The sequence below is a fragment of the Leptinotarsa decemlineata genome, unplaced genomic scaffold (genome assembly GCF_025532065.1).
Source record: "Leptinotarsa decemlineata unplaced genomic scaffold, Ldec_3_MD MMD2_P_RNA_scaffold_14, whole genome shotgun sequence".
In the NCBI taxonomy this organism is placed as follows: Eukaryota; Metazoa; Arthropoda; class Insecta; order Coleoptera; family Chrysomelidae; genus Leptinotarsa; species Leptinotarsa decemlineata.
Window position 1 is genome coordinate 6,863,987 of NW_027412528.1, and position 72,089 is coordinate 6,936,075.

Here is a 72,089-nt window from a genome sequence, read left to right on the forward strand (position 1 = left end):
TCACCGCGAAACATACTCGCGAAACAAGTTTCGGGGTGAGTACCAGGTATAAACGAAGCGAAACATTTTCGCGAAACATTTTCGCGAAACTGTTTCGCGCAATCTGAATGTAGCTTTAGGCGCTTAGTAGCGAATTTTTTCCATTCAGAGGGAACGGCTTTTCTTTTTCTCGTTCGTTTTTTTAAAGTATCTGGCTTCACTGCTAAATTTATGGTATTAGATATTTCAACTTCATTATCTTCACTTGAATTTGACGATGAGCTGCTATCATAATCTGAATCGTTGACTGAGTCATCCGTAGAATAAGGATCATCCTCATCGCTTCCAGTTCCAGAACTATCATCATCATTCTTGGCGTTATCTAAAATATACAATACTTCACAAATTGAAACTAAAAGAGGATAAATCTTTCACATACCGCAAGTATAAACTGTTGTTCTTCAGGATCTACATCAATCTTATCATTCAGAATAGTATCCTGACCACTTTGGGTATTGAGGTCCATATCATCATCAGCACTTAAGGTACGTTTACATCTGACACTTGTGTCAAGACATAAGTATCAAATGTCCAACATAAAATAACAGTGACTGTTTACATATGAAATGAATGACTTGATATTTGTAGCGTATATATGTGTACGACATACGCAGATATCGCTGAAATGTGCAATAAATCTATGATCAGTTTACTCTAGCATGTCCGGATATTTGTACATATCGATATGATATGTACAAATTATAGTTTCTTTTCAAAAAGACTTTATTTGGATTTACGGACTTTATTGTACAGAAGTTACTCTAACAATCGTACTAACAGAACTGACTCTTCCTTCAAGATAGGTAGCTTTTATAAGTTTATTATAACTTAGTCAGCATTTGATAAATAAGTATAAAGGAGGGTTTTATATACATAACTTCTCCATCCCTAAGATGAAAATAATACATTAATATTATTTTCATCAACCTTTTCTAATTTAATATTTTCTTGGTAATTTTTTCTTTTAAAACATTTAAATTTGTTCTTATATTTGGAATGTAAAATAAAATATGTAAGAAGTATAATAATCATAAATATACAAATATACATCGAAGTATAAGAAGTATTGTCTTCTTCTAGGGCTTCTAGTCGGTGTAATTGGTTTTTTTCAGCGAGGTCCTGAAGTTGGGTTAATTCGTCGAGGTTCACTCTTTCAGGAACTTGGGGTTATTTTCAGGTTGTAGCTGGATAGTGTCTATTTCGGGTAACTGTAGAGGGTTTCCTCCAACGGAAGTGGCGTCGTTGGAATAAACTTCGCCTCTAACAGTGAGGATACATTTACATTGGATATGGATTCACTCTTGGGAAAATTAGATACGGCGGTATGGAATTCCCAATTGCATTGATAAAGCAGCACGCAGTCACAAGTACACCCCTTTCACCTGATGTTATTTGGCCAATTTGTTTTAGACCCTTTTGACCAATGATGTTGGGCGGATTATGAACAGTGGTCAATGCAGTCCCGTCCGGATTGTATATATTTTGAGGAACAGGACCTCCTGGGATTTTTGAATAAACTCTGCATAAATTGTCGAAAAACTCATTGACGGTGGTGCGGTTAAAACTTGTTGCGCGCCCTAGACTGGTAGCTTCTGGCTTTCGTATAGCTAAAATTGGATTCTGCTTCATAAATCCGTTTAACCAAACAACACCAGCTTCCTGATTTTTGTCCCAATTAGTCGGATATTTTAAATTATTTTTCTTGGCCAAGTCATAAGCCAAAGACACCTAAACTTCTTTTTCCTAATTATGTCATCTACAATAGGTTAAGAATGAACGAAATCTCGACTTTCAGAAAGGACAAAAACCAAGATAAATAAATTTCAGTTCCATACCACGAATATACGAAGAAGTTTGGAAATATTTTCAAGGAACTAGGTATGAAGGTGGTTTTTAAAACAAGTCATACACTGCAGAGCCTTTTGGGAAGTCCAAAAGACAAAGTCGAGAATTCGGAAAAGTCTGGAATTTACTCAATTGAATGTAAGGACTGCGATGCAAAATATTATGGACAGACAAAAAGATCTATTAAAGTGAGATATAAGGAACACATAGCACACTTAAAATATGGAAGACCTGAAAAATCAGCAGTCGCCCATCATATTTTGCAACAAAACCATTCCATAGACTTCAGTTCTTTAAGATTAGTTAGACAAGTTAATAACAACTAGATGCCTATGAGAGTGTAGAAATAAGTAAACATAATAATATTATGAATAACGATAACGGACCAATACCAAATAGCATACTATATAGCTTGTTGAAATAATATTGTTGGGTTTACTGATTACTACAAAAAGACACATTGTAAATATATTTAGATAAGCAATATTGTGAAACTAATTTTATATAGCTGAAAATTGTTCTATAAATAGCTGTAACATTTAAACATACATAAGGACATATTGTAAAATAATAGAAAGGCCAATTGTAAAATTAATTTAGGGTGGTACACTTGTATGGGTGGTATTACTGATTACCTACCTGTATGATGTACCTAATTAGTATAAGTAGCTTTAGTTTTGAGTAGTTTTTAGTTTTATCTTCCTCTTGAAGATGATCACTTGGTGATCGAAACACGTGTCGAGGTGTAAACATAACGATTTGGTGTTGGAAAAAAACTCCAGTAATATTCATTACTACACCAAAGGTTCCAAACAGTACATTAAAAGGAAAACTAGGATGTACTATATAACCATGAAACTCATAATGACAAATACAATACATTTGAAAGCATTGTTCAAAATCACTTTGTTAATGTATTTCCAATACAAATTCAAAAATCGAATCCAGTTTTGAAGATTTGGGTAACTGATGAAACAGTCAGCTTAAAGATCTATATATCCTTCATAAAAAGTATCCAATACTAGGCGAATACTATAAAGTCATTAAACGTAATCACCAACAAATTGTGGAAAATGTAAACGTAATCACGTAATCACTATGGTGGCATTATTCAGAACTCCGAAAACAAAAGTAAAACTTCCTGGTCTATCATAAATGAACTGAAAGGTAAATCCAAGTCTAAGCCTAACATTAAGCTGATACATGAAAATGAAAAGATCACTTCATCTGTAACTGTGCCAAACACCTTTAATTATTTTTTCATTGATGCACCACAGAAAGTTATACATAATATACCAGATGTATACTCAGGTACCAAATTCAGGTAATCACCAACGGTGATTACAGCAGACCAATAAAAGTGAAAATAATGATTTCATCGTTAAGCTACAAAGCTATTGTTCGAGATATCATATCAAAATTCATCAAAAACATTGAAAGGGTCATACCTTATTCATTCATGGACAATTTTTGTGTGAATAATTTACAATTGATATAATTATCGTGGTTTAAATTAGGCAGGAAAGGACTTACGCCATTATGGCTCTATATCAAGAATCTTTTTTGGGACTTAGTGATAATAAGATATATTATAAAAAATGATTATCACGTCGTTTTAAGTAAACATAACTACGCAAACATTCATTTAAAAATTTTAATCAACATGAAAAAACATAGACGAACTACAAAATAATATTTCATTACTCCAGAGCAGTGGAGTCATCCTCAGGAAAGTTTCCATCCGTCTCTCCATGTGGAAGCCTTTCAAAGAAGGCTCTATATTCTTCAGGAACCCACTGCATCAAATTCATGAGATCTTTGTATTTCTCGTTACTTATTTTCTTCTTTGTTTTTCTCACTTTTGGTATCGCCGCTGGCATAACGACCCTTCCTCTTAGATTTCTTTTGAATTCGACAGTTTTGAAGGCCTCATCTGCAAAACTTGTTTCGTAGTACAACTTGCTGTCACCTTTGCGAAGCTGCAACCACACTACACGGGATATCAAAAATGGTTCCTTGTCTGTGTTTTTCTTCCTTGCAATAAATGGACCATCTCTGCTTCTCAAGTAGAGGAAATCAAGGAAGTCTTCGAGGCACATCCTCCTCACAATGAAGGGGTCATTTTTTGAACACGATGCGATAAAATTTACCCAGTCGTTAGTTGTAAAAATAGTGTGACTTTTCACTTTCTTCTTCACCCTCTTTATCACACTATGCTTAACATCGACTTCCATGTGTGTGTGCCCAGCAAGTAGGAACTTATGATTCACTTCTGCTAGGGTCCCTAATTTTTCTAACAGCCACATATACATGAATACCATATTAATATTTCTGTTTTGGCCGCTGCAGTTATTTGTCAACTTCTCCGTAGATCTTTCAGGATTTCTTAGTTCTTCCATCGCCCAAACGAATAAACATGAAGCTATTTCATTACCTCCCCGACCAGCTGTTGTCTCATCCCACATCATACACCAAGTTTTGTCAATGGTCGTGTCATAAATAGTACTATTTAATGTTCCGAGCTTTCTCGAGTAGAAACTTTGTAGATTTTTCAAATCAGGCGTTGGAAGACATTTTTGGAGATCAGACATAATCACTCTGGAACCTTGAGTAGCACGGGCTTCCAGTTCATCTTCCCTCTTTAAAGCGGGAATTATAAACTTGCCGTTTGCGTTGGCGTTCGCGCTGACGTTGGCGTGGGCAGTTCGTAGCAATGGAATTGACCATTTATAAACTTGCCGTTGGCAGTTATTGAAACTATCATAACCTCAACGTAATGTGTCATATGACAGTGAGAAGTTGTCAGCAAAGATTAGAGGTTCTTTGTTATCAGTGCGTGTTTTTATTTTATGATATCTAGGGTGTTCTGTAATCCCGAAAGGAGGAGCAGCATCTTAAAATTATATTCTTTAATAGATGGATTTGGATTTTGAAGTCGAGTATTCACTTGCTGTGTGTGGACTTATTTTGTGCTCATATGCAGCATATCTAGTAACAAATCCTCGGAGGCAAAGACGATTTAAAGTGAGACCCATCAATATGGCAAGAAGGACCTCAGGAAATTTTAACTATTATAAAAAAATGAAATCTTGGGACCCAGAACAATTTTTTAAATATACCAGAACGACGGTTCCAGTCTTCGAAAAACTGTTGACTAAAGTGAGAGCAAAAATCGGTAAACAGTTTAGATCCGATGGTATTTCACCTGAACAAAGACTTGTTGTTACTTTACAGTAGGTTACATTTTCAATTATTGAAAAAATTTTAGAATTAGCCATTATTTCATTCCAGATATTTGTCACAAGGTGCTAGTATGCAAATCCTCGCTTGGAATTATCACATAGGACTCACTACTGTTCATAAAATCATACACGAGACTTGCCAGTGTCTGTGGGATATTCTTAGTCCAGAATATTTGAAAACTCCAGAGTCTGAAAAAGATTGGTTGGACATTTCCAAAGGGTTTCATGAAAAATGGAATTTTCCTCATTGCTTAGGAAGTATTGATGGAAAACACATAAATATTCAAGCTCCAGCTAAAAATGGCTCTTTGTTTTTCAATTATAAAAAAAATGTAGTATTGTTTTATTAGCCTCATGTGATTACGAGTATAAATTTACCTTTGTTGACATTGGTGCTTATGGTTCGCAGAGTGATGGTGGAGTTTTTAAAAATAGCGTGTTTGGGCAGAGAATGGAATGTTCAAATTTAAACATACCTACAGAAAAACAGTTACCAGGAACAAATGCTGTCGTACCGTTCTGTTTTGTTGCAGATGAAGCATTTCCATTAAAAAAATATATAATGAGACCTTATCCTGGAAAAAATTTAACAAATGGTCAAAGAATTTTCAATTATAGACTTTCCAGGGCCAGGCAAGTCATTGAAAATACTTTTGGCATATTAGTGGCTCGATGGAGGGTTTTAAAAACAACAATCAATGCCAAAGTGGAATATATTGACAATATTGTTAAGGCAGTTGTTATTCTGCATTACTGCCAAACAGAACTGTCAAAATCTGAAGACACTAATATATATTGCCCACCAAGTTATGTTGATACAGATGGTGAGAAAAATGGGGGATGGAAGGTAGAACAAGAACCTTTAACATCTGTTGGTCGATTAGGTTCAAATGTTTCCAAACGTTTCATCTATGCAATCAGGGACACATTTGCAGAATATTTTATGTCAAATGAAGGTAGAGTGGCATGGATAGAAGAGACTGAAAACATATTTTCTTAAAAGTAAACTGAATATTTACACAATTTTAGTTACAAAAGCTATATCTATTGCTGGTTAAGTTAAAGTTGTTACTCCTTTAAATTTAACATATTTTTCTAATCAAACTAACTGATAGGGATTTACCTAATTGTAGAGGGTCCATGGTTAGAAATAAGCTTAATTCAAATATTTAATAAATCATGTATTAGAATATTTTTTGTTCTGTATTCTAGATAAGTATAAAATGTTTTATGATATTAATTGATTTGGCAATAAAATAACTAATTTGAAATGTAATAACTTTTTGTAAAAGTTATTGTTAAAAAAAAATCTTGAAGACAAGTATTTTACAGACGTTTTAAAATACTAGTTGTCTTAATAGCTATATATTTTAGGATAATTATTTGTTTTGTATTTTAGATACACGTACAAAACTTTATTTTATTTAAATAAAGTTGTGTAAATAAAATCTTGAAAAAGGTTTGATTTTATATTATTTCGTAAATAATAAAGATAATATATTTCTCCTTTTTTCTTCTGCTTTGTCAGCTGGCATCATTTCCAACTCCTGATACAAATATTCAGCAAAGGTGCAGTTAAAGTTTCTGGGAATGGCCTTTCTGTTTCCAAAAGCATTAGTAATTGTCTGAGCCATTCCCAGAATTTCATCCAGATTATCATCTTTTTTTAATTTTTTCTTTCATCCTTGTGCTAGAAAATATTTTAATAAGAGATATATAGTTACTTATTTATATTACCAATGGGTGTAGTGGACGTCCTGTCACTATCTAGAGTTCTTTTTGAGCAACTAGGACCGGCCATTGGTGGTTCTTCCTCCTGGTTAGCCTCCGAAACCTCTGGAGATGTTAGACTCTCCATCGTCATTGTACTCCAGACAGAGGCTGACGATGAAGGTCTACTAGGAGGTTTACTTGAATTTTTTTTGTGGCAGTATATGTTCTATAAAGCATAAAACCAAAATTAGTGATAATATAGAAAGGTCAATTAAACAGTCAATACTAACTTTCTTTTCTTTGTGAATTTATTATAAAACAGCATTGCTTCGAAATGAGGCCAATTGCTAATAGGTGCACCAGCACCTGAGGGAAACTTGTTTTTCTCCTTCACAAAGCGGTCCCTCAGGTGCTTCCAAAGCTTCATGCACTCTTCAACTAAAACAGACAATATTTGAATTATTATCATATAAAGCATTAAAATAAACAATTTAGGTACTAATATATTTTTCTTACCACTACTGTTTAGCATTGTACTAATATGCTGCCAAGCCTGATGTTTTTTCTTTGTGTCCTTGTATGATTTGTTGGACAAATCATACAAGAACTCAAACTGTTGGATTGCTTCTATCAGAAGGCCTGGGTCTAATGTAGTACCTTCATGTTCTTGATCAGTTATTTCTGTAATATATAAACATATAATAAATATTAGACAATACCTAGGAAAATACTGAGACAACTACTAACCTGACTGAACCAAAGGGTGGGTAGCCTCCAACTCCACTTCTGATTCCTCAACGAGGTAATCGCTGTCGCTCTGAGCCATCTGCAGAAGATTGAACAGAAATAAATAAACTGAAAAACTGAAATATTTAACTAATTACCCACCTGCAAGAGTTGCAATTTTCAAGGAAAATAAAAATGTTTATATAAACTATTATTACTAACAAATATAACTAACAATAAACAAAGTTAATTAATATTTACAACTACTACTATTAAAAAACACTCGGCAAAAAGGCAACAACAAAAAAGAACCACAGACCAACGCTCAATGTCAATAAATGGCATTTGAAATATGACTTTGACAGCTAAAAATCGAATTGATTGGCTCTTAGACAAGGAAACGAACGTTGCTACGAGCAAAAGTTGAAGTTTAATTAAGTCGAACGCCAACCCAACGGCGAACGACAACGCCGACGGTAAATGTAAATGGTCTATACGGTTTCTGTAGTTTTATCTTGGACGCCAGCGCGAACGCCAACGCAAACGGCAAGTTTATAAATCCCGCTTAACTTATACCTTTGTGATGCATCTTTAAGGTGGTTTTCTTTTTGCAGAGTGAGTCCACTAAGATTTTCATCATTCTTTTCATATTTGAGTTCACAGTCAAGTTTATCGCAAACATCACAAGTGTCATTGTCTGGTATGTGGAAAGACAAGTTGAAATCTTCATTGAATACTTTGGAATAAACCCACATCTTTTGTGGCATAAGATTTTCTTGTTTGCACTCATCTACATACAATAAGTACATCCTGGAAATGTTCAAATGATTCCCCAAATACTTACGCTTGGATCTTTCCCTGCTATAGTGGCTTTCGTAAACTGGAAACTTCGAAATACGGCTTCTGATCCGTTCTAACCTTTCACTCTACAATTTATTTGCTGAGATATGTTTTCCTATAAGGTCTGGTGTTACTGAACCAACGTCACTGCTTTTTTCAAAGCAACTCTCATAAATGTTTCCGAAATGGAAAGTGTGTTTAGAAAATAAGTTTTGCAAACGATTTCTTCTTTAAATTTCAAATTAAAAATTAATGAAAAACAGGCTCTTGGTGTTGCCTGTTCTTGTGCCTTCTCTTTTCCGTTGTCTAGCAACAGGCTTAGTTCTTATACAAGAGATAACAAACTGACATTTTGAGTCCCAGCTCCTCTCCGTATTCCTATAGTCAGAATGTATTTTCAACCTTTGGTCTCCAGTAATCCTTTCGTTGCATTTCAGGCGACACTTATCATGACAAGGAGGCTTCAGAGATTTTTTACTTGTGAATACATTTTTTGTATTCACATATTCCTTTCCACATAGCCTACCCTTTTTCCTCACGTTCCTTTTTTCCTTTAACAGGTGTTTTCATTTCTTACTCGTTTCTTGCCTTGTTTATTATTTTGCATACTGATATTTTGACCATCTTTCGTATCAGTATCACTATACGGGACCAGAGTAACTGCATTATTTTCAGCTTCATTCAAAAAAATGTCTGGGCCTGCGGTAAAGGAACTTGAATGTCCTAAATCTACAACGAACTATTCAAAGTGAATACACCGAACAAATTTGGTAAATGTCAGTTTATAATTGCAGATCACTGTAATTCGGCAGACTTGAATATTTGATACAATATTTGAGTTCTTGGGTATTTTAATTAATATATGTATATATCATTTAAAAATGGTATAGGTAAATACCTCAATTTTCTCCAACACTGGTGTGTGTGGTGTGTCAGGTAGGTTTTTTCACTGAATTTATTACAAATCAGTATTGACTACTATTCTGTTTACTTCTTAATTTATATACTATATATTTCAAATTTCAAGGAGAGAAAAATTTTGCGTGGCGTCTCTTTCGTTGCCTCAAGAAGAATCCTGTTGTTGATAAAAAAATTGAAAATCTATCTCGTTTCCCTAGTTACCATCTATCAATTTTCACATATATAAATTTTCAACTTCTTTATCAAGAAAATTATCTATTCTACTAATTTAACATTGGCTCTTAAATTCAGATACATTTTCATTTTATAGTTTCGTACAAAAATAGTTAACCTCACTTTTATATAAATATAAATATTTACCAAAAGCATTACTTGATCTCAGTTTCTAAGGAAGTGATTCACAACAATAAATTTTGAATTTTACATCATTCCTAAATAATAACAATTAGTTTATTATGCCTTTTTCGTTTTTTTAATCACAGATGTTAATTTAATTTTATCTGACATTTCTTTCTCACCTATGTCGGTTATCAGTTTTTCGTATTTCAATGTATTTTGATGTAAAAATCTCAATATTTGAGTTTCCCATTCTTATTTGCTTGTTTCCGGTCAAAGCTGTGGGTTTAAATATATGTACAGGGTGTGTCCTTGCTGTATTTTTGTATCTGAATTCCTTCGTGATGTTTTTTAAAATTCCCAGGTTGTATTTCGAGTCTTTTCATAACAATATATATATATATATATATATATATATATATATATATATATATATATATATATATATATATATGCACCTTCAAATTATATACTCCACTGATCAATCCGCCTCCAAATCGGAGGCGAATTCGACAAAATCATAGGCCAAATGGAAATCATGTGTATATTCCATTTATTCACATATTCACATGAATATATATATATATATATATATATATATATATATATATATATATATATATATGCACCTTCAAATTATATACTCCACTGATCAATCCGCCTCCAAATCGGAGGCGAATTCGACAAAATCATAGGCCAAATGGAAATCATGTGTATATTCCATTTATTCACATGTTCACGTCACACATATAGTCATATAACAAATTTTTCACAGGAGGTGACTTCGATAGATAGTTACACGATTGGGTTCATAATTCCCTCACATCGGGGCGCCACAATCTTATACGCATATACACCAGATATATTGTTCAGTAAAATAAGCCTCTATATGGCCATCATACCAAAAGAGCTCCGAGAATTGGCAACGTGGTCCGAACATCGTTCGGAGGTAGATTGGTACGACGAGCTTATATATTTATATATTAATAAAAATCCAGATAATTTTATAGTTTTACTCGATAGCACGACCAAAAGGATGAACTTGGGTGTATACATTGCATACTTAGCTCAGTTGACGCGTTAACCATTCAATGTTACCAGAGATAAAATCATGTACCTATTGAAATTTTTTTTATTTGCATAGTGATATTTTTTGTTTCATATCTTATGAACATTTCACTCATTTTCTTAAAAATCGTTCTCTCAGAACTTGATATGCAGGATATCTCCTTATCAATTATATTTATGGAACAGAATTTGTTTTTAATGGCTTGGGTATACTTTCTATAACAATGAAATGATCTCAAAAACAGCTTTGCCAGTTTTTCGAGTAGTTTCCTTGTGACACTATAAAAGCGAAACAATCTGCTTTATTCATTCTTGAGATCTCATCAGTTTCTAAAATAGAACAGTTATAAAAAACAATGAAAAATTGAACGAACGAAGTATGTCACAAACGATATTGGAATCCAAATACTAAAACAAAAATTAATCATAAAACCAGTAACTCGTCATTTATTTCTGTAAATATTGTAGACAAAAGTTTTCACTCGCAGCCAATCTTTATTATGAAAGATATCAGGATGTATTTGAATCAGTTCTAGACATTCATCCTTTTTTCGGGGGTTTTCTCAAATTAATATTTTCCTTGAAATGACTCTTAACCAGGTTTGCCTGCTCATCAGTCCAAGGAGTTTTTCCCGTCATTTTATTTTTTCTGTTTTCGTATTTTGTTTCTGATGTTTCCCTGAAAAAATTAATAATTGATTCATAACAACAGTTGTTCGGTTTCATATGAGTAAATATTCGAATTACACTTAAAAACTCCTGCCTAAACTATAATCTTTCAGAAAAGGAATCTTGAATATTTCTCAATGTGCATCCCAAAATTAGATATATCGCTGCTCCGGAAGTATAATGACACAACTGCAAAAATTGAAATTTTACAGGACAAGCAACTGAAAAATAATTTTAATTTGTCTTAATAAAATGACTTATAGATTTGGTTTGATTCGTTTATGAGAGTAGCTTGTAGACATTGTGGTTTATTATTGCAACTTTTAAGTTATTAGAATTTATAAAATAATAAATACCACCCTCACAGCATCCAGTACCATGTAAATACGTCATTGTTCTTCTGAAAATACATCATAAATTTTACACTTCTGTCGTTATAGGAGTAAGGAATACAAGTAAAAATATTTAGAAAATGTGATGAAAAAGTTTATTTGAACAACAATAATTATCAAAATAGTTTGAGATTGATTTAACAACAAATTATAGAAAAACCAAAATACAAAGAACCAAAATTATTATTTGACAATCAGGATTGAACAAATATACAAATTTTTTTTAATTTCTAATTATTTAAGACTGTCATAAAAGGGTTTGTAGAAGGAGGGAATCATATTATTGTTTATCAGACTCATTAAGTCTTTTAACTTATTTCCTGGAATAGGAATCTTCCTGCTGTAAGCAGGTGTTAAAGAAAGGCTTTCTTCAGCACGTGATATTCTTTTTTTAAAATCAACCTCTTTCCACTCAACTTCCTTAAAACTATTTTTATACTGAAAAACATCACTCCCCTTTTCGAATCGAATTTGTTTTATTTCAGACACCTTAAAAGGGTTACCTTCTGTATCCTTGATAACATTAAGGGACATCCTGTTATAAAGTGACTTAAAATCAAAAAAATCTGCATAACCCATTTCTTTAACTTTTAAGGGCTCACCCTTCTTTTTGGCATTTCTAATTACTGAAACATATTGGTCAGGAACATAAATAGGTCCTGATCGTTTGGTCCTTTTTAAATTTCTTTCTATAATGCTATGCACTGCATCACCCTCATTCTGAGTGTGACCTCGAATGAGGTATTTATGAGTTATGGAATGGACATCCAGATGTCCGACAGCAAACAAGTACATTGCCATCATGTACCTGCAAATTAAATAAGAAAATTAGTAGCCAGCCTTCCTTACTCAAAAACCTAATCCCCTTTTGTTTTCTACTCACTTATTTTTTTGTTGCCCACCACAATTCTCTGAATAAAATATTATGTCACTTCCTGGTCTGCTTCTTGAGAGCTCTTCAATGTATAGGTATACTCCAGTGGCGATTTCATTAACTCCTCGGTTACCTAATCCTTCATGCCAAAAATAGCAGTTAGTTTTTGATGTCATAATTTCGTTTACCTAAAGAAAAAAAACAGTTAGTTGCTTTATTTGATGATTATTAATGGTGGTTGATAGAACTTACTGTGAAGTTAAAGCAGTTTAGTCGAGATTTGTAAAAAAATGTTGAAGTTTGCCCCATCGGGACGGGTAGTACAGCTTGTAAATCATAAACCACAAGTTGTATTTCGGACTTTGCTGCCTTTTCTTTATCCAAAGCCTTTTCGATTCTGCTAAGTTCTTTTTCTTCTTGGTGTTTTTTGAACTCTTCTTCAAGCCCGGATTTGTCGACTGCATTCTTGTAACTCTCACACCGATCACACTGATCCTTTTTGGGTATAAAAAACCCAATATTGAATTCGGTATAGAATATTTTGGCGAATGCATCATAGTTCACAGCAGGCTTATTGACCATAGAACGTTCTGAGTAATAATGCCTATGAATGTCAGCAATTGTTAATGCACCATCTATAAACTCCCGTGATGTGTCTCTCCTCACATAGTGACTCTCTATTCGGGGAATTTTATTAATGTAATGCCTTACAGAATTTAAAATTTCATCATCAATCTTCTTGTGTTTGTTATGTTTTCCCCGGTTATCTAATGGTGCGAATCCGTTTCCTGATAATTTTCCATCGATCACAGTGCGGACTGCCCTTTCACTGATCCCAAGAGTGTTGATGAAAAATGTTTTGCATATCCTGATTTTCTTATCATTCATAAAATAAAAACAGCAATTCGGCTTCCTTGGTCGGCAGGAAGATATGCGACGGTATTTAAGTTCAAGTTTTTCAATGCATGAATATAAAGAATCCCGTTGACGCTGTAACGATCCCAAAGGGGGATCGTTACAGCGTCAACGCTGTAACGATTCCCCCCATAGGGGAAGTTCTTTGAGCATGACAAAACACATTTATCGGAACAGGGGGGTCTCATCTTCCGGGCCTCGATAGTTTTGTTAGTTCTAGATTTGTAACTTTTTCTCGAGTTTTTTAATCTTTTAGCAACATTTTGTTTCCAATTCTTTTCATTTCTGGTCCTTTTCTTGGCTTTTTTAGGTTGAGAATCTTCTGATCCGGTTGCTTCATTTGAGTCAGGTGCTGAAATATCTTTGTTGATAGGCAGTGAAGCCGAGGACGTGATATTTTCTGTTGAGGACTCTTCGCTTGACGATTCATCGCTTGGCTCATACAGGTCACTCGAACCCGAAGAAAATAATTTTTCATCATCCGAACTGATAGGGCTGGCATATTGCTTACAAGGCTCAAGTTTTCGTAAGGCTAATTTTGTAGGAGTTGAATTATGAATGGCATACCTTGGCCACATAGAAATCTGGGGCCCTTCCTTGGTCGGGTCGTCATCTTCCATTCCAGGCTACGAATATAAAAAAAATTATGTAATTTTTATCCTTTCCAAAGTTGTTATTTTTATATAAATAATTATATTTTCGGGATTGTTTCATCCTACAAAGAAACTCACCCAAAATTAAATACTAAATAAAACATTGAGTAATTGATAAAAACGCACCTCATGTAATGAAGTACCATGAGATGTCGTTGGCTGACTTCTCTCTGACACGTCCCTTTGTTTACCCATGTTTTCATAAGCAAGACGCATTATTTTTTTTGTACGATCGCTCATTATTAATCAATATTTATATCTATGTCCAGTAATTCGGATAACTTTCACCTGAAAAATTAAAAATCGACAAATTAATTCGTAATAATACAAAATTTAAATCATCTTTTGGGTGCAACAATGACAAAAAGAGCATTTAGGTCGTATTATTATTTCAATATTTACTGCGACATTGACGGAAAGTACAGTTATGACAAATTAAATGAATATTTATCGAAGTAAAATAACACAAAGAACACTTACGTCGTTGTAGCGCTGAAAATAAGTTTCAATCTTGTAGCAAACAGCAGTTGAGTCGATATCGTTCCGGATACTGATGAAAACACTTTCACATTTAAACACAAGTGAACAATGAGTCGTTTTTCTGCCGGAGGGGAAGGTAAAAAAGTATTCTGGTTATAACGACTGATCTTCCCTCTCGTGGCGAATTTTGTAAGTACAATTATGTCGATTTACAAACATATAGTAAACGCATTTTTGAGCCCGCCAACACAATAATGTCAATTTCACACAATTTTACAGTTGCGTCATTATACTTCCGGAGCAGCGATATTAACTGTAAATAATAACGTTTTGCTGACACATGTGGTTGGCATATTCCCTAATTTTGTCAACTATATTTGCAGCTTTTGAACAAAAAAATATTCAATAGATTATGGGAAATCTAGACGAACAATGAAGTCTTGCCTTATCTGTTGTGTGTGTTAAAATGTGTTTTACTGTTAACCAGCTATTGTCCCCCTTTGAACGATAACTTTCGGAAGTCGAAACTTGTGCGAGCAATGGAATAACACAGTCTTACCTGTCTTACCTAACGCATTAAGGCAACAAGTTACTTAAAGCGTAATTAAAAAAATCATTGGAAAAACTATGGCAGTAATTGACAAAACAGAAGTAATTCAAGAACATAAGTATGAGCTTAGAAAAATAAAAATTTCCCTTTGAACTTTTGAAAAAGCCCACTAATCATGTCGGCGACAAATTGCGGTTTTTCCCAACTATGTAGTAGTATGCCAAGTTACTGGAGATGCACCTGGAGATGTGTTTAGTCATTTTCTGAGATTTAGGTACAGTGCAGTATCGAAAAATGACAAATATATATAATTAGATCATGAAAACATAATTAGTAGGTATTTATGGGAGGTTTTTAAAAATTTAAAATCACCTTGAAGTGCAAATAATTTCACATTTCCACAATTGTCCTCTTCATTAGATTCCAATTTGAGAATTTCAACAATTCAACCTGATTCAATTCATTATGACTAATCAGTTACACTCACTGAATTATCGGAAAGTTTTTCCAAACCAACGTCACCTGTTTTGTCAATTTCATAAGAGTCGGTACAAAATTGTGGTTAATATACTTCAAGAGTACCAACAAATCAATTCGAATTAATTGATTTTGTTACTGAGCAATCATACTTGCCAAAGTATCACAAGTTAAAAAAAATCTGTTTGAAATCTGTTTTTCCGTTAACCAGCTGTCGCACCTCTACGAACGACAACCCTCAGAAGTCGAAAATTGTGCGAGCCAAGGATTAATGGGGTCTTACCTTTTAACGTGTGATTCCAAACCAACATCACTTATCTTGCCAGTTTCAGGTTCGGAATAAATTTGTGGTTCCTACAAAATGTCCCAGCTACAGTTTATTGATTTTGTCATTGAACAATTATACTAACCAAAGGATTATAATGTTTTTCTAAACCAACATCAACTATTTTGTTTATTTTGGAAGAGTCGATATAAATTTGTGATTCCTACAAAATATTTTATTTGCATTATATTAAAAATTTCCAACTACGCTATGAACAAAAAAATAGATGAACAGATTTTTACCAAATACAGAAACCAGTCACTCCTGTGAATGATATTTGATTTTGTTCCATAACGAATTTTTGGAATACAAACTGAGAAAAGAAAAGTGTCTTCTGTATAAATCAGTGTTCATATAAAAGTATTTGTTTCGAAAGTATTTTTCTTTCGTGTAATTCAATGTTTATATGAAAGTTGCTGTTTCAGAAGTTACTTCTTTGCATGATCTACACATCCATGTATAGAGTTACGTATTTTGAAATTGATTACTTCCTTTCTTTCTTTGGCAGATTCCCACTTTTTTTTGTATCAAGATAGAGTAGTAGAAAGCCAAAAACTTTCCCAAAAAAATTATAATTAAAACAAATCATTACCTTACTCATGGGGCATCGAATCAACTTCAGCGTTATCAGAACTCAACTCAGAATTCTGATCAGACATATCTGAAGGAAAATAAGGTGGATTCTCAAGTGAGTCATCCAAATCAAACGAAACATCCAGTGATGGAGGATGAGTGCTTTCGTATCCATTATCTACACAAGTAATACTTATTACTTTCAACTTTCAGTTACTACATACGTAATATTAAGTTATACCTAATATACTGTTATCTACTAATTATTTATGTGGTTAAAAATATGCATTTCATGTTGTTTAACCAGTGTGAGATTTTCAAAAAAAATTAGTTTTTATGTGCATTTACCAAAAACCATAATGTTTCATTTACAAAATAATTTTTAACTTGAATATAATGAAATTAAATCTTGCCCTTTTTTATTTTTCATATCCAGAATATTGGAAGCCTCCTTCATTAGTGGAATTATGAAATATTTACAAAATCACTATATTTTTTTCAAAAATGTTTATCCAAATTGATAACAATTTTTTTGCATATTTCATTTGAAAAAAATACACCCAGTGGGGTCATAAATAGCCCCACCACCCATAAGTTATTTTTGATGAGCAAAATAATAGTATGACGTTACTCATACTAATAAACTGAAGTGAGTTTTGAACAAATTGTTTAGTGAAATTATGATGTTTATCGTTTGTTTGAACATAAAAAAAAATATATCAAACTGCTTGAAACTCGGGAATGACTAATTTGATTTTCTAAAATGAAGCAGCGTTATATAGCGTCACACTGTTGTTTTTATCAAAATGTTCTGAAAAATGATGCCTTTTCAACGTAACTTTCATTCGACCTCCATATTTACTCTCGTTCAAAAGCACAGAGGGGAAGGACTATTTATTTCCGCACTGTATTAAATGAATATATTGGTTGATTTCATGGGAAATATAGTCAGTTCCATGAAAAACATTTTTCATAATAAGTACTCTATTCTTATACTGCCCTCCTAACTAACAAAGCAGTATGTCCACTTTTAATGCTTTTGAGTTAATGAGGTTTTAAATTTTTTTTCCTGGGCGAGCAGGTAAACAAACATGTAATATTCCACAACTAAGTATAATAATGGATGATCACTTTTTCTAACTACTCTGATATTTGAAATTGATTGAATCAAATAATTTAATCAAAAATAGGCTGTTACTGCTTTTTAGTGTAGTATATGAAATTCAAAATTTGTTTTGGTGCTAGTCAGTTTTGCAGTATTGGAAAAATTTGGGAGTTACTGCGTTGTAGACAAGCGACATGGAATAAAAAAAAGGGATGCTGCAATATTAGTGCCTACGACAAAAACAAATGAAAGTCAAAAATTATATAATTTATAATATATATATATATATATATATATATATATATATATATATATATATATATATAATATATATATTATATATATATATATATATATATAAGTCAATTTATTTGAATAACCATCTGATAAGATCTTCGCTAACTATAGTCAGTAAATGAAGTTTTTTAAATGAATGAAGAAATGGAAGTTGTCTATTTACAGCTAATTACATAACTCTTAGTTGGATGTCGGTACTCATAATTCATCTTTGAGTAGAAATATCATGTTCAAAATATACCTCCTCTACACATATTTTAGATAATGTGATAAGAAACAATACTGTTGAAATTCTAGAACAGTGAGTCATAAACACGAATTTCTTTTTGAAATTCACATTGAAAATTCAAATGTGCTTTTGAATAATAATGAGAACATCTGATGAATAATCAATAGGGTAATTGTTCGAAATTTTTTCCGTCAACACTTATACACGATCTGCAACGGCGCAACATAGAAAATCGCACTTTTTCAAATGATTCTAAATTTTCGGCAATCGTTATCGATGCAGTTTGAATGCGGGCGACTAATTCTTCTTGGCTTTTTGGTTCTGTTTCATAAACCAGTGACTTCATATGGCCCCAAAGAAAATAGTCAACAGGATTCAAATCTGGTGATCTGGCAGGCCATTTGTGGGGTCCACCTCGACCAATCCAATTGTCACCGAATTTTCGATTTAGGTACTTTCTAGCAGCTAACGAAAAATGAACAGAAGCACCGTCGTGCTGAAACCACATTCCATTCCGGATATTCAGAGGAACATCTTCTAACAATTCAGGCAACACTTCTCCCAAGAAAGTGCTATAATTGTCCCCATTCAAATCATCTGGTAAAAGATAAGGACCAACTAAACGGGTTTCTACTATTCCTGCCCAAACATTCAATGAAAATTTTGTTTGATGGCCATGAGGATGAATAGCAAAAGGATTTTCCTCGGCCCAAATATGGCTATTGCGAGAATTGAAAATACCTTCCCTTGTGAATTTTGCCTCATCAGTGTATAACACTTGCTTGATAAATTCTGGATTATTTCTCCACATACCTAAAAACCATCGAGAGAATTCAATTCGATCAGAATAGTCCTCTGGTTTCAGTGCCTGAACTTTTCTCAGTCGATATAGGTATAACTGCTGTTCATGCAAAGTCCTCCAAACAGATGATGAAGACACATGCAGCACTCTAGCTATAGATCTACTACTTTCAGACGGATGTTCAGCAGCATAGTTCAATATCTCCTCTTCTGTGATATAATTTCTTACAGTTCTCTGTATACCTGCATTCCTTGTGGTAATTAAAAAACTTCCTGTTTTCCTGAGTCTTCTGTCCACGTTTTCGAACATTTTCCAATTAGGAATTCTATTTCTTCCAGGAAAATTTTCACGATACATTCTTTGTGCCAACCTTCCATTTCGTCCCGATTTTCCGTAAATAAGGTGCATGTCCGCTAACTCTTCGAATGTAAAATTCATTTTTATTATACGAAATACACAATCAAACACTTTCTGACAGCTACGTTAACTTGGAAGTGTCATACGAATCTCATTTCATTTCCACAGCCCCCTAACAAATTTATTGTTGTCAATGAATAAAGTAATCCTCATTGCTTAGGTGGATCAAAGATTGTTATAAGTCACGTGAATGTATTCTGAAACTATTCAACCAGTGGCTGAAGAACTCGAGAATATCGGTACAGTTATCTAACAAAACTATAATAGATATGCCCAGGAAACATTGTAGATGGCTGAGGTTGAAACAAGTAATGGTATTTTGGTTAATCGATAAAACTTGGATTTTTACCCAGTGAGAGAAGATAATTCGATAAAACATTCTGAGTTCAGTTTTGCCAACTATTCGTAATTGTCTTTGAAAATCGTTTGGATGGGACATTTTGTTAAAAAATAAATCTCGAGGTAAAGCCATTCAGTAGGTCTGCGGGCTCACAACATATCTGCAAAAAAAGTTGGTAAAATGGTAGAAAATCCGCAATATGTTGCCGAAGTGAATAATTTTTCAAGCACACAATGAATGGTAGAATGATGACAGAGTTCAAATAATTTCTGTTTTGGAATTTCGATTATTTTACTCGATTATTAATATTCCCATATGAGAATGCACCTATCAGTTCAACTCAATTTTTCTCGAAAACTACTGGTTTTTTCATAGTGAATGTTTATTTGGTTTTTACGTAAAATTGATCAAGGAATTCAAAAAAAGACTGTTGTGGATATAAAGTCGGTGGCGTAAAAAATAAGGGGGGAAATATAAGCTATTACCCCGCTGGAACGCCACTGGCTACTGATACTGAAGCAAACATACCACTGGAGGAAGCACATTCCAGCTCGTAATCGATTTGCTGAGTTTCATTAATTTATTCCTTTCAGTCCGGGAGCTACGACGAAAAGGGTCTTTTTATTTTGCAACTTCAACGCCCTGTATTTCTGAAACGGCTCATTTCCGGACACACATGTCCTACCTCATTTTTCATCATTTTGCAAGAGGAATGACGTGGTATAAGTTTGTCCGTCGAATTCTGAAACACCCTGTATATATATATATACAGGGTGTCCCTGGACTTCCTCTTTTCCTCTCGGGAATGTATAGATGGGGTCAAAATATCACCAGTACTTCATATAACTTTTTTTCCTAAAAGTCTTCGTAACCAAGTTACGGGCCCTCGAATTTACAAAATGAAAAATGTTTTTCTTTGATAACTTTTCAAGTGAATATTCAAGATCATCCAAATTTTGGTAATTGACTAAACAAATGAATTCCTCCGATGAGCTTTCATGCAGGAGTCAGTTGTTTTGCTACAAAGTCAGGAACGGACTACCCCCGATGGTCCACACCCCAAAACTTTGAAATGACAGATATTTTTCAATATTTTTCAACAAATTAAGGTTACTTGGACAATTTTATGAATAAAAGTACTCGTGTGGAAAGTCGATCGGAGCAACGAGTCTTGACAAAAATGTAGTTTCACTCGACGACATCAAACCCGCTCGTCCACCATTATTTGAAATGAATAATTATCAAAGCAGAAATAATAATGATAACGTTAATTCAACAACATTTATTCTGAGATGTCTACCATTATTCGAAAATATTAGTTTTTAAGGAAAATGGAAATGATAGGTAAAATGTTCATAACGAATTTTTATAATGCAAACACGTTTAACTAACGAAACTCAAGAGCCTCAAGAGCAAACAGAAATGAAAAATCCGCTACAGAAACTGCTCGATATGACCACCTTCTCTCTCTATACATTTTCTTAGTCTGCGAAGACACCCTCTCTGTACTTGAAATAGCATTCCAGGGTCGTTTCGTATGGCTTCACAATGTAATGTTATTCTATTCAACAATGCATCTCTTGTGTGAATAGGTGTAGCGTAAACAAGGCTTTTTAGATGCCCCCACAGAAAGAAATCCAATGGATTTAAATCCGGAGACCGCGATGGCCATGAATATGGTCCTTCTCTACCAATCCATCTATTGTGGAAAATATGGTTCAGATGGTCACGCACAATCAAACTAAAATGAGGAGGAGCGCCATCATGCATAAACCACATATCTCTTCGAGTTTGCAATGGAACATGTTCCAAAAGTCCATTCAAATCGTTCTGAATGAACTCCAAATAACGTTCTCCATTCAATCGGTCCTGTAGAACGAATGGTCCTATAAGATGGTTTCCTATGATACCAGCCCAAACATTCACGTTGAATTTCCGTTGGTGTGGATTTTGTTGAAAAATATTGAAAAATATCTGTCATTTCAAAGTTTTGGGGTGTGGACCATCGGGGGTAGTCCGTTCCTGACTTTGTAGCAAAATAACTGACTCCTGCATGAAAGCTCATCGACGGAATTCATTTGTTTAGTCAATTACCAAAATTTGGATGATATTGAATATTCACTTGAAAAGTTATCAAAGAAAAACATTTTTCATTTTGTAACTTCGAGGGCCCGTAACTTGGTTACGAAGACTTAGGAAAAAAAGTTATATGAAGTACTGGTGATATTTATATATATATATATATATATATATATATATATATATATATATATATATATATATATATACTGGTGATATATATATATATATATATATATATAAATAAAATTTATCATATTTTTTCATCTGCATTTCTTAGGTCGATCGCGTTGTCATCAACAGAAAGTGTTTCCAAAATACTCGTTTATTTTGTGGTATTAAAGGAAGCAAGTATTTCTCGATGTTGCGTTTTCTCTCATTTGTGAATCCTCTTGGTTTAATTATTCTTGGTGGAAGATCCAGTCGACGTATAGCTTTCTTATTTAGGAAATTCATATGATTCACCTCTGCATCAAAACTTGTCCGATAAATGAGTTCGTTTTTTCCTCTCTCCGCAATGACTTCCACAATGTCTTTCATATAAGGTCTTGGAATCAATTGTTTTATTTTGTAAGAGGATGAATTATCGGGCCAAACAAAGAAGTCCTCCAGGTTCATTTCCTTCACGGTCACTTTGCCTGAATTTGCAGCTTGTACACAATTTACAAAATCTGCAAAATCGTAGACTTTCTTCTTTTGTTGTAGAGATAGCTCCACCTGGTGGTGGAAACTGTCTGCCGCCATAAATGTATGTCCTGGCTCAAAATATCGCAAAGTCAGTTTATTTGTTGCTGTTTCAGGTGAATTAATGATATATGTCAGATAGGAAAATAGGGCCCAGTTTTTATTTTGTCCGGAACAGTTATCTAACCAGAAGGTTATGTTCTCAAAGTCTCGCATGGCGATGAGGAAAGCGTGAAAGGTACTGATCAAGTCTTCTTTTTTTTCTTCCGGAGATGCATTCATGCCATAGGCAAGCGAAAAGTTTGATCTGCTGCTTCTTGCCAATCGGTACAAAGCTTTCGTTAAACACAATAATTCGTTGACAAAATATCACCTGCTCAAACATGTCGATCCTGGGCAGCATTATAACTTTCTCTAAATCCGCAGAAACAATTAGGGATGTTTCATCGGAACCAGCAGTAGCAGCATCAGTCCTGTATTTTTCACGGGCATTCTTTGCCTTACTCATATGATTTTTCCATGCCTTGCACGACTCGCAGTCTGGTATTAGATTTTGTTGAGTATGTTTTGGATCATGCATCTTAAAAATTTCACATATTTTACATTCCTCGTGACCCAATTTAGTGAATGAAATATTACAGTCCTTTGAAACACATTTTCTGTATAACTCGTAAGAACACTTTATGTCGGGATGTTTTGCCATGAAATCTTTATGCATGTTAGTGATGTTGATATCGCTAGCTAAAAGATTCAATATGTGTTTTGATTACACTTCGATCCGTTTTAGGAGTTTTGGGGTGCTTTCCTTGTTTATCTTGCCCGCTCGTAGCATTACTTTCCTCGTAGGATTACAATAACATTGGTGATAGCTCGGTCGTTTTTGCGATCATATCCCAGTGTAGTTAGAAAGAACACTTTGCAGATTTCCACTTTTTCACCGTTTGCATGTTTCAAAAAGTATTTACAAGACCTTGTCCTCGACATTGCAGAACCTCTTCGCCGTTTCACTTCCATAGTTGAAATACTTGCCGAAAGAAAAATTTGACGTTCCTGCCAGGACATCATCCAGTAGTCCCTATTGATTGATATACGCTGATCTTCCGCAATTTTTCCAACACATCCTTTCTTGCATGATCCACAACCTGTTCGAACCGTATGTTTAGTTTTAACTTCTTCCAGTTTATCAGCATTCCTTTCTGCAACGGTTTTACAAAACTTCTTCCTTTTTCTAAGTTCTCCCGTTCTTTTAGTGTATTGTTCATCAGGGTGAATGACTTCAGCCACTTCTCCACTTTGGTGAGTTGAGGTTTTCTTTAATGTTCTACGAATCTTCTTGCTCAAAGGTTGATCAGATGAAGTATCAGAGTCAGGTAAGTAATGGGGATCGTCCACATAGTCGTCAGAATCTAATAAGGGCATGTTTGCATCTTGAATTGTGTTTATTGAAGAACATTGTGCTTCATCAGTAGCAGCAACCAGAACGTCTTGGGTGTGGCGTACTGGTGATGATGGGGTATCAGAATCAGGAAGGTCATAATGATGAGGATCGTCGACAACAGTGTTTTTAGAATCAAGCAATGGAATGTTTGCATCCATGATTTTATTTGAATGGATCAGCAGAGGCAATGATGGCGCATTGAATTCAGGTAAATGGGGATAACCGAATGCCAAATTATTGGAATCAAATATTGGAATATTTGCATCCTGATTCAAATTAGAAAAGTCTGGCTCCTCAGCGGCCATAATTTCAGTTGAAGGTGGTTCTGGCATTAATGAAGGACCGTCTAAGTTATCTTCAGATGGCGAAGCAGTAATTGAACCAGATTTGGAGATATCAGCATTGTAGAGACTCAGCGGATTCAATGTAACATACTCATTTGATTCTGTTTGTTCGATCACATTGCTGGATATAGCTTGCACATCACTTACATTTATTGTCACCTTATTCTGAAGACCCTTCTTAATCAGTTTCCACCGATAACCGTACTTCTTGTTCTCCATAGTAATTTACGGAGCAAATCTGAAGCAAGTGAAAAAACCACATTCAAATAACATGAATAATAATTCTTAATTAGGTATTAGCCAAGAAGCACCTTCAAGGTTTTTTTAAATGGCAAGTAAACTCCCGAATTAAAAAGAAATAGAATGAAAGAAGTAAATGACAATAAACATTATGAAGAAAGCACTTACCAATTACTCGAAATAACTTTTTCCAAACTAACACTATCACTTTTTTATTACTTGCTGATAAAATACACAAATTATGCAATTGTTGGTTATGTTTATGTTATCTTCTACACGTTCAAACGCGACTGAGATCTGCCGCACATACAATAAAAATGTTTGCATGTCACCTGACCCTAGACATAAACGCAGTATCTCCAGGCAAAATTGGAGATGCTGCATTTTAGTCAAACAAATGTCAGATACTGCTCTTTAGATATGTATGAACATCAAAAAGTGGACATACTGCAAACTTTTTCGCCATTTATTTGAATATGGATTGCCAATACTGCTTTTTTGCTTAGTTAGACAGATACAAAAATGTTCTAGATATGTTAGAAATGCAGTAACTCCAAAATGACAAATTAGGAGTTACTGCGTTCTAGCTTAGGAGGGCAGTATAGATATTCGACTGACTGAAAATAGTTTGGTGAACATATTGAAACCTTTTGAAATTCCAATTACAAAATATCCATCCGGCATATCTCATTTTCTTCCAATGATTAATTAGACACTCTGTATACTTTGTACCTTTTCATACTGAATATATTCTGAATTACTGAATGTACTTTTCGCCGGTAAATGCGGTAGTTAACCGCTTACTATTAAGATTGCAATAATTTTTTAATGCAGATAAAATTATAAAACGTACCCCTCTCCGGGTTTTTACACAAAAATTTGGTAAATTTGTGTTTGGCACGAATTACACTTCATAGAAATAACAAATCATAATGGAGGCGTGGGTGCCTGTTAGGTGTATGGAGGCAACTAAGATAGCCATGCATGTTGCATACATATACATATATATCTGTTAAAAAAAAAAAATCTGTTTAAAATCTGTTTTTCCGTTAACCAGCTGTCGCACCCCTACGAACGACAACCCTCAGAAGTCGAAACTTGTGCGAGCTAAGGATTAACGAGGTCTTACCTTTTAACGTGTGATTCCTAACACGGGTTGGACGGTAGCAAGTGAAGATCGATCGTTCAGACTAGGGCTTGAACCACCGACCAACACGGCAGTCAATTCGAGTGAGTGAACAAAGCACCCACGCCGAACCGCTTGGCTACCGACTGACCATATATATATGGTCTGATATATATATATATATATATATATATATATATATATATATATATATATATATATATATATTGTTATTAAAATATAAAATTAGATGAGTATTTATAATTTAATTAATTTGATTCTTGATTGTTATCCTGATAGTTCAAATAATTTGAAAATTTTCTGTGATATCAAAATTCTTTGTGCTCCGGCAGGTACCTGTCCTTATCTCTAAATCTTACCTCTATTCTTTAAGGTTGCTCAGCTCAATCGAAGTTCATGCAGCTCTCTTTCTCAAAGTAGAATTCTTGGAAAGGTGTTATGAATAAAATTTTGTATGTCTGTGTTTTTGAAAATAAAACTTTGTCTCAAAGTTAAAAAAAAATATAATGAATGTAAAATTTTGTAAATGTTTTGTCAAACCAAACTTAAATTACCCTAAAACTGCGCCAAAATACCCTATGCTAAGAAATGTTCCAGTAAATGTTAAATTTGAAACAAAAATATTCTTAGAATTGTGTTCCGTACAGTTAAATTTACGTGTAACGGCAATTAGTTACTTGAAAACTTAAGATGTCTGTGGTTCGTGCGTGGGAAACGATTCTAAAAATATCTGTGCTAAATGTCAGTGAATTTTTCAAATTTTCCTAATATTAAATCCAGTAATAGTTCTTGTAAATAAAATGATGAAGTTCGTTGATAAATGAAAGTTCAGAAGTTGTGATTTTCACACTGGAAGTTCCTTGTGACTGGAAAACTTTTGATTCGATTTGGAGGTTATGAATTGTTCAAGATTTTATAAAATGTATTCTTCTTATGGATTGGGAATTATAAATGATAAATGATACTTGAAAACTTAAGATGTCTGTGGTTCGTGCGAGCGAAACGATTCTAAAAATATCTGTGCTAAATGTCAGTGAATTTTTCAAATTTTCCTAAAGCATTTTTTCGCGAGATCCCGTTGATCCAACGGGAACCGATTTTCAATTCCCACTGCATTTTCTCGACAGAACGATAATAGGGGAGTATGTTAATGACGTCATTTGTGTCGCAATAAGTTATAAAACGGGATCTGTTTCAGTTCCCGCACCTAGGAGCAGGGTTACTGGCGGTTATAGAAATTTTAATTGACAGGAGTGACATTTGTGTGAAAATCAGGAGTTTGAAAATGGATGAACTGAAACAAGTAGAAGTGATGTTGAATAATCGAGGTGAAAATTTTCACCTTATTGTTGATATAGTCACAGCAAATGAGTTGTTGAATGGTGAGTTAAGGGACTTTCTTTAGTTTTTCTGAAATTAAACATTTCATATATTTTCAGATCCCCTAAAAGCGGACCAGTTTATCGAAAAACTGAGACAGGAAGATTCGGCCAGTACCAGGTTTCAAGATCTACTACCGGGAACAAGCCAAATCAGCAATAATGGTAGAGGTGAAAAAATTCATAAAATTTGGACTTCGAAAAGGCCCACACAGGAAGATGTAGAAGCCACAGAATTATTTGTGATAAGTTCGATGATAGGAAAACTATTAAATCTCATTTGTGGCAAAAAATTGCAAATGAAATGTCGGAAATGGGAGTATTTGTGGGTGAAGGCAAAGAGGCTGTGGAAAAATTGAGGCTAAAATTCAGCAACCTGCAGAAACAATACCTTCTACATATAAAGCATATGAAATCTACAGGTAAAAGCCAGAAGGATCCACCACCTTTTTTTGATTTGATACATGGAATCCTTGGAGGAAAAGATAAATCCAACCCTACCAATCTACAAGATTCCTTATTGGATGTTACCAAAGAAGGTGGAATGGACTGTGAAGAGGAGACCCAAGGTGCTTCAGAGGAACTTGAAAGGCTCTGTAAAGAAAACGATAGAGATAACATTCAAAATAGGTTCAAGAAATCAAGCCAATACCAAAGCCAGTCACAGACCCAGAGACCAAAGAGTACCAATTTGAAATTATTGAAGTTGGCTGCCTCTGAATCTGAGGATAGGAAAAAACACATGTCCAATTTAGAAAATTTACTGAAAATACAAATAAGTCAGAGAGATGCGCTTCTAGGTAAACCTGATAAAATAATCAATGTTATGTCAAGAAAGCGACTTCGAGAACACTCGGATTCAGATTGAATATCTGGAAAACGAAGACTTATACTATTTGTTCCTATTGTAGTTCAAGATCCATACCATACCATAAGTTGTTTCTCATTGAAATCAAGTTGGAAGTTCTGGTATTGATATACGCAAAGAAGTTATATTTTGTTTCTGTTTTCTTGTTCGTTGCATTTATAATATATACGATTACAGATCAGTGAAATTTTATTTAATGACATCTCTTATCGCCAATTAATTCTGCTTGACATGAAATATTGAATTGGTCACACATTCACGTTTTAAAATAAAAAAGTTTTATAACCAATTGAATCAAAAATAGTTTGGCCAATATTTTCATCAAGTTTTATTTTAAAATGATTAAAATATTTCACCATGATATAAATATGTCAAAACAGGGTCATTATAAAAATTAAACAGTTCTCTGGTTTCTAGCAGCCCACAAATCTTCCATAATTTTATCTCTTTTCACTTCCCCCAACAAATTTTGCAGCCTGTCATCATCACAAAAATCTCCTGCAGGGTAGGGTTCTTCAAAATATTCTACACCATCCCACTGATCGTGATTGATAATGCAGAAATTATGTATAACACAAGCAGCTATGGAAATTTCAATGGCTTTACTGACTGAATAAGTATTTACGTATTTGAGTCTGGCCCATCTTCCCTTCAAAAATTCAAAGGCGTTTTCTATGCTGACTCTGGCTGATGATAAACAATAATTAAAATACTTCTGCTTGGCACTTAGATTTGTTCCCTTGAATGGAACCATCAGCCATACTTTTAAAGGGTATGCGCTGTCTCCTATGATATGTGATGTTTCTGTTGGAAAATACTTATATTTTCCATGTTGTTCCATCTCCCTGTACAATAATGCATAAGAAAAAACCTATAAAAAAATAATCAAGAATTTCAATCTCAACGAATCACTAGCAGTTTAATTTACTCTTGCATCATGTGCAGATCCTGGGAATCCTACAAAAACATATGTAAATAATTTTTCAGGTGTACATATAGCTGTTACATTAATCGAATGGTGTTGAAATCTATCAATGTAACTGTCTTGCTGTAATACTGGTACTTTCAAATTTATATGAGTACCATCAATGGCTCCAAAAACTCCTAAAACAATGAAAACATTCTTTATATAAAATATTAAAGTGATTATTAGTGTATGAGGCAAAATTCTAGGTATCTAATTGTACAACAAACACTAACCTGGAAATGATGGAAATCCACTCTGAATATGAGTTTGATCAATATCCGTTTGTGGCCACTTTATATATTTATATTTTAGTCTACATGTAATATATAAGAAGGCATTAACAATTCCCATGACACTGGACTGCACAATACTAAATCTATCTGCAATCGATATGAGGGGGTCTTGATGGGCAATATACCACAAAAATATTAATAAGCTTTTCTCTGGAGCAAATGGGAAATTTCCACCTCTATACTTTTTTTTAATAAACAATGTTGATCATTGTGCAACACAACAGCTAGTAACTGCGCAAAAGTGTTTCTATTCATTCTGAAAAGCTGAAAAAACACCGTTTCATTATATTTGTCTAACCAGTCCAGGGTGAAAATAATCATCCGAAACTCGTAGCCTAATTGAACTCTGCAACGTTACTTGTGATGACACAAGTACGAGCAGGCTAGTATCAAACGAATCGTCAATTATCGATAAAACTGATGGAAACATTTTTAGCCACTCTACTTAATTTTAACTGAAAGAAAGAAACTGCAAAAATGGAACTCCTTGCTTTTTTATTAAGGTTATGTTTATTTGTTTTGTTGTGAAGTAAATAGGTTTGTTCCAACAACACATCTGATCGGTCATAAACTGTCAGAAGCATGCGCACAACAAATATTCCGTTCCAACAAGAGTCGATTCCGAAATTCTGACTAGGAATGTCATGTTCCAACTAAAACTCTGATCGATTTGCAACTGATTTCCAACCGCTTGATCAGTCCGAAGATTTTTCTCGGATTGCTGCTGACGGACCTGCGCAGTTGCTTTGTTACGGCAAAGCTGAGCTAAATTCAAAATGTTATGGTATGAAAACAGCGGGTTTTGTTTGGGTTAGGTTTAGGTTAGGTGTTTCTAAAGTTTCTATACACAGTGGTCAGTGGTTAGAAGTGTATCTGTCAGAATGGTAGATATATCATCAAGCTCTGGTTCCAGTGAAGATCTCAATGAATGGACGGATTCATCCGACGATGAAATTATGTTGGTGGAAAATAGGGCAAGGCCCAAAAACCAGGACTTTTTGGAACAATTAGTTTCACAATATAATAATCAAGAATTCATGGAACATTTCAAAATTAGTAGAAGGCTGATGGCTCAAATTGTGGAGCAGTACCAAAATGCAGATTCATATAAACATCACTCTGGAATTTATGGTAAAATCAGTGCATCAAGCCAAATTTTAATTTTCTTATGGTTCTCTGGTCATGCCACAGCTTCTTTTCGAGACGTTGCAGATCGGTTTAACATTTCTATAAGCAGCTTATTCCGTATCATAAAAAGAGTTATCCATGTTCTAAGTAATCTATCTCCCCAAATTATAACATGGCCATCTCATGAAGAGAAACGAGAAATTGAGATGTTTTTTCATGAAAAACACTTACCAGGTGTTATTGGGGCTATTGATGGAACACATATTCGGATTGATAAACCCGAAATCGATCCTGATTCTTATTTAAATAGGAAAAAATATTATTCGTTACACCTAAGTTCAGTATTCAATTATATGAATATTTCATCGTTCTGAAGACATTATTTGAGTTTTTCCTTCTCGAAAATAATATTAAACAAACTTCTATAGTGAATTTTCCATTATTCAACGCCAGACATGCTATAAATGAACTGTCTGTGATTGATATAAAAATCCCCCTGAGAGTGTTATTAATAATAATAGTTCTATTTTTTTAAGAAGCTATATTTTTTATACTGGTTTATTGGGGAAGAAAAAACCAAAAGTTCTTCAGAACTTTCAACAGAAATATATTTTTTCACTTCTGATTGTATTTTCTTTTCAGATGCAAGCTGTTTGTGAAAATTAGAGATATATTTATAGGATACCCAGGATCTGTTCACGATAGCAGAGTTTTCCGAACATCAACACTTGCCGACTCCTTGCCTCAAAAATGTGGTAACAATTATTTCATATTGGGAGATAGTGGATACCCATGTCAACGGCATCTGATAACTCCATTCAAAGATAGAGGCCACCTAACTAGAGCACAGAAGGCCTTCAATAGTAGAATTTCAACAAACAGATATGTGATAGAGCATTGTTTTGGCATACTCAAACAAAAATTCAGACAATTATACCATATTAAGCTGAGAAAAATAGATAACATTGTTCATTTCATTCGAGAATGTTGCGTGCTGCATAACCTTGCACTGGATGATGGTGTTGAAGATGCCGGGGAACCTCTAGGTGCAGCCGATATTCCAATATTGGAAGAAAACGTAAATATACCAGACATTGAAGAAGAGGAAGTAATTAGAGACGATATCAATGGAGTTTTATTTCGAAATCAATTAATGTATGATATACTTTGAAATAAAGACAACACAATGGTATACCATAGCCATACAGTAGAAACACGGTAGTGTATGGCTATGGTATACTGGGGTAACACCAAAGACAAAATTCTCTATGGGTAACACTAAGAAAAGGATTTTTTTATTTGAAGAAACATCTATTGAATAAATATCGTATTATTTGGCACAAGTTACTAATGAAAATAAAAAATATACCAACCCACTGTACTGAACACTATTTATTATATTATCGCATCTAATTTTTTCTAAAATATCATTTCTAGTGAACTTCACTTTATGCCTTTTTATTTCGAAGCGTTTTTCTTTGGTTTGAGGGTTTGGGCTGTTTCCTTGTTTGTCAGATTGATCTTGACAAGTGTTCATAGATTCTTCTTGGTTATCTATAGTTTGCATTGAAACTTCACCTGCTTGTTTTTTCTCTTTGTTTGTTTCTATCAGTCCGCAGACACTTTCTGATGATAACAGCATTAGTGGTTTTACACTTTTTTTGTGTCCTAATATTTCCTCCATCTCTTTTTCAAATTCGAAGTGAATCCTTCCCCTTCCAGTCTTGTTGTTATTGTCAATTAATTTTTTATAATTTCTTTCTAGAACCCTCCACCTGTTTTCACACTGTGATGGGGTTACGTTCACTCCATATTTACTCTTCATTAATTCAGCTAACAACTGCCATAGCCTTCGTAAGCTCTTAACTTCCAGGGTGCCCACTTTCTTTCGATTTTCTTGAAAAATCTCTATTAAATTTAATGTGAACGAGCGTGTCCATATATAAATCTGCGGGTCTTTCGACTTTTCCTCATTTACTGTTACTGCTTGAAAAGGAGGCGAAGAAGCACTATTTGTTATATTTCTCAGAATTATGAATTCTGATAAATCTGAAATTATTAATTACTTATATTACGGCAAATTACAATTTTTTGTTATCTTACCGTCTAGTTGTTCACTCATTTCCAAATTTTCCTAGTTGATCGAGACAGAAAATCACAATTCAACACCTAGGTAATCTTATTAAAGTTCACAAATTCAGTTTAACCGGTCTGACGTTTGACAATGTGATTTGATAGTTTGGTTTTGGTTGCGTTCCAACAGTCCAGAATCACGGATTAGTTCCCAACTGGTTTCTGATCGAGTATGCCCAATAAAGCAGTTCATCAAACTGTTTGCAATCGTTTGTTGGAACAAACTTGATTTATACGGTTAACCGGTTGATTTTCGCGAGAGATCATGACCGATAACAACCTTGAAAATTTCCTTGGTGGGGGTATAACCGCTCTGTAACCGATTTCAGTACAACGGGATCTCGCGAAAAAATTCTACTAATATTAAATCCAATAATAGTTCTTGTAAATAAAATGATGAAGTTCGTTGATAAATAAAAGTTCAGAATTGTGATTTTCACACTGGAAGTTCCTTGTGACTTGAAAACTTTTGATTCGATTTGGAGGTTATGAATTGTTCAAGATTTTCAAAAATGTAATCTTCTTATGGATTGGGAATTATAAATGATATTGTAATACCTCAAAAATGGTACAGCTTCCCTGGATCGGTTTTCCCCTGATTGAAATTTTGAATTCTTCCAGACACTCTAAAATCTCCAGTAAGTATCCTTTCTCGTTATTATTATTTATACTCTGGCTCCTATTGATGGTTTTATATTGATAAGAACATGCAAAACGGCCTTTTTTCTTTCTTTTTCCTTTTTATTTCAAACAGCTCTTCAAAAAAATTCGCGTCTGGACAATTCAAAAGCTTCTATCTCCCGTCTCTATTGATTCCCTCCTGGCAACCAGACAAAATTTTCCTGCCTGCTACTCTTCATGACAATAATTTTGAAATGTCTTCAATTTTGACACTTTTCACTGTTCAAACATATTATATCTATGATTTCTGTTACCCAATTTTCACTAATACTAACGGCCGATTTCATAATCAATATCTAAAGTCCACTTTACCGAAAGGAGACTTTACACTAAAATCCCCTTTAAAGTAGCTGTTGCCGTCATTTGGTTTCATAATTAATATTAAAGTGCCCTTTCCATAAAGTATCTTTTAAGTAATTTTTAAGATGTTGGTCAACCTGGAATTCATGGATTTTGACAAGATTTGTCATATTTGACGAGTATTTAAGTTCAATGTTTGAATAAGTAAGGTTAAGAGTTGTGGTGTTTGATGTTTTTGTTATTTGTATTTGTGAGGACGATTTATTTGGACAGAAATGGAAATGTTAAATAATAATAAGAAAGTTCGCTCGTCAAATTTTTCTCGGGAGGAAGAAATGAATTTAATACAAGAAATTGAAAAATTCAAGCATATTTTAGAATGAAAAACTACTAATAAAGTAACGAATGCAGAAAAGGTATGTATTACAAGTACAAGCAATTTTTTGTGTGTATTTTATTTATTGTAGAATACATGTTAATGTAATCATAACCCTAATTTTACTTCATCAAGGGTGAAGGGTGCGAGCTTGAAATAATAAATTAAAACTATATATATTTATGTAGTTAGATACCTCAATATTAATAAATTTAAATATGATTTTAGGAAGAGGCATGGCGCAAAGTACTTTCCAGCTTCAACTCTAGAAATATACAAGTGAGAAGTATATCTCAGATCAAAGCAAAATTTGATAATCTGAAAACAAAAGCTAGAAAGGATGTGGCGAAACAAAAACCATATATGACGGGAACAGGGGGTGGTCCCGCAATAAAAATTGATTTAGATCCTGTAACAGAAGCAACCCTAAATATAATAAATATGAAAACGGTGTTGGGTTTGAATAACAGCTTGGATAGCGATTTCATAAATGTAATTACATTTTTTTATAACCAAATCATTTTGTTTTAACAGTAACCAAACTAAAATTTGGTTAATGGTTAAAAACATTATTTCTTTCATGATTTTATCTGTATTGGTTAGGGCAATAAAATTAAATATTAATTGTATGTGGTATTATAGGATCTTGGAATGGATGCATCATCTTCAGTTTTAAAGGAAGAACTTCTAAAAGAATATCCTCAACAATTTGTTGTAAGTAAATAAACCGTTTTTTAAATGATAATATATTAGCAACCTGTTAATAGTTGTCAAGATAAATTTGTTATTTTTTGTCTTGGGAACATACTTGTATAATATTAATTATTCTGAATATATTGTTACAGGATTCAGAAATGACAATAATTGCAGCAGGAGAAGCCAAAGATGAAATGTCAGAGATTTCTACGCAATCAGTAAGTTATAGATTTTTTTCACTACTAATCCATAGTTCGGAAAGACCTTTTATTTTGAATTGAAGGGTTTATATTCTTAGGAGTGATTAATTTTTGGGAAAGAAATTTTTTGGCTTTCTACTACTTCTTCTTGATACAAAAATTATGTGGGAACCTTCCAAAGAAAGGAAAGAAGTAATCAATTTGAAAATAAGTAACTCTATACATAGATGTGTACATCATGCAAAGAAACATCTTTCAGATAAAAACTGGAAGGAAGTCCTCCTGAAACAGCTATTTTCATATAAACATTGAATTACATTACAAAGTATCTTCTGTATAATTCAGTATTCATTGTTCAGTATTGTTTCGAAAGAATTTTTTTCTGTCGTGTAATTCAATGTTCATATGAAAGTAGCTGTTTCAGGAGGGCTTCCTTCCAGTATGTGTCTGAAAATTGTTTCTTCGCATGATCTACACATCTATGTATAGAGTTACTTATTTTCAAATTGATTACTTCCTTCCTTTCTTTCGAAGATACCTACATTTTTTTTGTATCAAGATGGAGAAGTAGAAAGCCAAAAACTTTTTTTCCCAAACCTTTCAATTTGTTATGCTGATTAAAGCTAATATTCAAGTTAGGACCTCAAAAAATGTAATAGTACATTTGCTTTTAGATAGTACCTGAATTTACTGAAGAAATTGTATTGGAGGAGAACCAGATATCACCTCCTTCATCAGTGACACCCTCAGGGAGCATGTCTAGTAAAAAAGTGAGTTTTGAATTGTGTGTGGTACAGTTGTAATTTTTATTATATAACTCTTGTCTGTTCCCAGCAAACGCATATTAAGAAAAAAATCGATTGGAGTAGTTATGCACCTAATAATTTAAAAAGAAACGCCAACGGAAAACTACACCCAACCAAAATAAACCCGTTATATAATACAAAAGAAGATTATTATAAAAAGAAAAGGAGCTTCTTGAAAAAACGGTAGAAGCAGAGGAGAAGGAGAGATCAAGGAGAAGGGAGAGAGAAGAAGAAGAACATTTAAAAAAAATGACTTTATTGGATTTAGAAATCAAATTAAAAGAAAAACAATTAAATAAATTAAATGTTTCATAAAACTGATTTTTAATTATTATTAGTATTTACAATCTAGCAAAATGTTCATTAATTATCAAATTCCTTATATTTTCTGCTATATTTGGATTATTTTCCATGGGGGGTAATACATCCTCATCGTCTTCCTCTATTTCATCTTCTTCAGTAAAGTTATCATTCATATCAATGGCAATGTTATGAAGAACTGCAGTTGCGACTATTACTGCCATTGTGGTTTCTAGTTTTAGTCTCATGCCAAACCTCAAAACGGGAAATCGTCTTTTCCATAAACCGTATTGACGCTCTACTACATTTCGAGTCCTTATTATAGGCTCATTGTATAAATTTTCAGCAGGTGTTCTAGTTTGTTGTAACTTAGTCATAAGATATGGCTTTAGAGAATATCCACTGTCACCAATTAGCATATACTGACCAAATACACCATTTTCAAATTTTTGCTTTAAACTGCTATTATTAAAAATTGTTTGGTCATGCACCGATCCTGGCCATCTCACAACAATATCTCTTATTTTCAATTCAATTCAATTATTTTCAATAAGATTTTCTACATCTGAATATTTCTGCATCATTTCCACCGGGAGAATCAATTTTAACTAATGTGCAATCAATTGCTCCAATGGTCTTGGGAAATGAAGCTATTTCATAAAATTTTTCAACTGCTTCTTCCAATTCCCTTTTATTTTCATACATGCGAATGTGTTGTCGGGCTAGTGAGGCAATAGCAATAGACACCTTTTTGATAATCCTGCTAGCTGAACTTCTAGACACTCCCATAAAATCTGATACGATTATTTGCATATTTCCTGATGCGTAGAATCTTGAAGTCAACAATAATTGTTGTAATGGTGTAATGCACCCACCTCTAAAAAATAAATAAATTTTTTTATAATTCTGTTAATAATACAAATTTTACAACTTACTTATTAGTAGGTAACTGAATTTGTTCTTTTATTTCATCTAGTAGATACAAAACAGTTTGTTTTTTTAAGCGAAAACGTTGGTAAAAGTCAAGCTCATCATATTTTTCGAAGCAGTCTGTTCTTTTCCTATACACTTTTGGTCTTCTTGTATAAATAAATTCTTCATCAGATGAACTTGAGCTAGACGTTTCAAAATTATTCATATTTTTATGATTATTATGGCTAAACGAACACAAAACTAGCAAACGTAGCGAGTAGCACAACAAATAACAATTATTAAAATTGAGGTTATGTTGTAGTTAAATGACACTTTAGCGAGTTGAAGTACAGAAATCGACACTTTAACTTTGAAGGACGTTTTTGGCTTAAGGGACACTTTAACTTGGTTATGAAATCAACAATATTTATTAAAGTATCATTTAAAGTTAAAATAACCTTTATGTTTCTTTATGAAATTGGCCGTAATAATGATTAATTTTGATTACCTTTCATCACATTTAGTTTTGAATTTTTCTAATTTTGAATCCAAAATTCATCATTTTTCAGAAGTTAACACCTCCTTTTCAATTTATCAATCTGATTGGCTACTCTTTAGTTGCATCCAAATCATGTACTGAGTGTTCTTACCATTTTTCAGATAAAATTCCTAATGTCAGTGTTAATTGAATTTTTGTTATTAATTTGTAGTGTAAATCTGTTTTATTATATGTTATTATGTTGTATTAATGTCTTTACTGTTTTCAGTGTATTTATCCCGATGATTGATGGTTTCTGGTTAGTTGTGCTGTTTGGAAATGATATGAAATACTCTTAATACTGATAAGTCACAACTTTGCCTGATCTGGGCATGAACATTACTCCAAATTATATAGATAAGAATTTGAATAAAGGTAAAGTATCTGTGAACTTTTAACATTTAACTAATTAAAATATAAAAATCTTTAACTTTGAAAACAGAATAATCTTATAAAAAACTTATCATGACAATATATATATGTATATATATATATATATATATATATATATATATATATATATATATATATATATATATATATATGATGAGCTGTTTTCTCGGGTTTCGCTCCGTGTTCTGTGTATTTTCTCCCCATAAGGATTATTTTCACAACGTTTCGGCAAAGTCTCATTTGCCATCTTCTGGTGATGTCTGGTTTTTTCAACTAGACTGATTAATTCGAACTCTGTGTCTCAATTTATAGGGATGGATGTTTCCCTTTACCTGCGTTGCTGCCACTACCTGTGTTTGCTCGACTACCTGTTTTGGTCTTATTACCTGAGCTGCCTCTCCTGTCTCTGTTATGGTACCTGTATTGTCATGTACCGAGTTTTGCCTCTGAAGTTGAGCGGTCTGATTGCTTGTGCGAAGTGATAAAACGGATCTCCATGTTGATGGTAATCTTTGCGCATCATCCCTCTTGTTCATATTATTAGGTCGTTTTTCAATTTCGATTGCCTCTCTGATTGTTCGTGAGTAAAAGTTTTCGTTGCTTGCTAGCATTTTTGTGTTGTCGAAATTGATGTTATGTCCTGTTTGAAGTACGTGTTGGAAGAGAGAAGACGTAGTGACTTTTCCCTTCACTGCTAGTTTGTGTTCATCTTTGCGAATGTTGATTCGTCTGTTGGTCTGGCCGATGTAAGTCCTGTCACAATCATGGCATGGTACTTCATACACTCCTTGTGATTCCAGTGGTATCTGATCCTTGGGATTACGAAGCATGGACCTTATTGTTCGTTCTGGTACGAACGAAGTTGATATGTTATGTCGGTGAAGAATTCTGCTGATTTTATCTGTTGTTCCTGCAATATATGGTAATGTGGTTGTTATGACCGGTGTATCTCGAGTTTTTTGTTGTTTCCGTGTGGTCTTGGCAGCCGCTTTTATACTTCTTTCTGAGTAGTTATTCATTTGTAGCGTTGTTTCGATGGTGTTCAACTCTTGTTGTCTGTGATCGTTGTCTGCCAGCCTCCTCGAACGTGTAATGAGTGTTTTTGCCACCGCGTGAATTTGTTTTGGGTGGTGGTGTGAATTTGCGTTTAGGTACCTGTTCGTGTGTGTTGGCTTTCGATATACCGTGTGACCTAATGTTCCGTCTGGCTTTTTCATAATCAGTACATCGAGAAATGCGAGCTGGTTGCCTTCTTCAACTTCTTTCGTAAATTTAATGCGTGGATGGATTTCATTCAAATGATTAAAAAACCTGGACAGTTCCTGGTGACCATGAGACCAAATCACGAAGATGTCTTCGACATACCTCAGCCAGAGTTTAGGTTTCAAGGGTGACGTTGCTATTGCTTCGGTTTCGATTTCTTCCATAAAGAGATTGGCAACAACGGGTGATGCCATCACCAGAAGATGGCAAATGAGACTTTGCCGAAACGTTGTGAAAATAATCCTTATGGGGAGAAAATACACAGAACACGGAGCGAAACCCGAGAAAACAGCTCATCATACTTTATATATATATATATATATATATATATATATATATATATATATATATATATATATATATATATATATATATATATATATATATATATATATATATATATATATATATATATATATATATATATATATATATAAAAACATTAATATTTTTCTATCTGTTTTTGAACCATTTTATATTTTATTCTCACGTTATTGTCTTGACGAAGGTGTGAAATATACCGAAAGCTTGACATATAACAAAGAGTTTTCTTTGTAACAGCCCAGCTATTGACTGCAACCTCACGAATTAAATCGATTTATATATATATATATATATATATATATATATATATATATATATATATATATATATATATATGAAATCTAGAAAGGTTAATGCAGTCAAGCTGCTGGAAAATAATTTCATGAAAATCAAAAGATAAATAGATTAGTACTTTTTGATCATTCCCATATTGATTTCAATTTAAGAGCCACCGGTATACAGCTGTTTCAGCCTATTGGGCTGAAACAGCTGTATACCGCCAATATATGCCCAATAGGCTGAAACAGCTGTATACCGGTGGCTCTTAAATTGAAATCAATATGGGAATGATCAAAAAGTACTAATCTATTTATCTTTTGATTTTCATGAAATTATTTTCCAGCAGCTTGACTGCATTAACCTTTCTAGATTTCATATCATCTCTAGAAACATGTGGATTCGTTTTCCGATGACATTTCAGGTTAGCTTCCCAAATTTCTGCCACCGCAGTTGTCGGTTGATTGGTCAAACCACCAACACTGACATAAAAACTTGGCAAGTTGACTTGGGTGTCACACCAATAGGTGGTTCCACTTATGTTTCGTTTGCGTTTACGCAGCTATTTTTATCAAGTACTTTCTTGGTTTTTCTCATTTTGTCTTCAATCGAGGACCGCCTGCCCGGTACTGACGATGCCCAATAGGCTGAAACAGCTGTATACCGGTGGCTCTTAAATTGAAATCAATATGGGAATGATCAAAAAGTACTAATTTATTTATCTTTATATATATATATATATATATATATATATATATATGCATATATATATATATATATATATATATGCATTTATATATATATATATATATATATATATATGCATATATATATATATATATATATATGCATATATATATATATATATATATATATATATATATATATATATATATATATATATATATATATATATATATATATATGCATTTAGGTTGCATACACCTCCGAATATCATATGTTCCGGTTGCGTTAGGCTCCGTTTTTTCCAGTTGGCCTCCGATTTCGGAGGTGAAAGCGTTTGGTCAGTTTTTCGACTCTATTATATTATTAATGGTATTTTTCATCATTTGGGAACTTTTTGTCCGGAGGTGAAAATGACCAGAAACATGTATATTTATATTCTATAGTTGAATCGACTATTGGTAGAGGGCGCTAATTTTTTTCACTCTTATATATACATATAAACATTTTGTCTCATATCGAGCCTCCGTTGAAAGTTTGAGGTGGAATTGTAAAAAAATTGTTCATATAAAAGTTGCACTTGCAATGCACTAGGCATTTTCAATTATTTTCATATACAGGATACCCGATAGAAGCATGACATATCAAAGTTGTTTTTTTTTTTTTAATGAAATGTTTTTCATATTCGGATTCCACCAGAAAAGTTTTTTTGAAAAATATTGAATCGTATGGGTATACACTGAGTTAATAAGTTATGCCAAAAATAATGTTAAAAAGTTTATCTATTCAACCGTCACTATTTTCAGTGAAAACTCATTTGAGGACTGTATTGTCGTGAAGATGTTTGGAAAATATAGTTTTTCCATTATGGAAAAGTAATTTGACCACACTCTTTTTCTAATACTGGATAAATCAAAATATGGAAACATGTTTTTCTCTTGATTTTCCAAATGAATAATAAAAAAATTATTCAAAATGTGATTACTTTTTGAATAGTCCATTTTGAAAATATAGGGTTATATTGATAAATACCTAGTGGTTCGAACGTTGTAACAAGAATAGTTTCAAAGTTCTAAGCATAAACTTAGAGATCTAAGGAAATGAGCTTTAAACGTTCAATCCAGTCCCGAATATACCTACACAGTGGGTTAAATGGACTGACGCCTATCAGGAAACAACTACTTTCCTGGCTAATACAACAAAGGTAGTTGGATTATATCCGACAGGCGTCAGTGCAGGAATCTTCACAGAAAATTTCCTGCATATGCAATTGGCAATACAACTGAAAAAGTCGACCTTCAATTTTGGAACGGGCACACTTGCAGACCGGTTTCGGGCTCATTAGCCACTCATCAGTGCAAGATAGTGGCTATCGTCGACCTAAAGTCAATGATATTCCATAATTGAAAATCGGAATTCTTTCAGAGTAAGTATTTCATTCCTCTTCCTGAGTTGGAGCGAACAACAAAATGTCAGTCCATCTAGTGAATGAGGTACTAACCAACTGCATATTACACATATTGCCAATTGCATATGCAGGAAATTTTCTGTGAAGATTCCTGAACTGACGCCTGTCGGATATAATCCAACGCCCTTCGTGGTATTAGCCAGGGGAGTGGTTGGTTTCTGATAGACGTCAGTCCATTCAACCTACTGTGTACGTATATCCGAGACTGGCTTGAACGTTTAAAGTTCATTTCTTTAGATTTGTTTACTGCCAGTCTTCAAATATAGCCTACTGACTAATAAGAAAATAAACTTATAAAACGAAATTTCAGAGTGAACTAAATTATAGACATATTAATAGAAAAAAAATTATCATTCGAATTCTTTGAGAAGAATAACTGTGTTAATAAAATTATGTTTGGAATTTGTTTTGTCTGTTTTTGAAGAGTGACTACCTTGGACCGCTAGGTGTGGACCCGTGCAACTCCAAATTTTCAGAAAGCACTTTTCAAAGGGAAAAAGAGAAATCAAATGTAAAATAATGACTTTTTATTGAGAATGATGACGGATGAATAGATACATTTTTCGATAATATTTAACTTTTAATAACATTTAATAATTTCTGTTCCACTGGGAATATACCCATATAGTCTTCTATTTTTTGAAAATACCTTTCTGACAGAATCTGAATATGGGAAGCAATAAAGTATATGTCCTTCCGTTTATAGAAACCTGACTCCACGTTTTTACTGGATACCTTGTACATTAAACCATATTTCAGAAAAGCCAAATGCATTGAAATTCAGAACTTTTATATGAAACACTTTTTGATAGCGTTACTCCTTCGTCTCAAACTTCTGATAGAAACTCGATGTGACACACACTGTATATTTTTCCATGGGTATCTTTGAATTGCTGAAAATCAAAATTGTTTTCACAAATATGAGTATATATTATTCATTTCGGGTTGATCTGAAGAATTTTGAAAAAAAATATATAAATTTGATTCTCATGGAATTTCCATTAGAGATAACTCAAATTTGACTCAAGCGGAGCAGTTCTTGACTGAAAAAAATCAGAGTATTAGTGATATTTGTTCATAACAAAAAAATTTGCAGTGATAATAGAAAATGATTTCTTCGCTGTGTATGCCTTTTATGTCTTTACTGAACAGAAGAAGGTAGAAATAAATTAAGTAATTTGTTACCAACAGTTTAATCATAATAAACATAAAACTAGATTCATAGAAAATACTTGTGGAAACTTATGACGTATAATTCATAATACATTTCATTTTTGAGTGTAAGAATTATAAATGAATGTTTTTATCCGAACCCAGTCAAGATTATGTAATACTTTTTTGTTTGTATTTATTAATTTTTCGCATTCTTTTCTTCTTGGATCTCTTTTATTCGTAATGTTTTTTTATATAACAAAACAATCTTTTTTTGTTCCTGAGTCCATTTTACCCTATAATTTTTTTGTTTTTTTTTTGAAGGGTTTGAATCCGAAGGATCCTCGTCACTAGATGACGAATGGTGTTCTTCTTCAATGTGCTGTTTGACAATTTGAAGTTTGGCGTTTCTTCTCGTTTCAAATGGATTTGCCTTTTTTTCATCTTCACATATTGCCAAAGTTTTATTTGGATCAATATCGATATTTTGTAGCTGTTTATTTTTGTACTCTGCTCCCTGATCGAATAAGTTTAGTAAGGTTGCTACTTTAGATGTTTTATATGCATTTTGAGTTAATTTGTAAAATTATTGATGGGTTTCCACAGTGTGGCCCATAAATTTTGCGAACTGAGAGTACTCATTTTTATCCAAGTTCATGATTTGCATAAGTGTGGCGATTTGCTTTCTCAGTCGATTTGAACTCATGGCTTTAGGGTTGTCAATTCCAGAGCTCTTAGCTAACTTTTGTAGAACAACGTCCCCTCTTATCCATTTATCTGCTACCCCTGGATAGGCGAACAAATGAGGGTTCTGATTTGGAACAATATTCGTCTGGTTTCTTATTTTCAACAATAAATTTATATATTGTTGAACAACTGGTGGAAATAAGATTATTATGGCTCTGCTCCCTTTACCACCTGCTGCAACACGTTTGTAAGTAGAGGTTAGACTTTTTTCTGATTCACTCAACTGGTCTAAAAATTCAGTTAAATCATCAACCTCACAATTTTTCAAATATTCACTAATAGCCACATATTGTACGTCGCCAATTCTTCTACGATTGAATAAAATCGTGAATGATAATGAAGCTTATACTAATTTTTTGTAGGCCTTAACATCAGTCTGTTTCCAATGCAACTGCAATTTTCGTAGCGATATCCAAAATATGGTTTCTAAACTTTGTGATGTCTCTCGTTAATGGTAAAATCATAGGTTTATTCCACTTCTTTTCAGCCAAGTCTTTCAGTGCCAAAGATGACATTTCATTTTTCCATTGAGTTTGTACTAAAAATCGAAATCTTTTTATTTCTTTTAATCTTTCTTCAAGATTACTACATTTGATTTCCGGAGTATTTTTGAGTAACAGATGAGTGGTCAGCTCACATGTTTGTTGTAAAGTAGTTCCCAAATGTAAAGCTAAACTTGGGGACGTGAATTTTTTTTTTCTTCATTATAACCGCTGATTGCTTTCGCAGATAAAACAACGTCATCAAATAGAACAGGATTGAGAATCTCGAAAAAAGAAAAGTTAGGCTTTCCAGTTCGCCGACGTATATCAATAAGTAATCTGGCACATTCCCGCATTTTATTAGAACAAGCTGTTGCGATTTGAGCACGTTTATGTTTTTTTAAATAATATTCACCAAAGTTGCAAATTATTATATCTTTTCTCACTAGAAAGCCAATTTCGTCTGAAGCCATCTTAGTGAAAACTTCATTTCTAACTCTCAAAGTCGCATTCATATTTACATGTTGAGATGCACAAGCAACTAAGGTCTGGGAGGCTGCTTGATGACGTACGTTCTGTCCAGTATTATTAATGGGTTTTACTATACATTTTTTGAAATGCCTTCTCAAATATTTTGCCGAAACTATTTTCTTACAGTGTGAACATGGAAATCGCTTTAAGTTGATATTCTCATCCTGAACGTATTTTTCGAAATGTATTTCATATCGAAGCAGAGCTAAAATATTTATTCTCATTTGTTCACCTTCTTTCGTATTTTTTGGAAAATTCAAATAATCTTGAACTTCTTTTTCTTCTACATGGTGTCTAACCAGATTACGTTCACAATTGGATATATTCATTTTACAGAATTTGCAAACTGTTTTTTTTTTTCGGTTTTTTTAAGTTTTTTATCGAAATATTGGGAAACCAAAGACTTGTTGTGGGTAGTAATTTCTTCTGTATTTGTCGCCGGTTGAACGATTTCTTGAGGACAGGAAGTAGTAAATGGCACTATTTTATCGGTAGTATTTGAATTCAAAGCGCTCAAGATTTCGGTTGTAACTAAGATTGGTTCAATGAATGGTGTAATCATTGAATTATCGCTTGATGATGTAACGGGAGGGGAAACAACTTCCTTCTTGATGTCAGTTTGAAAAGGAAGTAGTTCATGTAGCATATTTTCCTCCATAGGAGTTTCCACATAATTTACTTTGTTTGCGATTTGTTCAGAATCTTCGTGAAGCAACCAGTCCCATGTTTGGTGATTTTTTGTGTTTTCAGATGTGTAGATTGGGTCATTAGAGTCAGAAAAACTACTCCATATGATGGACGGATTCTTTTCACAAGTATCATCTGTAAACAACAATCAATGAACTGAATAGTTATTGGGGATAGTAGGTATATCAAACGTATGTCAAAATGAAATAATTCGTTTTGGACTCAATCAATTCACAGTTAAGTCCTTTGCCAGCGAATAAAGGTGTATATCAGAATTATTCAAATGACTATTCAATAATATTTCACTGATTTTTTTTTCGAAATGAAAGGAATTAATATGTAATTTGTTAAGTTGAGGTGTACAGACTGATTCATGTAAAAGTAGAAATGATTCGCAAAACATGGTCATTTCCATATATAACTGAGAATTCTTAATAAAAAACATTAACAAATTGTAAGTCCCAAACAGAAATAAAATATTTGTCTTGTTATTTTATCTTCATTTTTAGGATTAGGCTTTGAATCTAAGGCCATCTGCAATATTTTAGATGCACTGGAAATAAAAAATCAGGATCAGAGAATTTCAGCAACTAAATCAGGAACGTGATATGAACTCAAATTCGAGAACAAAACAGAGCCGTTATCAGGAATTGAGTTATTTCAGAAAAATACAAGGTCCGGTCGATTTTTTGCCACTTTCACTCCCATGAGAGGTTGACAACTAGATACAATTTTTCAAATGTCATTGGGCTGGAGTAATAAAGGCATGGAAATTTCATTTGAAGTAGTTTTCGAATTTGTAAATTAGGAAAAATATCATCAAATAGTTACGTTTTGAAATTTGAATTTGCTCAGCTACTCACTTACTAGGAACTTATTCAAAGTGATGATCGCCCGTGTCCGTGAAATAATGTATATTTATGTTGGAAACGTTCTCGTGCATTTGTGTGGTGATTCGATGGCACTTAACAATTATTCGAAGCAAAAATTTTAAAGCCGTTTGTAGTATTTCAGACCATTCAATTTACCTCTTTTCCCAATCAGATTAGGATCTTTTCGAATAAAATCGTCGTTTCAGTTCAAACATTCAATCATCCAAGTGATACGCAAAAGTAGCTGAACAGATACAAATTTTTGAGTGTATTTTTCTACAAAATTGATAAGCGGAATTTCAAAATTAAAAAATTACTCCAAAGAGAATTTCAATGGCCTTAAAACAATATCTTACTCACCCCCAATGCTCTTTAAAAATTTTTGTATTGATTGTCACCCTCGCCCAGGTAAGTCCTAACGTTTTTCCTAAATCGCGACTTAGTTCCTGATCATAGGTCGGTTTCATTTTAGTTTTGCCACATAAAATTCATTTCAATCATATTCATTCAACAGATTGAAGTGATTTTCCATTGATTTTTTATCAAAACTAGTCAATATGAATTTCGACGTGAATTGTGAAAATCGTGTATTCCATCCAGAGTTTAGACATGGAAGTTTTTCATATATTATTTTCTTGGTATTTATGAATGTTACTGACATTTCCGAGTTCATATTTCGTATTTTGTAACTTTTGAAAATATGAAAAAAAAAAAATACAAAACTATAAGATATAGATATGTTACTGTGTGAATTTTCTTTATTATAGATAAAATAACTTTCTTCTTTTTTGATTTCTCAAATCCAAAATAGGAGTATGTATTAGTGTTATTATTCATCTCAACATTCAGAAAACCTAAATCAGTCACCATCATTAAAATTTAAAAACAATTTAGTCGAGTCTTCTACTGAAATTTGTCTTGTTTTCCATAAATTTTCGTTGAGAACTGTTCGATACTTTTTTAATTTTGATCACATTGAAATCCAAAACGTTAAAACGAATATCAATAAAATACTCCGCAATTTTTTTTTTCGGCTGATGATTTTATCGAATACGACAACGTACTGAAAAATAACATGTGAGAAGAGAATATTGGGGAAGTATCATCTATGTAGATTTGAAAAGTTCATTCAGAATGAATGAAACAATGCTGAAACATTAATTTTGAAGTGACTGAAGTTTTTTATAGAATATCAGTGGTTCGAACTTCTGAAATATTATTTTTCAAGGTTAACAACCAATTTTATACTAGATATATTATCAATTTTTAATTTTGACAGAAAGCAACTCATTTCCATAATCGGTATAGTTTTATATTCCAACAACATATTCAAACCTGCATATAATCATGCATCTTAATCCTGTACTTTCAGAAAATTGTTGGATGTACATCTAGTAATCAGCTAGTAAGAACATGCGCTGAAAGTTATCATTCAAATAAAATTTGAAAATATAATGAAGTCAAAAAGCTTTTGATATATCAATAAATTGATAGATGTAGCCGTTACTATGTGGTAGGAGATCATGATGAAAAGAGAAATGAAAATTTCTATATTTTTTACCACTTTTATTGTCCATATAGGACGAAACTGCAGTAACGTTAGTTACAAATAAAAGTGGTAAAAAACATAGACATTTTCATTTCTCTTTTCATTTTGATATATCCACATGTCTGAATTTTCATTCGAGAACTAACTAATTTAAACTCTCGTTTTGTCGTATATGAGGTTCTTACTACTATTATCAAAAATTTGAAACCAGATGTGATTCATGTTCCTAATTGTGGATACGTACTTACAACTCGGTGTTAAATATATTTTATTGTTCTTTTCATTTGTATAGTCTTGATAATTAAGTTATGATTTGACAATACACTCTATACTTTCCTTTTCAGGCTTAGTATCACTTGGTTTTCATTTCAGCTGACAATGATTTGCATTCGGTTTTTCTTCTTTTGTGTTGAATATTTGTGTATTTATGTATGTATATTTCATATATAATTTCTGATGTAATATAAAAGTTCTGTTCAATTTTTGTATTCTTGAGTTTCTGTTAGTAATTTCAGATAATGATAATCCGAACCTCTATTGTTCAACAAAATAATATTGTCAGAAATAAAGTTAAATTCCTGTGTGATTGTCTGAAATCTTGAATGTGTTCAAATACAAGAAATTTAAATTAGTACCAGACATTAGTATCGGATAATCCTTTTTATTTCTGTTAATGGCGATGCAATATGTGTAGTATTAGGAAGTGAGTTAGCGAAAATGAAAATCTGAAAAAGAGGGGACCTTCTACGCATTCGCTCATCTAGTACTTTTGTGAATGAAGATATTTTCTCTTCATTGAAATATCTATCTTATGAATAATAATTAATAATGCTGAGTTACACAAATTACATATTGGGTAATATATTAGAACTATAACTTCGTAATTACTTACCGTGAAATATTCATCTTAAAAAGGTGGAATAACTTGCGAGGAGGTGCACTCGTATTACATACCACAATGAAAACGGCACGTGGTTGATCGCAAAATAAATATCCGCATGGAGCCATATGAAAATGCAATAAGCAACAGAGGCAACCCTGCTAGAGGTGGGACGTACCGCTGAATATGACATTTTTTTATTGAAGGAGGCGAGTAAGACATAGAAAGATTAGGAGTTCAACGCGTACTCCTGGCATATGATTATTTTGTATGAAAAAAAACATCGTTTCATTACCCCTCTCTATTTCTCTCGAATATTTGTAGTATAATCAATAATAAACCGTCATTTATACTCAGGCAAATGAATGTCTTCTGGTGGAGGGCTGGAAGCCCTAACTGTGTAAGGAGTCGGAAACGTTACAAATGCATATATATATATATATATATATATATATATATATATATATATATATATATATATATATATATATATATATATATATATATATATATATATATATATATATATATATTTTGAATGATGCAACTAATTTTCCTTTATTTTGAGTATTTCAATATTAAATTCTACAAAAAGGATTTGAAGCTTTATATCTTCTATTAATAATCTGCGAGAGCTTTCGACAGTTGGTAGTACTGTCATCTTCTGGCACTCCTCAAACTATGAGGAGTGCCACTGTTATTTGTAAGTAACGTTACTGCAGTTTCGTTCTATAAGGACTTCTTGGCACTTATAAATTAAACTAAAAATGATTGATTACATTAACCTTTTCATAACACCACTGTGGATAATAATAGAGGTACTAAGCTTAATTGAGTACCTGGGTTTTATTTACTTGTGACAATGTAGATACGTTATTTTAAAAACCGGTGAGTAAACTGGATCGATTTGATCATTTAACAGGTTGCAATCGCAATGTTTATGCTTATGAGTTTCTAAGGATTCCAAATAATTGAGTTTGCAACCCTTTCTTGCATAGTGCAAAATTTCTCAGTCTGAAGACTAGATAAAAATGATTCGACGTTTTCAAACCATTCCTTGGCATGCAAACACAAGTTCCAGAATATAAACGTTACGGAAATTTTGCACCACGCAAGGAGGGGTTGCAAACTCAATTATTTGGAATCCTTAGAAATTCATAAGCATAAACATCGCGGGTACAACCTGTTAAATGATCAAATCGATCTAGTTTACTCACCGGTTTTCAAATCAGCATTTTCACAAGTAAACTAAATTCAGATCCTCAAATAAGCTAAGTACCTTTATTGTTACCTACAGAGGTAAGGGCTAATGTAATCAATCAATTTTAATTTATTGTATAACTTACAGTAACGTTAGTTACAAATAAAAGTGGTAAAAATATAGAAAGTTTCGAATTTTTTTTTTCATAATGTTTTCCTATCACATAATAATGGCTACATTCATCAATTTATTAAAACAATATTTTAAAAAAGGTCTGATTCGAGTTTTATAAAGCATCAGCAATTGCTGAGGTAGGCAAATTAATTAGAGACGACAGTCGCATATTTAAAAGTAAAATTAAAATTTGTTTTAAATTTTGACTGTGTGTTTATTTTTATTTTTTTCATATGTTTGAAAATAAAGAGCTATTATTATTTCATCCTCGTACACAAATCTATGATATATTGATGGATGTATTTTATATAATTTACATACCATGTATATCATTAAAATGGCCTTGTTTCAAAAAGATTCAATGTTATCTTATTTATTTGAATTTATAGTTCAATCTGATGAGCTGATTTCATTTATTTTTCATATTCTCAAATGTTGAATATCAAGATATGAAGATTATGAATATCTTCTGCTATAACCTCTATAATTTCCATTCACTTTCAAAAATTCAATTGATGTTTGTCATGATTATTGCCATCTAGTAAAAACTAAAGGTATTTGTGTTGCTGCAATTTTACAGTAAAAAGTTTTTGAAATATTACTACAAGAAAGAAGAACATAATTACAAATCAGATTTATACACTATTAGGAAATATAAACACAAATTATGTTGATACTAATTATTTCGCTAGTCGGTGAAAAATGTAATATTGAAGTAGGAGACAATAGGTATATGACTTAAATATGTACATTTTTTTAGTTTTTCATTGTACCTGGGCCAACCAGTACCTATTGGAATTTTATTTTATTTATTTTCATTCGGAAGACATGCTCATTAATTGATTGTTAGTATATCCAGGATGCATGTTGATATTATTATCTCAAAGACCATTCCTTACACCCTTCTGATAATCAGCAACGGGTTTACTCTGAGAAAATGCATTGAAATGATATGCACAGCGTTCTACATCTGTTCATCCAAGATTTATTTTGTTTTATGATGAGTCGCTAAAAATAAAAGCTCCATTTTTCCGATTTCCTCAAATGGCTATCACCTATTTTCATGAATATTGAAGGGAAATCTGTGAGTAATTTATGCCAATTGAATTATATAATACTATTATTATCTTACAAAAATTTCCAAAGGCATCAATACAAAGCATAACATAGAATACAAAATTATTTCATGCCGTTTTTTATCTTCTGTACATTTTCAAATATAGTAAATCTATCAAGTTATTGTGTAGGTTTTGTATTCCATGTAATACCTTTCAACATGGAAAAAACTAGTTATTTGTACGATGACATTGAATTTGGAAACACGGGCAAAAGAATAACAGTTTCGAATCAGTAAATCTCTATCACAACCAATCTTTCTACATCAGATGAAAATATGTTCTAGAACTGAAATATTGATTTCAATAATATATAGGTATTCATACACAGTAAATAAGAATAAAACATATTTTTTTCATTTCACTTAAAAAGACATAATCTGAAAGGGAGTACAAAAATAAAAATATTGAAGGAAAAATGAAATAATTGACTGAAATTGTGGAAGTTAAGTAAAGTCATTGAAAATACAAAAAGCATCAAGCAATTGAGTACAATGTTATCCTTGATTATTCGTTCCTATATATATTATAAATGAATGTTTTCACTCTGGTCCAGTCTTTGTTGTGAAACACACCTGGATATTTGTTTATCAAATCTAAATCTTTTTTTCCTAGGGGCTTTTTTTGAAGTAATTTTATTTTCAAAGTAATTTTTTACTAATTCTGTCTGTTCAGCTTTTCAAGCTGTTCTACCAATTATCTCAGATTTCGATTCAATATGTTGCTTATGTTGAGGTTTCACTGAAATAATAAAAAATGAAATTTATGATAGACAAACTATGATATAGTTAGTAAAGGTACAGAAAGCGCCAAATGTGACGGCAAGCCCGCCCCCATGCGCCAAACTCATTTTCAAAGTAACCTTCACTGCAGCTCTTGCAAGACATACAAATGCTCTGTACAGAGGCGTATCATTACTTGTACTCCAATGCTGTTGGCGTTTGGCATTGTCTGAATAATGTGTGTTGTTTTTGAGAAAACGCCTAAAATAAGTTCATTTTTGGATGAGTGTAAAATTATATAAAATTTTAATGAACTGTACTACTACCTATATTACTAAATAAAATATAATAATAAATTGAAAAGATGTCATGTTCCAGTTGCTACTATAATTGAAACTAATTATAGGTACCACACCGGCCGGCAAGAGGCTTATCGTAATCCAATAGTAATTTAGTTGGGAGAGTCTATAACTGTGTGGTCGCCGCCTTCATGTTTAGCGTTTGCTGTAATAATTTTTAAGAATATATTTACCTAATAATTTGAGTACTGCAACTGAATGTATGTTTTGAGTATCATCATCATTTTCCGATTCTTCTTCAGCCAACTCTTATTGTGAGTTGATATAAATTTCATGTAATGATTCACCTTTATATATATCCACCTCTCTTTCCATCAGTAAGAGAAGTTTCTATATTTTCGCTGTCTGATATATATCCTGGGGTAACGTAATTATTAATTCCAAGATAACAATAAAAATGCTTCATTCATATAGTTTATATTCCTTTATGATACTCATCATGAAAAATGTTAAAAGCAAGTCTTCGATACTTTTTTGAGAAAAATTAACAAATTGCTATTCTTGAAAACGAATATCACTTTTGAAAGATAAACTTGAATTTTCTTGTTGAAAAATTTGATGAAAAACCATAATGAACGTATTGCAAAATACTTTTTGTGGTATGTTTAAATAAATGATAGTTCAGTAAATTTCACCCAACTTCCTTCAATAAAGTGCTGTTCAATATGTTCAATAAGTTTTTACTGGACTATGAGTTTGGCACACCTCGTACAACAAAAAATATTTTGCCAGTTGTTTTTTCAAACAAAAATACTCTACATTGAAGTCAGATTTTCTCATATTATTGATTAATTTGAAGATATAGAAATGAGTCACAAATTATACCATCACTCAATAATTGTGTGTCCCATAAATTGTGGAAATTGTTCTGTTTCTTCCTGATTGAGATTAAGGATCTGCATAACTGTGGCAATTTGTTGGATGAAATCTGATCGGGATATTCTAAACCGGCTTCATGTGCAAATTTGCGAAGGACAACATCGCCTCTTGTCCATTTCACAGTTACTGGACATCCAAATAAATAAGGGTTGTTTTCAGGAACAATGTTTTCTGATTTTCGGATCGGATTTTGAGAAAAAAATCTATAAACGTTTGTAAATATGGGGGGAAAAGAATTGCTACTGGTTTGCTACCATTACCACCTGTTACAATTCGCTTATAGTATTTTGTTAATATTTTTTCTGATTCGGTTAATGCTTTTCCACATTCTTTTTGGTTAATGGAATCAACAGATTCGGTGTAAGTAGTGAGCTTCGTATAGTGAACGTCGCCAATTCGTTTTCTGTTGAATTAAATGGTTAGGGCAAGAGAAGCCTGAACCAAATTTTTGAAATGTTTTTTGTTGGTATAGTCTGATTCAAGAGAAACCATTGATCTATTTGCTATCTGTGTGACATTATACTTGAATTTTGTTATGTCACGAGTTAATGGCAGCAAAATGGATTTTTCCCATTGTTTTTCCCTGAGATCTTTGAAAGCTAAACTGCTTATTTCAGTCGTCCATTTGGAATCTATTAGTTCTTGAAACCGTTTTGCTTCTGTTACAATTTCCTGTCTGTTGGTGCATAAAAACGAGGGATCTTCTTTTAGAACAAGACGTATGAGAAGATCACATACTTTCTTTAAAGATGTCCCAATATGATTACTTGGTGATCGATAACTTTTTTTTTCAATGTCATATCCCCCAAGCCTTTTAGCACATTATTTTGCTAAATCAAATAGTTTTGGTTTCAAAATATCTTTGAGTGCATAGTGCACTCATTTTTCTAAACTCTATCAGGAATCTTGCTAATTCACACATTTTATTAGATCAAACTAATGTTATCTGATCTCTTTATGTTTTTTAAGATAATTTTCTTCAAAAGAGTATATCAAAACATCAGTTTTGGCAACCATTGATATTTCATCTGGTTTCATTATTAAAAATACCTGTTCCTCAACCCCCAATTTGTGTAAGGTACTATTTTGAGCAAACGAACAAGCGATAAGAGTTTGAGATAATGCTAATTGATTCTCATCAGTTCGAAAGCTATTGATATCTTTAAGAACACAGTTGTGCTTGTGGCGAGTCAGATAGTTTCTTGTTAATAATGCTTTACAATGACTGCATGGATAATATTTTCTATTCTCAGTTGGGTTGCTATATTTTGGCCGTGAATTGCCTTTCAAGTATTCATTGAAATTGCCAGCATTTCTAATCAACCATATTATTTTTTTCCTTTTTGCATGTTTTTAGGAAACGAAAGCATTTTTATGACTTTTTTGCAGTCATTATGGTTTCTTTTCAAGTAACGTTCAAAGTTTGTCACTTGTTTTCTTTTTAACATAGCTGAAAAATCGGAACAAATGAATTAAATTGAAGCTTTTAAACTGGTACATTATTTTTTTTGAAAGTATGTACTCAGTAGTTCAATTTGAAGGTCAGTCATGAAATTCTGGAACATTCAGAATAAACACTTTTAGGCTTTTTTATCAGTATATGAAAACGGAAAAAGAAAAAGTTGAGAATTATTTTAGAAGTTTTCAATTTTGATATATTGATGAACATTAAATCCGTTTTTGATTTTTTTTAATACAGTGGAACCATTAAATTGTGCACATGGAAAAATATATAAGAAAAATAACGATAAAAACAAACTGAAACTTCTCATTTGATTTATCTAAATTTTGAAGAGTTATAATAATTATTACCCTCATCATCATTGTAAAATTATTATTCTTCTATGATTCTTATTTTTCACAATGAACTCCATATTCTCTAAGGCTTAAGATACCACCGGTGTCTCGTCAGTACTGAACGAGTGTTGTTTAAAACAAATAATTATTTAAGATTTTTGAATTGTTAATCTATGATTAGTGACAGTTTGGTTGTCCCCAAATATACTATTTTCAAAATAAGAATAAAATGAAGATATATTGCTGAGTGCAGTAACGTGCAGCACGGCAAGCGCTTGGATGGGCAACCGATTCTAAAGCTAATATTCGTGGCAGTATCCTCCATTTTGCTAGGAATCGCACGTTAAAAAGTAGAACCTTAAAAATCTTCAGCTCGCCAGAAGTTTCGACTGGTATGAGGACAACTGATTGACGGTAAAACTCCAAACCCAAAATTCCGATGTCAGTCTGAGCTCTATTTAATTTTTAATGTTACTCAAAGTACTAACAACTAAACGTATCCATCATTAGTTTCCTAGTTTCATAAAAATGTGCCATTATAAAATTTCAAAATTTACACAACAATTTATGATGCACTGTTTGTACCTTTTCTTCTTGTTTCAGGGATTTCAAATCATTTTATATAGTAGACAATGGAAGTCCGAACTACTGAAATCGCATATTTACTTTCAGCTGTACTTTTTCAACATTACGCCACAATGGAGATGATTTAAAGCAAGCGTTGATCTCATCAGCGTATGTGGAATGACGGGAAGTGTTTGTCTGAAATCACCTGAAAGGACCAACAGAGTGCCGCCAAATAGTTTGTCGTTGTTTTTAACATCTTTCAATGTCCTGTTCAACGCCTCAAGCAAATGTTTGTGTGCCATATATGATGATTTTACACTGTTTCAAGCATGGGCGATTGTTTTTTAATGTTGCATACTATGTCAGGGTTATTTTGAATATTTAGTGGCAGCCTAAATACTGAATGAGCTGTTCTGCCTCCATCCAATAAAGTTGCCGCAATGTCCAATGATGCAACGGCCAATGCGATTCCATTATTTGATCGTATTTCAGCAAGAATTAGCGAAATAAGGAATGTTTTGCCAGTTCCACCGGGTGCATCCAAAAAGAAGAACCCACCTTGTCCTGCTGAAACTGCGAGCATAATGCGGTCATAAATGGTTCTTTGTTCATCATTCATTAGTGGGACATGGTGAGTAACAATCGATGCCATTTCTACAGTGTTGCACTGCAGTTCACGATTCATTTCAGTGTTCATTACATCAGATGCAGTTATACCGAAATGAGTGAGTGATAAGTTGGCAATGACAATGCAAAGATCCTCAGTAACAATCAATGCATCATTGTACATAGCGTCGCTGAATGTTATCGTTAGATCGTTGCAACGTGTACGATGTTGATGCAATATATCATCAGTCACTGAATCTTTGCATTCACTGACCTCATGCATTTATTTTTATGATATTTAGTATGTTATAAAAATATCCCTAGACTTTTCCGATGTGTATATATATATATATATATATATATATATATATATATATATATATATATATATATATATATATATATATATTGAAAGGTCAAATTTAGTTGACTGGTTATTATATAACTATAAATTATTTTTGATGTTTTCTGCTGGAGGAAAATTATGTTTGTTTTGTATGGCGTGTGTTGCGATGTTTGATTTATATGTTATGGGGTTCATGTATGCGTTTTTGTACCTGTCGTACCTTTGGATCAGTTTTTGTTTGGTTTGGTAAATATAGAATTTGTTGCAGTTTGAGCATTGTACCCTGTGCTTGGTTTTTTTCTTCTTCTTTTTCATAGTTTATTTTTTGTATTATTTTCGTGTTCGGCTTGTTGTGGTGTTGATGGGTTTGAAGATGTTTGTTAATTTTTTGATTTGGTGACGTATGTATGTGAATGCAGTCCATCGTTGTGTTATTTTATCTGTTGGAATAGTTTGATCCTTGTATTTTTTGTTTGATTCCATTTTATTATTTGTCTATGGTATTTTGGGTGTATCCGTTCTCGTTTGCTATTTGGCATATAATTTTCCTTTCCGTGTTACGGGCTTCATTGCTAAGTGGTATCCTTAGCATTCTGTATATGAATGCGTTATAGGCAGAATGATGCATTCAAACCGAATTAGCTTTATGACTGTCTTGTTTTATCATAAAATCCAATTGATACTAATAGCATACAAAAACTGGGCTAGGTACCCAGCAAGCAAGGTATCAAGCAAATTTTTTATAGGGATTTAGTTCGCTTTCTTTCTCAATAGGTACCTTTAGGTTGATACTAGGTCTTCTCTCTGGAGATGGGAGTAATTTTGGAAGCGATGCAAAATATCTTCTGGTTCCTAGAGGTGGTGGATGATCATTGCTGGATAGCATTATACCAATTCTCATAGAACGCCTCCTTCTACATTCACAAAATATGTATTATTAATATTTATACAATTGTAGAAATACTAAACCATGAAACAAACATGTCGGTTCACGAATGGTTCGTTTATCGTCTTATTGATCTAATTTATGTTGAGCAATACTGAGATTATCTACATTTAGCGTGTAGCATATAACTTTTTTTACACAACCGCACAAGCTAACGGCAGCTCTTCGTCAGGCGGCACAGGGTTATGGGTTCAAACTACCTTTCTTTTTTTATAGTCAATTGTCACGGATCGCCACTGGAATTTTTGGTGTTGTGAAACCTATTGAGTATTGACAGAGAGTAATGAAATGAAAGTGAAGTACCCAATAAAATTTTAATAATAACTCAAATACATGACATACAATGTGATGAGTATATACTGATCAGTTTTTAAATTGTTAGGTTTTCAACCGGCTTGATGATACTATCTTATACTGTTAATGTAATATAATGAAAATAGGAGAATGATAATTTTTCAATCAGATGATACTCATACATACCCAAAAATAGGTGAAACTGGCCTCAAATCTTCACACGAAAGTGGTAACATTCAAGTGGGTATAATGTTATTTGCTCTTCTGAATGGAAGCTCAGAGCCTGTGAAATAGGCACATGTTACTACCTATTTTATGTTTTTTATACTTGTAAGAAAAGAAGTTATTTTAAATTGTCGTCCCGACGTAGAACGTTTTTTTCAAGTTTTGTTTAGATACTTCTTGACTCCAGAGGGATTTTTCAACTACGATAGGTCTCAAAAAAAAATAAACAGATGAAATACTGCCTGTGCCTACTAGACATATCATCCATCACCAGAAAGAGAGCAGATGAATATGAGGTCTAATCCTCTCAACATATACTGCATGACTCGCGATTTTTCCACAATCTCACAAAAATGGCAATTTTCAAAGTTTTTTTGTTGAATAACAAAAACTAACTCGAACTTTAGAATCTTCAGCTTCAATGTGAAACTTGCCCCACCGCACAAAAGTGTAATACCCGTGTCTCTACAATACATGTCAGAATGAGAGGGCAAGGAACATGGCGTATTAGTACAAGATTGTAAACTGGTAAAGGCTGCACTATGAACATTGGATGTACGGGATTAGATGATTATATATTGACGCAAGAGCCAAGGACGGAACAGAGAATTGATGTCTTAATTACTTCTCTATCGCACCGTTTACAGCAATGTAGTCAAACTAGCCAAAAGCAAATATATTTGAAGTAGAATGAATAAAGCTACGAATAAATCAAAAGAAACTTGGTGTATCATTAATGAACTCTCTAGCAGGAGACATAAAAAATTTGTAGACATACCGTTTTCTCCTACTAAACTTAATGACTTCTCTATTGCCGAGGACTTGACGGAAAATATAAAAGCAGCCGGTGACCCCTTAAACTATGTGAATATTGAAGTTACGAAAACCTTTATATCATATGACTGACACAAATATTACCAAACTGCATGAAACATTATTCTTCATAAAAGATGAAAACTCCACAGATTCAGGTGAGATCTAGATAAAAATTCTATAAAATATTCCTATAAGAATACTCGATATATTAGTTGGTATAATAGATAATACATTCAGAGAAGGAATTTTTCCAGTTATTTGAAGAAGTCGATTGCGTTAGCACTGCTAAAGGGTGAAGTCATCAAGTCTCCGTCCAATTTCTCTAATCTCTGCAATTGATAAAAAAATTAGTTAAAACAAGACTCCTTTGCTTTCTGAATGAAAATAAAATAATAAGTAATTACCAGTTTGGTTTCCAACAGCAAAAAAACACTTTCGATGCCAGTTTCATTTCTTTACAATGTGTATTCCAACATAAATGACAGAGAGACAGTGGCTGCGGTCTTCTATTCTATTGAAGAATTGAAAACTGAATTTTGGTCTTATTTTAGGTTCTCACAACACTGTACAGTAGATTTATCAAGGTAAATATAGTGATACTGTTTTAATTTACAAATGAAGCTGTAAACTTCATGTTGTTGAATTTAATCTCATGATAATGAATAATGCACATATCAAGAAAAGAAAACAAATCGCATTTCACTTTTGTTTGTTTAAATATAAATGATGCAATTTGCGCAAGCTTTCTTCTTCTGGTACATTTCGCAACATTGATATCGTATTAAAATTGAATAACTTCTATAACTTACATTTTGTTCTGAATACACTCTTGTGTTTCAAAATTGAATTGGTTTTAACCCCCCTGCGGACACGTAGTTCCCTAGTGTGGTCGCTACCAGACTTTATCGTCGTCGTAGAAGTGGCCAGAAGACTGCTGATATATTGCACCGTTCTAGGATCGATGCCCAGTCTTTCCAGTGCTCTAACTACGGAGTTATGACTTACCGTATCAAACGCCTTACGGATGTCTAAGGACACCACACAGTAGCCTTTCCTTGCGCCTCGCCTTTCTCTAATATAAGTGTCCAATATCATGGAATTGGCCAGTGTCCCGTCCACGTCCGTGAAACCGCGCTGGTTTGCGTTCAGGGACGTGGCCGTCTTCAGGCGGTTCGACAGTGCGAGGTGCATAAGCCTTTGCAATGCCGAACCTACTGTTATCGGCCTCCAATTGCTGGGATCGGCCGGGCTCCCCTCCTTAAAGACCAGAGTCGTTCTCATCTTACTGAAAGCAGGCAGCTGTATATTCGTCATGTAAATTATAGTAAAGAGTATTGACAGCAGCCTGCTCGGTAACCTTCTCACCCTATCGACACTGATTCCATCCAACCCAGGGGCGGAGGTGGGCCAGTTGATTTTAGTCTTGTCAACATCTTCGACAGTTATGGGAGAGAAGGTGGACCTAATTGGTGGTTTAGGGTCAGTTATAACTTCGTCGTCAACCGGTGACTCAGATTCCAGTATTCCACCAAAGAGGGTCTCCACATCGCTTACTTTGGGGTAGACCTCAGCCTGGTCGAGCGCTTTCCCTGACAGGATGCGGTCGACCAGAGCCTTCTTGTTCTTACTGTAGAGGTCCTGTGCTTTTTTAAAGTTAGCTGCACGAGGACCACTGCCAGTGTACTTTTGGCTATATGTCTTAGCCGGTCTACCCTTTCTGCTAACAGGATGGGTTTGGCCCTGAGGACCATCCCCAGCCTGTGTGTTTTGCGACGGTGCACCTCTGGTTTTCTTAGCTCTGCCCACTGTAGAGTTAAATGTGACGCCAATCCACTCTGTTAAGAACTGTGTTAGTTTGGCGTCACTCATCATGAGACCAGCCTCGGTTAGCTGAAGATAGTTGTATTCGTCCACTTGGCCATCTAGTTCCTCCTCGAGCTTGTTTTGCAAACGCAAAAGATAGGTTTTGAGCTCGGGAGGGATGACCACGGGAGACGATACCGAATTTGTATATACTCTCGAAGAGAGTTGCATCACGTTGGAGGTGCTTTCAGCTAACCTCGGTCTGAACTCAGTTGGTACTGTATCATCAGTGATCTTACTAGAGGCTGTCACCATTGTGGACCTCTCAATTCGGGGCCTCCTGGTCTCTTGTACCTCCGGTGGCGACGGAGTTATGACTGACCTAGGTCTCTTTCTTGATTCCGGCTCTGGTCCGCAAGGGGGGGGGTCCCTGCAGATCCCATGCTAGTGGTAGGAGGCAAAGTGCCAACCAATTCCATGTTTGAAGGGCCGGCAACTTGGGAAGTGTGCATCACCGGCCTCTTCGATGTTATTAATAATGGCGAAGGCGCCTGTACAGGGCTAGCTGCGACAGGAGTCTGAAACAGCAAGCCATCGCTAGCCGTAGTATCATCCAGCAATGCTGAAGCTGTTCGGGTGGCGTAAGTGATTGTTTCCAACTCGATTTCTTCGGCACCCGATGTAACATTTCCGTCAATATGCTCCGGACCAGTTGTGACGTCCGTTAGGGAGATATGATGTAGAAGCTCTCCCTCTTTGTCATGTACCACTGCGCCAAATTCAGCCGTTGTTCTCCTGGCTTCTTCTAACGTCGTCGGGGTCAGCACTGCATCCACTTGAGCCGTTGGTGTATTGGCTTTATCATTCCAGGAGTTGCGGTTTCCAGCAAGGAGACCAGTTAAAGAATTCCTCCTCGCACTATCCCTGGCTTCGGCCAATAGCGTGGCGTACAGGGGTTTGCAACGCTTATGGCGGATCTGGTATTTAGTCAGCTTTGTTGCACTTTCCATGTATGATATAAATGGGCGGCCTGGCGGTGTGGTTGCTTCGATAGCGGCCAGGCGTCTCATCACAGCTGACTCTTCTTCAGGGATCCGTATCTGCAACTCCTGGTGGTACTTCTCGGGGTGAGCCCTTCTCTCGTGTAATCTGACTCCCCCGAAAGTTTCGTAAAATTTTCCACAGTGCATGCAGTGCTGCCTGTCTCTAATTCCACAGGTTTGCTTGTGGCGCAGTAACGCTCGCTGTGAGCCACTTATTTGACCACACTTGTCACACTGATGTGGCTCCAGTGGCGCGCGGAGTGAGCCCTGTCCACCGGTTTGGGTCACGGTAACTGTTTTCTTCGTACTTTGCTCACTCCTGAGCGAATCCGGGCCGGAACCCAGCGTTGTTTTGCTCCCGGAGCTGCGGGGGAGCTTCCCTCCTGAGTTCGCCCTAACTGATGAATGTTGGTCAGGAGTAGTCTTTGCCGACGTGGAGGTTCTCAAAGTTGTCTCTCTGGAAGAAACCGGCGTTATTTGATTTATTCCAGCCGTTTTCTTCATATTTGGATTCCAATTAATGACCTCTTGACGACCTGGTATTTCTTGCGCTGCTTAATAAACTCACCAGAGTTCCAGGGGATGCGATTGTGGTAAGGAGTACACCCCCAGTCAAACGTTAAGCAGCTAACAAGTAGAATTTCCTTGTAGAAAAATCCCGGAGATTCAGTTGTTACCTCCCGGCCTGCACCGGAGCATTCGCCAAAATATTCCTTATCGGAATACCAACAACAATATGTTTTTGAGGTTATTGTTGCAACGAATGGCTCCAAAACTGCACTAAAAGCTTGTTTTCAGTCTTACCTTCAATGCAGGTGAACGATGGCACTGTTATAACTACACTGGCACAGACCGAGATAATTAAAACGGGCTAGAAACTGCACAATTTGAAATCTCCGGGGACGATCTTCAAAACCAGGCCGCTTGAATTTCTTCACGTTGACATTCCCACAATTCAACCACTGGTTGAATTCGAGGTGTTTAATGATTTTTTAATCATCCTCAGTTGGGATAATCTCGAATTTCACCATTAAAGAGTTCTGTAGACTGTATAGTGTATTTGATGGGTTGGTTATTTTGAATACAAATCAGAACTGATCTCGTAAGAGGATTTTTAGTGGTATTTTTTTTGTACGACGACAGAGTATAACTTGTACACGATCCTGTTACCATCTTGTGTGATACGTGGCAATTCTATACAGTTCACGGAAGTGATAAAACCCCTTAGCAAGAGTAAGTTAACCTTTGTATATATGTATTTATTGAGATTTGTGTAACATTTCTATTTCAATAACGAGACTACTGTAGGACAGCCTGCCGATCATCTTGGTTTCGTTCAGGATTGGAGACCTGCTCCCTTACCCTTTTAACTGATGTTTGTCAGAAGGACAAACGGGTCATAACTGAATGGGTGTTGTTGGTATGGCGGCAAGAATGTCCTCAGACATCAGTACCGCCCTTCACGATGTACCCCTGCCTGGATGGGGTGAATTGGATGAAAACGTTGTTCATCTTTCATCGGAGGATATAGGGGCCTCATACGACAGAGTGTCGGGGCCTTCTATATCGAGAGGGGTCGTCTATAGCGTAATCCATAGCTTCCCTGACTAATAGGTTTTCATGAGTTTCTGCGTTATCAAAAACTCTTTGATTTCTCGACTGAATGGACTGCCGAATGGAAGGTAGCTGCAAATCTCTGCGGATGGCATCGTTCCGCACGAACCAAGGAGCATTCACAATCATCCTCATTAGCTTGTTTTGTAATGTTTCCAAAATGGAAATATTAGTCGGAGCCGCTTGTCCCCATACGCCTGAAGCATACATGATGACAGACTTGAACATCGTATTGTAGATGGTAATTTTGTTTTTTAGACTCATTTTTGATTTTCTATTTATCAGAGGGTACAGACGTGCTATCCGACCCTCGATCTTAGATTTGACGGACATTATGTGCGGGTTCCAAGTGAGTCTACGGTCTATCAGAAGGCCGAGGTACTTTACCCGCGCTTGCCAGTCAATCTCCCTTCCAGAGATTCTCACTTTCCTGGCCGGAGAAGATTTCAATCTTCCCATGGTTATTGCCTGAGTCTTATCCGGGTTCACTCGAATCTTCCAGTCAAGGTACCAGCGCTCGAGGTCGTCCAATGCACGTTGCATGTAGACGACACCGAGCTCCCGACCCATGGAAGACGAGAGGAGAGCCGTGTCATCAGCGTACTGTAGGACAGATTTACCTGACCCTCCACCTCAGCTTGTTCTCTGTGGTTTAGCTGTGGTGACATTGCAGTCTTTCGTCTTTAGAAATTAATTGTCGTTGTTTTTCTTGTTTGTTTTGTGAACCGACAGAAATGTGTTAGAATCCTGTTCTGTTGGGAATTTAAATAACCATATAAGGTTTTAAGACATACTTCTTTTCTTTTTTTTAGGGTTTTTTTTTTGGGTAATTTTTATTTTCGTACCTGCTACGCTGGATTCCAAGCACTGGAAGCACCTAACCTAGAGGCAGAATTCCACACATCAACTGGGTGATCCATCACAACAGGCACCACCACCCGTGTGATTTTCTACTGTGACCCAGAGCATACTTCCGGTTTGTCCCGAGTTCTGAGGACTTTGAAGTTGGTACTCAACGCCGTGGGAGAGACGCAAGTTTAGATTTTATTTATCTTAAATATCTATAGAACGCTATTGTGCTTATATATCTGCTTCAATGCAAACTATTTGATACTTTAATATCATACATGTGAAGGGGAAATTTAATGCTTACTATTTTATGCTTGATTATGATACTGTGCGCCTACGCTTGAACTCTCGCGACGCCGCCCTCACTATGTTGCATGCATTTTAATTTCGGCCCTGATATTTTTCAATACGATTCATGCTCGTCGTTAGTAGGTAGTGACAGATTGAGTTTACGCTTACCAGGTTTGCTTGTGCTTTTATTCATTAGTGTTCGCATTGCTTGGAACGTTAGATTCATCGTTGTATAAATGTATATATATGTTTAGCTAAAATTTTGCTTCGTTTATGGAAATTGGTGTTGATGCTGTGAAATATAGTTTATGGAGTATCATGGTATCACGACTGTATATATAATTTGGACACTTGTGATCAGAGTTGCACATTGCTTTCTTATATTGCTATAAATTGCTACTGCTATAGCTACCGTCACTCACGCTTAATTATTATAGGAATTTTTCAGAAGAAGTCATCAAACCATCCATCAAACATAGTTCAGTTGATTTTCATATGTTGTTGATGAAGTACACCGGTTCTGAATAAATCTATTTCATGAACCCGTTGTTTCCATGTCCTTTGGTAAATTAGGGATATAGGCACATAACTAAGGGTATTTGTGGGTAAATTTATCTGGCGCCCATTATTATTTCTTCAATACATGTTTTAACGAACCACTCCCGTCTTCACTGAGTGTAGCCGCAAATACCCACTTGACACTTGTTGTTGGTCAAGTGCAATGCGTCTTTGGTAAATCTGAAGGTCGCAATACATACACTGCTTAAAAAATCTGCATGTTTGAACCAGTACAGAAGAGCAACCACTTTTAGTAGATTGCTTTATTTTGGTTAGGTCTGTTGTATAGCGGGTCCTTATAGTCTTTATTTTATGTTTAATATCATTTTCAGTAACTTCTAATTTTAAATCACTAATCAGAGACTTTATATAATTTGCCCGTATTATTCTGTTTTTGAAGTCATCAAGTTTGTGGTTCCAAAGACATTGATAATTTTTAAAATTATCCAAAAACAGCTGCGTACTTTGATCATTTTATTTAAACACCATTTTTTTGAAGCGATATTTGACATGACACGACATCTGTCTGCTACACGGCTCGAGAAGAAATGGCGGGATCCAAGTGAACGTTCTCTCTGTGTTCAGACCGTTCCTTTCTCGTTCGGAGTGAGAATGAATAATGCCGAATGAAAATATCCAACATTGTTGGATCGTTTCACTAATTAATTCATTCGACACCTTTGGTTCATTTTGTGTTCAGACGTGTCACTTTGAGTGAAAGATGTAAAATGAAACACTAAAATGAACAAAAAATGAATCGTCTGATTCCACTTTTAGATATTTTTTATGTTCCTTTGAAATGGCTTACCTAAAATAAGCATCTTTCAGGTCTATTTTGTCAAAAAGGAATCGTGAGATATAAGTTGAATGACTGTTCGACAATCTTCGAGTTTGAATTTGAAATGAGGAAGAAATGAGGATCAATTGATTGATTTTTTTTTAATTCAATATGAATCGAAATTCTCTTTGGTTTTTGTCTGAGAAAGTATGAGGAATGAAAATGATCTTTCTCATCATGCAATTGAGCAGATATTGCTTCAATTTTTATAGGATTTTTGATAACCAACTTACAGTTGTGAGTATCTTCCTTAGTGAATTTCACTGTGGGTGTATTGTATTATATTGGCTTTTTCGTGAAAGTCAATTTTATACCCTTAATCCAACCAACTCACCAACAACCATATGGTGAGTTCTACCCACTGGTTTAAAAATTGTGATAGTCTGTCAACATAATTTACCTCCATTAATGAACTCTGTTGCTCCTCGACCTCGCGTGTCCGCTGCTTCCCCGCCTCTGGAGTTTCCTCCCCTTTCTTTCTTTTCCTTTCAATCTCGGTGGTCGGTTCTGCGTTCGCTTGAAGTTTTTTGGATTCGTTTTGAACTGTTGATATCCACTTGAAGAAGGTTGACTTTTTGAGAATGGCAAGTTCATTTTCAACTCCATGGATGATTTTAGAATATCCTTGGAATTTTTCACTCTGTGAATTTTTCCCCGAATAACAGTTGTTTTATTGGAAAATTTTCTATTATTCTCCTGACAACCGGTTTTAGACTAGGTAATATCGTAAACCGACGATGAAGTGACTAGCTGTGAAGCAGATCTGTTAAGAGTTTTGCTGATTCTACCAATCTGAGAAGAGTCAGGTTTGTTTCTGCTGTTGGGGAACAGAATAGTTCATTCAAAGGACCTGATAATGCTGAAATAGCATATCCTAACTGATCCTGAATTCTTGCCAGAAACATATCTTATCTGTTTGGGCTCTGGCCTATAATTATTTTCAGCTCCAGATTCAATATGGGTGCTGATAGAGATTTGCTACTTTCCATTATAGGATATTTATTCATTAGAGTTTTTCGTTCAGCCTTGTCGATACCGCAGTGATAACAAAAGGCCAACGATTATCAATCTTTTCATGTACTTCAGGACCTTCTGAACTGGAATTGCTGAGATCACAACCCAAAATTGATAGTATGTCTGGGTGTGCATCTGGGAGTGTATTTACTGGCCCCTCGGTAGTTTAAGGGGTTTTCTCCTCTGACCTAACGGTATCGGAAAATTCCGATGACGAGGAGCTGTCTGAACCTGTAAAGATGATGAATGGAGTCATATCTGAATAGTGAGGTAATGCTGAAAGCAATTATATTTTCATATGAAGTATGTGAGCTACTGAACACGAGCTACTGAACAAGAATTTTCCAGAAATGTGAATGTCTCCATTCACTGTTATTATCGAGTCATTTTATAATTTTATGCTGGAAAATAATTCCATGAAAATCAATCCCATATTGATTTCAAATTAAGAGCCTATTGGGCATCGGTCCGGGCAAGCAGTCCTCGATTGAAGACAAAATGTGAATAACCAATAAAAGTACTCATTAAAAAAAACTGCGTAAACGCAAGCGAGTCATAAGTGGAACCACCTATTGGTGTGAGACGAGGCTTCATCTTCATGCTCACATCGTCCATAAGTTCATCCTGACTGTCTGCTGCCGCTGGGTGGAAAGGACTGATATTGTTTACTTGGACCTTCAACTGAATTTTATCACGTGTCATGGTGTAGAGTGTAAAAGTTGTCAGGATGTTCCTCTACTACCTCGTAGGGACCGATCCAAATGGAATGGAAGGCATTGTCGCGAACAGTCCTAGTTTCTCGAGTTGTCACGTGCTCTCTTGGCTCATAAATGAAGGATTTCGTTTTCTTCTTCTGCATCTAACTAGACTGTTGGAGTTTTTGGTGCTTACGAACGGCTTCTATCGGGGTGTCACGTGCGCTTCCTTGATTGACATCCAGTATCTGATTATGAAGATGATCCCAATCTCCGAGTTGTTGGGGTTTGTAGCCTAGTAGGGCTACTGCGAGAGGAAGTCCAGTGGCAGTGCTGGTTCGGCACCTAAGAGCAAAGAGGTCGCGAGGCAGCCATCTTTCTCTCTATTTGGGGGGGAGGGGTTTGTTTAGCATGTACGCTCGTAAGGTATGTTTTAGCTCTTGGTTTTGTCTTTCGACGGGTTTGCATTAGCATGAAAAATTGTAGTAACATGTTTAATTTTGTGTTTTTTGCAGAAATCACTCCAAAGATTTGAAATAAATTGCGGTCCGTTGTTTGATATTAGTGTCTGAGAATAAAGCGAGGAAATACCTTTTCATGGAGAATCCTGATAATTCGCTGGGTTGTTGAAACTCTGACTTCTATGGCTTCTGGGTACCTCGAAGAAATATCTTTAACTACAAAGATGAAACGGTTTTGTTTTCTCATCTGTGGTGAGGACACATAACATCTACACTTATCATTTCTCAGGGATTCTGCGGACTATGAGTCCAAAGGGGCAAGACGTTGACTAGAGGTTTTGACAGAACGATATACCACACAATTATTCACGTATTTTCTTACATTTTCGAACATTCGCGTCCAATAATAATCAAATATCTGGCGATAAGTCTCGTTACGCCCAGTCTTGTCTGGCGAGTTCCGAGTTGTCATAATGATGAAGTATTCTGTAGGAAGAAGCATTGGGGACAACCAATTGTTTTTGACGTGTAAATGATAGACTGTCTCAGATGTAAAGTTCATTGAAAAATTACCAATCCTTTCTTATTTTGGGGCCATTTTTATGAAACTGGTCCAACAATTTCGTTTTTTCTGTATAAGTTCATCATTCAACTGAGTGTCTGACTTGTCCTAAAATAGAGAATGCATCTACCGAAGCAATAATTTGGACTATTCCATCAGAATTCTCGTATGCTTTGAATACGTTCTCAAATTGTTACTTGTAACATTGACTACTCTCAGGACGAACATGCGATACATCATTGACCTCTTCAGGTAGTAAGGCGTGAAATATCTTGTGAGTCTAAAAAACAGTTGAGTTTTCTGAAGGACTGTGGAATCAATTTTTTATGTTTGATTGATAATATTATATCTACGAAACATTCATTTTGAATAAGTTTGACACTATAAAGTAAAACTTGATCAATTTCATACATATTCAAATAACCCCTGTTTGGAGAATTATCGCCTGTTGAATTGTGAATGAAGCGATTGACATATCCAATAATTTTCAATATTTTTGAAAGAGAAGAATATTTGTGGATCAACGCAAAAATAAAATGATCGTTAGTAACCGTCATGAAGGGGGTAGTTCTTTTCTCTTCAACTAATTCTTTCCTCGATTGAACGGAACCTGATTTGTCCGATGGCTAATTTGTTTGTGACTGACCCAAGGGGGCCTGCCCACCATAGGTTGTTATTTAAGAGTTGTGAAGGTAGAACACCTCTTGAGGCGCAATCTGCTGAATTTTCTTGTGACGGAATATATCTCCAGCATGTCGAAACGATAATTTCTTGAATTCTCGCTACCCTATTGCTAATAAAAGTTTTCCATTTGTGCGGTGATGAGCGAATCCAAGTTAAAGCGATGGTAGAATCTGAGCAACAGAAAGTGTGTACAAATGTTATTCTTTTCTGGAATACTTTAATTATATAAGACATCGACTCAGCAAGTAACACAGCAGCCGCTAATTCCAAACGCGGAATCGAAATTCTTTTAAGTGGGGCGACTTTCGACTTAGAGAACACCATAAACGTTATGTATCTAGAATTTTCTTGGGTTCTTATATAAATGACAGAGGCATATGCCTTTTCAGATGCATCACAAAAACCGTGTAGTTGTAAATGGCACAAATTACTACTCAGTGATATAAGCCGCGGGATTTTAACGTCCGATAGAAATGCGAGTTCGGCTTTGAAATTTAACCAATGATCCGCTACTTCAACTGGGGGAGAATCATCCCAGTCGAGACCTAACGTCCATAAAGTTTTCATAAGACATTCATTCATTTGCATACTATTGTTATTGCACTTAGAAAACCCAAAGGGTCAAATATACTAGCGATATCTGATAAAATGGTACGTTTAGTACATTTTCGCGGTAATAAATCTACTTGATGAGAGAAAACATCTGTATGTGGCTTCCATTGCAGTCCTAACATTTTCAAAGTATTATTTGAATCAAAACTTACAGGATCTAGCAGAACATGCGATCTTGGCAACTATGACAGAAATTGGGAAGAATTACTAGCCCATTTTCACAATTGAAAACCTTCACATTTAAGAAGATTAATGAGTTCGGTTTGTAATTTTAATGCATCAGTAGAATCTGAACACCCTGTTAGAATGTCGTCGACGTATTTATCGTTTTCAGGAATATCCGAAGCAATAGGAAAATTCAACTTCTCATTTGAAGCTAATTGTCGAATAATTTCATTTGCTAAGTAGGGAGAGCAAGCGAGACCGAATAGAACTCTTTTGAATTTAAATTGTTCAATAGGTTCTTGAGGGGAAAACCTCCATAAAATTCGTTGAAAGTCTTGATGAGTTTCATTAACTAAAATTTGATTGAACTTATTTTTTATATCACATGAAAAAACTATTTGATGAAGTCTGAAACGCAATAAAATTGAAACAATGTCATTTTGCAATTTCGGACCGGTAACAAGAAAATCATTTAAAGAAACTCCTTGAGAGAGTTTAGCAGAAGCATCGTAAACAATGCGCATTTTTTGCGATTTGAAAACAGCGTGATGTGGAATGTAATAGCAATTTTCTGGTTTGGACCTTTCCGAAATTATTTCCATGTAGTGATTATCTGAATATTCATTAATTTGAGCACAACATTTTGAATGAGTAGATGGTTGAGCAATAAAGCATTTTTCTAGGGATAAAAATCTACGATATGCTAGCAAGTATGATTCTTCAATATCGAATTTTGGAGGAGACTTTTTGAAAGGTAGGTTTACAATAAATCGACCAGATAAATTTCGGGAATGAGTATCAGAAAATATGCATTCATATTTTGTATCATCTGGAGATAAAAATGTTGTCTTTGGTAATTCTTTTATTTCCCAAAATTGTTTGATTGTTTTTTCTAGAGAATATAGATCACAATCATTATTCAACGTGAAAAGAGAAGTGCAGTTGGTGATGATCGGCAGTTTTTCCACAAATTTTCCCATAATAACCCATCCAAAAATGGTATTGATAGCAACAGGTTCATTGACACCACCTGACAAACGACCGTCTTGTAATATGTACGGAAACACTTTCGCGCCTAAAAGAAAATCGATGGAACTCGGTTTATTGAAATTTGGGTCTGCTAAATTTAAATTCGATAAATAAGAAAATGAAGAAATGTTTGTATAATTTTGCGGCATATCTCAAGACAACTTTGGAAGTATAAATGCGTCTACTGTGAATTTTTGGTTCATTTTACCAACCGGTTTCAAAGTACAATTCACTCCACCAGAAGTAATTTTTTCTTGCATATTACTTAGTCCTTGAATAGAAAGTGACAAATCAATACGTGCTAAACCAAACCGATTGAAACATTTCTGAGAAATATAACTCGTTTGCGATCCACAATCTAATGAACCTCGAATTGTTTGATAATTTCCATGAACATCTAAAATATAAAACTGGCACAGTTGACAAAAGTACAAAAAAAGAGGAAACAATTCCACAAAAATTACTTTTTTGTTCCGAAGAATGTAAATCAGTAGCAAGTTCGTCGCTAGTTTTTGTGATCGTATGATGTGTATTTAGTTTTGAATTTAATTGCGAAATAGCGACATTTGAAGACTGTCATTTTTTTAAATTATGATGACAACTCAGACAGTTTGTACATAATTTGTTCTGTTTAGCAATTTCCAAGCGTTCACTCGGCGATTTATTGGAAAATTGGAAACATTTAGAAATAGTATGATCACCCTTGCATATAAGCATTGTGATTTATTAGATTTAGAAAAAATGAAGAGGTATGTTTTGTTCGTTGATGTGGGTTTGAATAATTAGTAAACATTTTCTTAGTTTCAAATTTGGCATAAGACGATGATTCAACATTAGAGGAGTATTGAACCGTTTCTAAAGCTTGGCAAATTGAGTACACATTTTTTTATAGAGTCGAAAGTTGGAAGTTGTGAACCCTCTCTTTCTGTTTCAAATATAGTAACGGTAGCATCATCCAAATGTTTACAAAATACCAAAATGTTTGGTATTAGCGTGAAATTTGAATTTTGAATAATGTGTGGCAGTTGATAGAGACACTCACCTCTGGATCTTGCAACTCCCAGTCTCTCAGCGAACTTCAACAGCCGTTGTAATAGCGACACAATATTTGCGAGAATTGTATTGTTATAGAAACACACTTGTTTGCGAGCGAATACTCTGACATTCGTATCAGGTCTG

At 34.2% G+C, this 72,089-nt stretch overlaps 4 protein-coding genes and 1 long non-coding RNA gene across 5 annotated transcripts; 1 reads left to right on the forward strand and 4 right to left on the reverse strand.

The window, feature by feature from the left end:
- Positions 1 to 6,582: 6,582 nt before the first annotated feature.
- On the reverse strand, positions 6,583 to 10,035 carry LOC141483179 (uncharacterized). Its single transcript, XM_074177656.1, has 5 exons — positions 7,728 to 10,035; positions 7,587 to 7,665; positions 7,356 to 7,520; positions 7,130 to 7,277; positions 6,583 to 7,065 (listed from the first exon to the last, which is right to left on the reverse strand). Exons 2-5 carry the CDS (start codon positions 7,663 to 7,665, stop codon positions 6,987 to 6,989), a joined length of 471 nt encoding a protein of 156 aa, XP_074033757.1. The 5' UTR covers positions 7,728 to 10,035; the 3' UTR covers positions 6,583 to 6,986.
- A 5,988-nt stretch (positions 10,036 to 16,023) lies between these two features.
- On the reverse strand, positions 16,024 to 17,565 carry LOC141483185 (uncharacterized). Its single transcript, XR_012465949.1, has 2 exons — positions 16,151 to 17,565; positions 16,024 to 16,094 (listed from the first exon to the last, which is right to left on the reverse strand). It is a non-coding gene; the product is annotated as an uncharacterized lncRNA (long non-coding RNA).
- A 14,160-nt stretch (positions 17,566 to 31,725) lies between these two features.
- Positions 31,726 to 32,700, reverse strand: LOC141482393 (uncharacterized). The gene is made up of 2 exons (XM_074175545.1): positions 32,499 to 32,700; positions 31,726 to 32,444 (listed from the first exon to the last, which is right to left on the reverse strand). The coding sequence occupies exons 1-2, from the start codon at positions 32,515 to 32,517 to the stop codon at positions 31,726 to 31,728; spliced, it is 738 nt and encodes a 245-aa protein (XP_074031646.1). The 5' UTR covers positions 32,518 to 32,700.
- A 1,492-nt stretch (positions 32,701 to 34,192) lies between these two features.
- LOC141483192 (uncharacterized) lies at positions 34,193 to 35,904 on the forward strand. Its single transcript, XM_074177667.1, has 5 exons — positions 34,193 to 34,377; positions 34,528 to 34,599; positions 34,731 to 34,799; positions 35,456 to 35,551; positions 35,616 to 35,904. Exons 1-5 carry the CDS (start codon positions 34,249 to 34,251, stop codon positions 35,772 to 35,774), a joined length of 525 nt encoding a protein of 174 aa, XP_074033768.1. The 5' UTR covers positions 34,193 to 34,248; the 3' UTR covers positions 35,775 to 35,904.
- Positions 35,905 to 59,490: 23,586 nt separating this feature from the next.
- Positions 59,491 to 62,820, reverse strand: LOC141482394 (uncharacterized). Its single transcript, XM_074175548.1, is given in 2 exon segments — positions 59,491 to 60,867; positions 60,870 to 62,820. Coding segments are annotated over 2 exon segments (2,550 nt in total). The 5' UTR covers positions 62,043 to 62,820.
- Positions 62,821 to 72,089: the final 9,269 nt, after the last annotated feature.

Coding starts and splice junctions, on each gene's coding strand:
- LOC141483179 (XM_074177656.1), bottom strand. CDS start 7,665: ATGGCTCAGAGCGACAGCGATTACCTCGTTGAGGAATCAGAAGTGGAG. Junction 7,521..7,586: donor CCACCCTTTGGTTCAGTCAG/GTTAGTAGTTGT, acceptor TATATATTACAG/AAATAACTGATCAAGAACAT. Junction 7,066..7,129: donor AAATTCACAAAGAAAAGAAA/GTTAGTATTGAC, acceptor TATGCTTTATAG/AACATATACTGCCACAAAAA.
- LOC141483192 (XM_074177667.1), top strand. CDS start 34,249: ATGACGGGAACAGGGGGTGGTCCCGCAATAAAAATTGATTTAGATCCT. Junction 34,378..34,527: donor TGGATAGCGATTTCATAAAT/GTAATTACATTT, acceptor GTGGTATTATAG/GATCTTGGAATGGATGCATC. Junction 34,800..35,455: donor CAGAGATTTCTACGCAATCA/GTAAGTTATAGA, acceptor ATTTGCTTTTAG/ATAGTACCTGAATTTACTGA.